Below are 72,089 nucleotides of genomic sequence, written 5' to 3' on the forward strand. Positions count from 1 at the left end.
CCAAGGAGAAGGAAAGAGATGGGAAACAGCTGGCCAATGGAGCAGTCAGAATACACACAACAGTTTGCCATCTTATATGAACATAGTTCATATAAGCACCTCAAAATAATTAAAATGTCAACATCAAACATGACCAGTCATAGATTACCATAAGATATAAGAATAATGAAAAAGTTTGAAATATTGTGAGAATTAGCCACATGTGACACACAGACACCAAGTGAACACATGCTGTTGGAAAAATGGCACCAATAGACTTGCTCAAACCAGGGTTGCCAAAAACGCTTAATTTGTAAAAAAGTGCAGTATCTGCAAGGCACAATAAAAGTGAAGTTCAATAAAATGAGCTATGCCTGTACTTAGACTTCACCTTTGGTATACTGGTATTCCTCCTTTTAAATGCATTGCTGCAAGGTATGCTTGCTGCCGGTTTTCATTTACAAAAATAAACTTTATCAAAACTATGTATCTTAGTTCTTAAATCCAAGGCCTTTCAAACAGCCAAATGCCTACTCTCACTTTCTTACCTCAGGAAATTATTTGCTTCACAAGATCTACAGAATAATTGTTCTTGTTAACTTATTAAATAAAAACAAACATAAAGTATAATTTATTATGAACCCTAACCTACTTGAGTTCTTTGAAGAGATAAAAAAATTTAAAGAATAGTTATATTAATATTATCTGTGTTCATGTGCAGGCATTTTCAATATGTTTTTCTAATTAATAGAGTTTAAATTGCATCACTACATATTCTAAAGAACTGAAAAAGGAGGTGCTGCAAGCAGAACTAGTCATAAAGTATAACATTTACTTTTTCTTGCTTGCCTGAAGTTCTTTAATGTAAAAGTGATGTCTAATATGTGAATAATACAATGCAATTCTTTTTTCCTTCACCATACATAGCAACGTTCTAGCTTCTTTCTAAAACTGACATATGGAGGGCTATCTGAGGCATCCTTCATTGATGCACTTTCTTTTTTTTTTTTTTTTTTTGCTGAATGTCATGGCAACTAATTCATTTGTGCTTTCATACTGACAATTAATATTGTCAGTAACAATAATAATGTGACTGCCTCTACCAATAACAATAACCACTATTACCACAATATCAGCTACCCTTTTCTTTGAGTAGCTACCATATGCCGTGTACTTTATGTGTGTTATTTCTAATCTTCACAACTCTACCAAGCAAGTACTACTACCATCGCCATTTTTACATATTAACAAATAGACAGAGATAGGTGAAATGACTTGCCCAAGGTCATAGGGCTGGACTATATAGGGGCTGGTATTCAAACCCAGATGTATTAACAAAACCTGAGTTTTTCCCAGTAATTTTGCTACAGAGCTTCTCCTTTCCACCTCAGCCTTTCTCAATTATTACATTAAATTGTCTTCCCTCTTAGTATTCCTCCCTCTTGGTTACTTCTATTTCTCCTTCCTCTATCCCATGTCATGCTTCACCCAGTCCTTCCAAACTCTCTTCCTTTTTCTTGGAAGTCTTCCTTCCTTCCACCTTTCCCCTCTTATCCGGTTTCTCCTTAAAACACAAACAAACAAACAAAACACAAACAAAGGGCTAATTAGTATTAATTACCAGCCTGAACAGATAACACCTTAACACCGGATAGATATCTCACTGCTCCAAACTGAGGATCCCTCTCAGGAGACGGCTGAAGAAAGGAGGGTCGATTCTGTGCACAAGTCAATTGGATCAGTTACATAGACTTTTCAACTGACAATCAGAGATCAGTTTATGAAACCAGCACCAGGACCTCCACCAATATCCATGGAAGGGAGGACTCATAAACAATGAAGTGGAGTCCAGCTGTATAATCAGTATTATTATAGTTGTTAACATCAGTGGGGTGCAGCAATCAGTTACAGGTGGTCAGGCCCATGACCTGTGTTATTGGAATACTGTTGTTTTCAGGCTTAGGAGTGGTGATACACCTGTCTTGTAATTACACAACACCAGCTAATGCCTCAGTGTGGGTTACAGTCTGACTCATTTGTTTAGATCGTTTTTGTCTAGAAATGAAGGGAGCTATGTGATTAAAACGTACTAGGAAGTAATGAAAAATGTAGAAAAAAATTTAAACAGTACCTCTTACATAGTACCTTTCCATTTAATCATTTTACCAGCTTGAATTGCTACTTATAATCAGGTATAACAAGTGAAATAGGTACAGTGTGTCCTAGTCCTTTTAGTTAAGTAGTTCCGAAGAAAACACTCACATGGTTGTTACATAACTTCTTGATGCAAAAAAAAAAAAAAAAAAAAAAAAAAAAATGGTGTAGATACAGACAAAAAATAGCAATGTTTTATGACATAGGTACTAAATCCTATTGCCTATTCTGACTAGGGTACCTTTAGGAATTAAAAAATATATATATGTATTGATACTCAGTTTGTTGAATTGTGATAGGTACAAATATGTTATTTTTTTCTGATTACTACCTTTAACCATGATGTGTTCAATCTGCATTTCCTGACCCCTAAAAACACCTCAGGCATATCCCCTAGCTTTTTTTTTTTTAAATCACTTTTAGTTATTAAAAAGTCCAACCCATTTTAAAAATTGTAACCCATTGTAAAATTTCAATTCATTGCCAGTTTACTTCTTCCCTTCTCTCAGTAATGGCCAAACTTCAACGCAAGAGACTTGGAGTGGTGATTGAATACCACCTGAACTTTCCTCCTCTTTCTTCAGAGTTCCTTTCTACTCTGCAGGGTTGGAGTTAGAAGGCAAAACTGGTATAATCTAAACTCAGCTGTCACCGCTTCTCTGGCTATGAATGGTTGGTCATCAATGCCCTCTGCATGTCAGGTATCCAAATAATGGGTGAATGTGAGGTCTTTTGGAGCTATGTAAATGAGTGACTCCCCCCTCACCCTGTTAATCTGACAATGAGTTTCAACCTCTTCAAAGCTTCCCTCAGCTCCTGCCTCTGGCAGTACACCTCAAAGCCTTTGGCTGTTGGAGACAGCTTCATCAATTGATAGCCAACTTGGGTAGCATATTGGAAGAAAGACTCAAGCCTGGCTACCTCTGGTGTCATCCTTTTGATCAAAGGGAAACACCTATGTACTTTCTATGACAAACTGGGAGTTCAGACTGTTCCACTAATATCTCTTTTCTGCTGTTTTCTCCTGGTGCTCAGTCATAAAGGACAAATAAGATGGTCCCCCAGATAAGCAGAGGTTAAAACAAAGCAAAACAAAAAGCCAGTGCCCCCTTTTTGCCAGGCCCTGCAATTTATGGCAAGCAGTTATCTTGGAGTCCCTTTTACCTTTACTCTTTACCCTTAATAAGTCCTCTCCCTCTTTAAGAGGAAAGTGGGAATCTATAACACTTCATGCGTGTAACTTGTTTTTTTATGCTTTAAGTTCTGGGATACATGTGCAGAACGTGCAGTTCTGTTACATAGGTATACACGTGCCATGGTGATTTACTGCACCCATCAATCTGCATCTACATTAGGTTTTTCTCCTAATGCTATCCCTCCCCTAGCCCCCCAGCCCCCTACAGGCCTCGGTATGTGATGTTCCCCTCCCTGTGTCCACGGGTTCCCATTGTTCAATTCTCACCTATGAGTGAGAGCATGTGGTGTTTGGTTTACTGTTCCTCTGTTATTTTGCTGAGAATGATGGTTTCCAGCTTCATCCATGTCCGTGCAAAGGACATGAACTCATCCTTTTTTATGGCTGCATAGTATTCCATTGTGTATATGTGCCACATTTTCTTGACACAGTCTATCATTGATGGGCATTTGGGTTGGTTCCAAGTCTTTGCTATTATTCAGGACATTGAATAATCAAGTTCTAAAGTGTAAGTACAGATTTAAGTGTTTAGACTATTGTAATAGCTGGGGGGGAGCTTCACAGGAGACTTCAGATAAGCCCTGAAGAAAAGGATTAGGGCTTATGGGACAAGATAACTGTAATTAAGTAAGAATGATTATAAAGCAGCACAATACAGATCTGATTAGAGCACAAGATTTTGTGGTGGGAGTGGGAATAAAAGAAATGGTTGGCTCATTGCAGTAGAATTACCAGACTGCGCTTCTTCTCCGAGAGAACACCAAATGGCGGATGACGCCGGTGCAGCAGGGGGGCCCGGAGGCCCTGGTGGCCCTGGGATGGGGAACCGCGGTGGCTTCCGCGGAGGTTTCAGCAGTGGCATCCGGGGCCGGGGTCGCGGCCGTGGACACGGCCGGGGCCGAGGCCGCGGAGCTCGCGGAGGCAAGGCCGAGGATAAAGAACGGATGCCCGTCACCAAGCTGGGCCGCTTGGTCAAGGACATGAAGATCAAGTCCCTGGAGGAGATCTACCTCTTCTCTTTGCCCATTAAGGAATCTGAGATCATTGACTTTTTCTTGGGGGCCTCTCTCAAAGACGAGGTTTTGAAGATTATGCCGGTGCAGAAGCAGACCCGTGCTGGCCAGCGCACCAGGTTCAAGGCGTTTGTTGCTATCGGAGACTACAATGGCCACGTCGGCCTGGGTGTTAAGTGCTCCAAGGAGGTGGCCACCGCCATCCATCCGTGGGGCCATGATCCTGGCCAAACTCTCTATTGTCCCCGTGCGCAGAGGCTACTGGGAGAACAAGATCGGCAAGCCCCACACCGTCCCTTGCAAGGTGACAGGCCGCTGCGGCTCTGTGCTGGTGCGCCTCATCCCTGCACCCAGGGGCACTGGCATCGTCTCAGCGCCTGTGCCCAAGAAGTTGCTCATGATGGCTGGTATTGATGACTGCTACACCTCAGCCCGGGGCTGCACTGCCACCCTGGGCAACTTCGCCAAGGCCACCTTTGATGCCATCTCTAAGACCTACAGCTACCTGACCCCTGACCTCTGGAAGGAGACTGTGTTTACCAAGTCTCCCTATCAGGAATTCACTGACCACCTTGTCAAGACCCACACCAGAGTCTCTGTGCAGCGGACCCAGGCTCCAGCTGTGGCTACAACATAGGGTATTTATACAAGAAAAATAAAGTGAATTAAGCCTGTTACAAGAAAAAAAAAAAAAAAAAAAGAATTACCAGACTGCAACTTCAGATAGGAAGGACTTTGTCTTGTACAACACAGTATCACCATTGCCTTGAAAACGTTCTGGAGCATAGCAGGCTCAATACTTATTTGTTGCTTGCTGAGCCTGAGACTAGAAACACCTGAATCTAAACATCATGCTGTAGGTAGGAGGGAGCCTTCAGAGCTATCACAAACATAATCACTTGAGAATTTTCCAAGGTACATTTAGCATTATTTTGAATTTTATTTTTTATTCAGTGTTCATTCCACACCCTTATTCTATCTGAGGATATCTCATAATAGGTAAGGGTTAAATTGCAGTCCCAGCACATGAAATAAGGCTGAAGAATGACAAAAGTAAAACTCATTTCTATTTATTTGGCTGTCAGAATTGAATTTTATTCCAGTATTTGTGTTATTTCTTATGGTTTGAAAATCCTGATTTATATTTATTTGCATAGTTGATGGGACTTCAAGTCAGCATACACTTCTGGAAGGCAATTTGACAACGTAAATTTAAAACCTGAAGAATGTTTACGCCATTTGACCTGGTACATCGTAATATTAGGAATCTATCCCTAAATAAACAAAGATGTTGACAAAAAAATTAGCTGGAAGGCTATTCATTATAGTGGTATTTGGAATCAATAAAAACTAGTAACACTCTGAATGTCTACACATTTTGTGAATGTTTAAGTAAACTTTGTATTTTTCACCCGATAAAATGTCTGTTGTAGAAGAATACATAATGATATGGAAAAAAATGCAAACCCATATATAAATACTTTGGGAAAAGTCTAGAAGAAATTATGCCAAAATATGAAACAGTTTTCTTCAGGTGGTGAGATATTTAGTAATTTATATTTCCAATCATCATGTATGTGTTTTATAGTCAGAGAAAAACTTTGAGTTTATTTTTTTAGTCTACATTTGATCTTATCTTCTCATCCTTTCCATACAGGCAAAAAATGAAAGCAGACAGAGAAATGGAAATGATAAAGAAGTTAGTGTAATGGAGGAATATATCAGTAGGTATTTAAGGACCATGTCTGGGTATTTAAGCCTATTCCTGTAGTAGTCTGACAAATTCCTCCCTCATATTAATGTTCTTGCCTCCATTGGGCTGTCCATGCAAATAACAACAGAAAAAAAAAACAGGCAAACACAAAAAATAAAGAAAGAAAATGTTCAAATCATATGGTTCTGTGTTTTCTAATGTTACAGGGAGGAAAGAGGATGGTGTATGCACCTGCAAGCCTGAGAATCTCCCGGAATCCCAGTCTAAACTTTTATTCTTCTGTGTCCTACCCTTAAAGTTGGTCCAAACTTTAAAGCAACAAATGAAACAAAGAATCTAGAAACTTTGTGCATTATTATATACTTCCTCCATACTTCTCAATAATTGGGAGTATTAGAAAATAGGGCTACTAACCTCAAGCAGGCAGTTTGCTGCTGATGTCATCTAAGGTAATGGCTGGGTAGCAGAGAGAAGGGCGGTTCTTTGCTGAACTCCATGACCTACGGCCCTTAGCCTTTTCCCTTTCTTTCTCCCATGTCTCCCTCTCTGCTCTATGTCTACTGCTCACTAGTGCTCTGTTAACTAGTTGGACTGCAAAATTGCAACAGAGTGTAGCAATTTCAGGGTATAAACTATACACAGATTAGTTAAATTGCAGGTACGCAGCTTATTGTTTAAATTAGCTAGACACAACTGACTTATTAATTAGGCTCTTAAAGATGCTGTTGCTTTAGATTTTTCTCCAATGCTGGACAGCTCACACATTTGGCCCTCCCCTGTCCTGACAGACAAGGTAGCCCACTACTCAGGGCTAATATAAAACTGTACATTTTAAGTATTCCAAAACTATATAGCATACAGTATTTATTTTTTCTACTACTAATAAAAAGTGTTTCTGTTAAATTTTTTTATAAAATAAAATTATAAAGTAAAAACAAAAGTCCTTTACAATTCTTCCACCCAGATACAACTGCTGCTGCTTGAATATATGCTTTAAATATATGAACAAAATCAAATTGAATTTATGTTGTAAATGATTTTTTGATCCCTTCTTTTGTATGTGATATTATATTTTAAACATTTTCTCTTGCCAACGTCTTTAAAAATGGCCACATAGCATCTTATCACACAGGTATAGCACAATTTATTTGACCTATTCTTGGTGATTTATAATTTTTTTAGGTTTTCATTGTTATAAGTCATGGTTAAATGAGCATCTTTGTCTAAAAATTGCCAAGAATTATTTCTTCAGGTTGGATTTCTATATGTGTGATTAGAGAAAAAAAGGAATGATTATTTTAATATTTAAGAAACATTGCTAAATTACCATCCAAAATTATGCCAAATTACTCTGCCTCACACTGGCTGAGCAATTCTTGGTATGTGACAACTATGGGGCAGTATTTTCAGTATGGCTTAGAAACTCTAACCCTGTCCCAAATATACAAGGGTCTTACCTATTTATTCGCATCCTACATTTACTGTAATTTACTACCTGTTATCAGAAAGATTTTCTGTGGGTTTCTACAGACCTTTATTGAAAATGACTTTTTGATACAGCCATTAAGTCAAATTAGTGGCTTTGTTTTCTGATATCTCTTAGGTACATAACCCTATAATTCTACCTATATTGTAAATCTCATCAGAAAGTAATAAAAATTACAGAACAAGTATCTATGTGAAAGTCTTTACAAGCTGCTCTTGTTATTTCAGATAGTCACAGAGACCACCAAATAAAGTTAATTCCATAATGTTTTGCATTAGGTTTCATAACTTCCAGCAACTCCTGTGAAGATTATGTGGGAGAAAACTAACACTTCTTGAATGTTAACATGTGCAAGAGAATGTGTGCTTCTCACTTTACATGCAGAGTCCCATTTAGTCCTCACAAAGCTCTTAGGTGGAAATTCTCGATATGTTGTTTTACTGGTGAGGAAAGTGTGGCTTAGGAAGGCTAAGTAACTTTACTGCAATGACTAGAAAACTGCAGGGCCACAGGGGAGACTGAGGTTTATCTGGCACCACAGCTAGAGCTCTTTCCACTTCACAACATGAAATTTTGAAAGATTAAATTGAAACAGAGATATCATCTCTTATGATCAATCATTTTCATTTTCCCCCAACACCTCATACTATGTTTGATTCTATAGCCAGCCAACAACCTGCCATGAACCACTAATACCCCAGGAACATTCTGAAAATAAACCAATATGTAATCACAGAGCACATTAGAAGTCTAAATAAAAACCACCTGATGACCCTATGCACCTATATAAAATATATTATATTAAAGTTTTATTGTAAGGCAAAATGACTTATACCCATTGGTCCCAACGTGGTTGGAGCTGGAGGCCATTATTCCACACAAATTAACACAGGAACAGAAAACCTATAAGTGGGAGCTAAACATTGTGTACACATGGACACAAAGAAGGAAACAATAGACACTGGGGCCTACTTGAGGATAGAGGGTGGGAGGAGAGTGAGGATCCAAAACTATGTATCAGTTACTATACTTATTACCTGAGTGATGAAATATTCTGTACACCAAACCCCCACCCCCGACATGCAATTTACCCATGTAACAAACCTGTAAAGGTATCCACTAAACCTAAATTTAAAGTTGGAGGAGAAAAAAAAAAAAACAATTTTAATGTTTTCTATTAGTCTATCTTTAGATGTACACTTGCTTATTTTACAACATTGAGATAGAATATTTATCCTCAGATATCTTCATTGTAGATCTTTCTGATGTCTAAGAGTTCCATAGAAATATCTGAAAAAGATTTTGATTATCTGTATGTCAAGATACAATTTACTAAAGATGAGGTCAGAGCTAATCTAATGTATGAATCAACTTCTGTCAGAGCTTCTCTCTCTTTTCCCATCCCCTTATAAGGAGTGGCTTGCTTTTTCACTTGTTTGTGTCTTATTTCTTTGAATAAATTATTAACCACTTGCATTTACAGGTTAGTAAAACCTATACATGGTTATAAATATAACCATTATATTAACCTATAAATGTTTGGGAAACAATCTTTGAGACAGTTCTTTCTGTGTACAAGAGCCATCTTGAGTGCATTAAAGCTGTTGGAATTTACGAGATAGCAGCCTAGTTACAGAACTGGCATTGTCCTAGATAAGCTCATGCAACGAGCCATGTAAGGCAAGTTATGATTATACCTCCAAGTTAGAGTTTCTCAACCTCAACCCTATTGGCATTTTGAGCCATGATGTTTTTTTCTTAATGTTTTAATATCTTTTCAGTTTTATTGAGGCATAATGGACACAACTCTATATGTTTAAAATGTGCAACATGATTTGGTATATGTATACATTGTGAAATAATTGCCACAATCATGTTAATTAACACATACATTAGCTCACATAGTGCTGTGATTTGAATGTGTTCCCCAAAGTTCATGTGTTAGAAACTTAACCCACAATGCAACAGTGTTGAGAGGTGGAACCTTTAAGAGGTGATTCATAAGCAGAGCTCTCATGAATGAATTAATATTGTTATTGGGAGAGTGGGTTTCTTATAAAAGGATGAGTTCAACGCATTCTCTCTGTTTCTCACTCATGTGATGCCTTCTACCATGTTATGACATAGTAAGAAGGCTCTTGCTACATGAAGGTCACTCAGTCTTGGACCTTCTAGCCTCTACAACTGTGAGCCAATAAATTTCTGTTCATTATAAATTACTCATTCTGTAATATTCTCTTTAGAAGCACAAAATGGACTAATACATATATTTAATTTTTTATTTTACTGAGAATGCTTAAGATGTACTCTCAGCAAATTTCAAGTACACAATACAATATTAATTATAGTCACTATGCAGTACATTTGATCCATATAACTTACTGATCTTACAACTTAAAGTTTATGTACTTTGACCAACTTCTTATTTTCTCCACCCGCCCAACCCAGCTCTTGAACACCATTCTGTGAAGGGAAATTCTGAGCATTGTAGGATGTTTAGCAGCATCCCTCGCATCTGCCTAGTAGATGCCAGTAGCACCCCCACACACACCAAGTTGTGATCATCAAAGATGCTATCAGACATTGGCAAATGTTTCCAGAGGTGAGAGGACAAAAACTTCTGCAGTTGAGAACTGCTGCTCTCAGCAAAGCATCCCTAACTTTTTTGTAGTGAGGTGCTGCTTCTGGTTTCCACTCAAAGCTTGAGGTCGGGGATTAAAAAAACAGAGAGAAGGCCGGGCGTGGTGGCGCATACCTGTAATCCCAGCACTTTAGGAGGCCGAGGCGGGTGGATCACGAGGTCAGGAGATCAAGACCATCCTGGCTAACATGGTGAAACCCCGTCTCTACTAAAAATACAAAAAATTAGCCGGGCGTGGTGGCGGGCGCCTGTAGTCCCAGCTACTCGGGAGGCTGAGTCCGGAGAATGGCGTGAACCCGGGAGGCGGAGCTTGCAGTGAGCCGAGATCGCCCCACTGCACTCCAACCTGGAGGACACAGCGAGACTCCATCTCAAAAAAAAAAAAAAAAAAAAAAAGGAAAAAGAAAGAAAAGAAAAAGAAAATTGGTTGTAGAGAAGAAAATCCCTGAGTTAAGCAGATGTGATTAAGAGGGTACAGTGTAGAAGAGTTGCCGCCTGAAAACTATAGGAAAAAATATTTAACTATAGGATTGATTAATATGACTGATCAATCTGATAGATAAATCAGTTGAAGGCCTTTTGTGTGCCATATCGCCAAACACATTTTAACTATTTCTTTTGCTAATGTTCTTTTGTATAAGATTAGGCAGGTTAGCAAACCATTATAACCCTCAATTTCCTCTTCTATAAATTGATACAAAATTAGCTTCCCCCCAAAGGATTGTTATTTTAAAAAAAAAAAAAAAGAAAGGTATATTTGCACTATTAGATGGCACAATATATATATATCTGAAATACGTTATGATGGTTAAGAATTTAGTCTCTGGAACGTATGAATCATCATGTAAATTCCAGTTCTGCCACTTCCTGGCTGAATGACTTTGGACAAGTTGTTAAGCACTCAGTGTCTCAGTTTCTTTACCTGTAAAATGGGGACAATAATATAGTAGTTGTTTCACTGGATTGTTGTGAGGATTCAATAATATAATGTAAATAAAATGCCTGTCAGAACGGAAGAAAAAAAAGCTCATTTCATATAAATAACAAAGACAAAACTTCGGGCCTGGTGCAGTGGCTCATGCCTGTAATCTCAGCACTTTGGGGGTTCTGAGGTGGGAGGATTGCATTAGTCCAGGAGTTCGAGATCAGCCTGAGCAACATAGGGAAACCCTGTCTCAAAAAAAAAAAAAAAAAAAAAAAAAAAAAAAGGCAAGAAAAGAAAAAAGAAAGAACGAAAGAAAGAATAAAATAAAGAAAGAGAGAGAAAAATCTTTGGAAAAGAAAGAAAAGCCATTTGACTAGTTTTCTTGCTTTTCCACCTTGATGTTTTGATTTTGGAAATAAAAAAAGGAGGTACTAAATCTATTTTTTGAACTAAATCATAGAAATAATATATTTCCTAGACAGTCTAATAATTTCCTTGCCTAAGTTGAGTTTAACTTTCTAATTTCTAGAAGGGAAATGATTTCCCGAATTTTTAATTTATGTATGATTACCAAAGGATAGTCCAAGACAATGGTGAAACTCATTGAAGCTGACCAAATAACCTGTGCCTCATATGCCCCATGCACCCAGAACTAAAGAGCCCTAGCCACTCTGGAACCACTAAAAGGATTATTTAAAGTTTGTAAAGTAAAAGATTGCAGCAGAGGCTGGCTGGCCTTTTGCCAGTAAAATCATGTTAGACCTGTTTTGTTCATATGTGATTGAATTGGCTTGCAACAAAACATACAATTATGAGGCCAAAACATTGAGCTTTTCTGAATCACTGAGAAAAATCCACCAATTGAATTGAAAACCTCAAACTCCAAGATTATGTACCTGCTCCTTAAATCACAACAAATTTAATATCTAAGTTCCAACCACAAGGTGGGCAGTTATGCGTTTGGAGGGAAAATAAATAAATTGGTTTCAACATACACAGATATTGAGCAGTCAAACGTTTTGTTACAAATATTTCCTATATTATGCAGCCCTTCTCTTTTCATTCTCTTTCATAATGCCGTCACGTCTAAGAATATCCCCCCAAAATTAAGAAAAAAAATAAAACTTTTAACAAACTGGGAAGAAAGGAAAATTGCTTAACCTGATATATGATTATTTAATCTAAAAGCCTACAGGACACATTAGGTTTAGAAGCCCCTATACACAATACAATTGAGGATGTGACAAGGATCACTGTATCAATCTATTTACCAATATACCAGAGGTCCTAGACATTACAACAAGTTAGGGAAAAAGTGGTATAAGGACAGGAAAGGAAGAAATAAAACTGTCATTATTCATGGATGAGATTGTGTATGTAGAAAATTCCAAAGAGTCTATAAGCTATTGAAATTAATAAGTGAATTAGCAAGGCCACTGAATATAAGATCAAATAATTATGTTTCTGAACTTTGTATAAATAGAATTATAGAGTATGCACTTGTTTTTATATCTAGCTTCCTTCACATCTCATTATTTTTATAAGACTCATCCAAGTGGTTGCCTAGAAGTAAATTGTGTGAATATACAATAAGTTTTTTATTCTTTCTATACTTGAGCATTTGAGTTTTTGCAGTTCTTGGCTATTAGGAATAATGCTGTTGAGAACATTCTTGCACGTATGTTTAGTGCATTTATTTTTACATTTCTCTCGTATATTATTAAGAGAAAACTTGCTGGATCATAGGCTATTCACTTTAGTATACCATGCCAAAGGATCTTCTCAAGTGGTTGCATAAATTTACATTCCCGGACCGGCGCGGTGGCTCATGCCTGTAATCCCAGCACTTTGGGAGGCCAAGGTGGGCAGATCACCAGGTCAGGAGATTGAGAACATCCCGGCTAACACACTGAAAACCCGTCTCTACTAAAAACACAACAAAATTGGCTGGGCATGGTGGCGGACGCCTGTAGTCCCAGCTACTCGGGAGGCTGAGGTAGGAGAATGGCGTGAACCCGGGAGGCGGAGCTTGCAGTGAGCCGAGATCGCGCCACTGCACTCCAGCCTGGGCGACAAAGCGAGACTCCATCTCAAAATAAATAAATAAAAATAAATAAATAAATAAATAAATAAATAAATAAATAAATAAATTTACATTCCCACCAGCAATTCACGGGAGTCCCAGTGGCTTTACATCCTTGCCAATACTTGTTATTATCTGTTTTTTTCACTTTAGTCTTTCAGGTGAATGTGTGTTTCTCAATGTGTTTTTAATTTGTGATTCCCTGATGACTGATGATGCTCAGAGGCTCTTCATATTTCATTGACTATTGGGATATCCTATCTTACAAAGTATCTGGTGGAGTATTTTACCAATTTGTTTATTGGGTTGTCTATCATTGTTGATTTGTAGTTCTTTAGATGTTCTCGTTACTCCAACTTTGTTGATCATAGTTTTTATAAACATCTTATCCCAATCTTATCCCAGTCTGCAGCTGGCTTTTTTTTTTTTTTTTTTTTTGGCTTCTTCACGTTCTTAATGATGCTTTTGATTAATATGTTCTTAATTTTAATGTCCAATTTTATAGCATCTTCTTTTATTAAGTGCTTTTGTGTGTTGTTTAAGAAATCTTTGTATGAAGTCAGTGAGGTATTCGTTTATATTTTCTTATATTTTTTCATAGAAGCTTTATTATTTTACCTTTCATATTGAGATCTACAGTCCATATGAAATTTCTTTGTTTATAATATAGAGGTAAAATTTCTTTTTTTTCTATTTGTAGCTCAATAGACTATAAATTCAGCACCATTTATTGGCAAGGTCATCTTTCCCTGGTGCACTGCAGTGGCGCTTTTGACATAAGTCATAAATTATATATGTGTGGATGGAACTCTCTATTTTCCCCATTGTTCTAATGTTCTAATTGTATGTATTGATCTGTTATATATTTTGTCTGATCTCTGTAGGTATTTGACATATTTATGGTATTGTGAATGTTATCCTTTAAATTTTTATTTTATGCTTGTTTCTGAAATATACAAATATAATTATTTGATCTTATATTCAGTGACCTTGATAATATACTTATTAATTTCAATAGCTTTCTTATAGACTCTTTAAGACTTTCTACACACACAGTCTCATCTATGAATAATGACAGTTTTATTTCTTCCTTTTCTGTCCTTATACCACTTTTTTCCTGCCTTGTTATACTGGCTAGGACCTCTGGTATATTGGTAAGTAGATTGATATGGGGCATTCTTGTCTCACTCCCAGTTGTAATATGTATGGGGGATCTTTTAACATTTCACTCCTAAACATAATACTTCCTGTAGACTTTTAGTTTAAATAATCATGTATCAGGTTAAAAATTTTTCCTTTCTTCCTAATTTGTTGAAAGTTTTATCTTTTTTTTTTTGAAGGGGTATTAGATTTTATAAATTGCTTTTACTGCATCTACTGAGGTAAAATATAAATATAAAATATAAATATCTCCTTGATTCTATTATTAATGAATTACATTCATTGATTTTAAAATGTTAAACCACCCTTGTGTTTTGGAAATAAATCTAACCTTTCTGGGATGCATATGTTTTAATATAGCACTGTATTTTATTTGATGATATGTTAGGATTTTTCATTATATATTCTTTTGAAAGCTTCAAAAATTTAACAACATGAAAATTTATGTTAATAAGTAACAGATCTACATTGTCAATTTTAATGACTGAATTCTTTCTCATAATTATGTAGTATAATTTAAATTCATATTTGAATATTTATTTTCAAAATGTTGCTATCATAAACAGCACTTTACTGTACACCATTCTGCATACGTATTTAACTTGTATCTATGTTCCAAAGTACTAATAAATACCACCTTTTTGATATATATGTACCTTAATACATACCAACTGTTTAAGAATTAGAAACCCAGATTTTCTGGTTGCTTTCTATGTTTGCTGAGTAGCAGAAGGTCCCTGATGTATAATTCTTGAGATTGCTACTATTAGCTCTGACTGAAGATTGATACCTATTCCAGGGAAAATAGGACCTGGGAAGTCAAATATCTAAATACATTAGCGCTAAAATGGAAAATAACATGGGAAAATGCTTTATGAAACAATGGAATTCAGTTTCAGGAAAACTTAGACGATGACAAGAACAAAGGAATGAAGTAAGAAATACCCGGTTGACATATCATTTACCAGCTGTGTAATCTTAGGCAAATTAGTTCTTGCTGTAACCTTGTTTCTTCACCAATACAATAGAAATATATGAATATTACAGGATTGTTAAGAGGTTAAAATGAGGGACTCCTACTACTGTATCTTTTACAAAGTGAGCATGTGATAAGTGATAATTTGCTTCAGTTTCTCATTAGTCAAGAGGCTGTTTTTAAAAAGAAAGAGAGTCTAGAAAGATTTTGCTAATTTTTTATTAAAGAGACTCAGAAAGAAATTTCTTCTTTTCTATGTCGGAATCTTCCCTTTAACCTTAATTCATAAAAAATAGAATACTTTCTATACTTGAAAACTTCCTGGGGGAAAAAATGATCTACGTTATTAATGAGATCATTTATTTTCCATGTTCATCCAAATGCCAATGTAAATATCTTCTCTGTGTGACTTTTTGACTTGTCATCCAAGACTAAAAAGCTAGGGTGAAGTCCCAATTTAGAGATGACTAATTAGTATCAGATTAAGTGTTTCTTAGTTATGAAATAATTGAGTCACACTCTCAGTCTACACCTTTTGATCTGAGGGTGGTGACATAAAATTAACAGAAAGCACTTAGGATGTGATGCATTAGTTAATTATTTAAACTTACTGGTACTCACGCCAGAGATACCTATTTTTTGGTGACAATCATACATATATAAGGCAAAATCCAGCAGGCTCATTTCTTTGCACTTCCACTCCTATTCATAGTTCTATCTTCTGGAGCTCCAAGAGTTAATGTAAACCTTATTTACGTGACAATCTTTCAACTCTTTAAAGTCAGTGCTAATTTCTCAGTGCACTTTTTAATAAGGATTGTTATGTAAATCCAGTTTACCAAAAAAAACAATAAACTTATAAAAGTTCAGGTTGAACTGATTTTTAAGAAAATAACACATGGGCCGGGCACGGTGGCTCACGCCTGTAATCACAGCACTTTGGGAGGCTGAGGCAAGCAGATCACAAGGTCAAGAGGTCACGACCATCCTGGCTAACATGGTAAAACTCTGTCTCTACTAAAAATACAAAAATTAGCTGAGCGTGGTGGCACACATCTATAGTTCCAGCTACTCAGGAGGCTGAGGCAGGAGAATTGCTTGAACCCAAGAGGCAGAGGTTGCACTAAACTGAGGTCGTGCCACTGCACTCCAGCCTGGTGACAGATCGTGACTCTGTCTCAAAAAAATAAAATAAAATAATTAGAATAACACTTGGTATCTGCTTATGTGGGATGAGACCACTCACATATTTATCAAACAACCCAAATCAATATTCCCGTAAAATAAGTGGTCAGTTAAAAAAGAGATGAAGTTCACCCTTTGCTAATATGTTAAAGTATAGCATCAACAATGGAATATCTGGACAATTTTAAACTTTCTCAATAAATGTTGACTTATCAAAATGTTGAACTGATGATTTAGGAATGGTAAAGAAGAGGTTATAAATGCCCTCTCTTTCTGAGTTTTTCAAAAATCTTGCTAGAGAATAAAGGATACTTCTGGTCTGCAGGAAAACTGCTCAAGTACTATTGATGTTGGGAATTACTCTCCTAGAAGCCAAAAAAATTAGGGCTCTAAGAGACTTTTAAAATCACTAGTTCAACCCTTGTATTAGTCTGTTTTCATGCTGCTGATAAAGATATACCCAAGACTGGGCAATTTACAAAAGAAAGAAGTTTGTTGGACTTACAATTTCATGTGACTGAGGAGGCCTCGCAATCATGGCAGAAGGTGAAAAGCACGTCTCACATGGGGGAAGACAAGAGAAAAGAGCTTGCGCAGGCAAACTCCCTGTTTTAAAGTCATCAAATCTCATGAGGCTTATTCACTATCACAAGAACAACACAGGAAAAACCCACCCCCAGGATTCAATTAACTCCCACCAGGTTCCTCCCACAGCCCATGGGAATTGTGGGAGTTACAATTCAAGATGAGATTTGGGTGGGGACAGAGCCAAACCATATCATTCTGCCCTGGCCCCTCTCAAATCTCTCGTCCTCACATTTCAAACCAATCATGCCTTCCCAACAGTTCCCCAAAGTCTTAACTCATTTCAGCATCAACTCAAAAGTTCACAGTCCAAAGTCTCATCTGAGATAAGACAAGTCCCTTTCACCTATGAGCCTGTAAAATCAAAAGTAAGTTAGTTACTTCCTAGATACACTGGGGTACAGGCATTGGGTAAATACAGCCATTTCAAATGGGAGGAATTAGCCAAAACATAGGAGCTACATGCCCTGTGCAAGTCCAAAATCCAGTAGGGCAGTCAAATCTTAAAGCTCCAAAATGATCTCCTTTGATTTCATGTCTCACATCTATGCCATGCTCATTCAAGAGATGGGTTCCCATGGTCTTGAGCAGTTCCACTCCTGTGGCTTTGCAAGGTCCAGCCTCCCTCCTGGATGCTTTCATGGGCTGGCATTGACTGTCTACAGCTTTTCCAGGGACACAGTGCAAGCCATCAGTGGATCTATCATTCTGGGGTCTGGAGGACGGTGGACCTCTTCTCACAGCTCCACCAGGCAGTGCCCCAGTGGGTACTTTGTGTGGGGACTTCAGCCCCATGTTTACCTTCTGCATTGCCATAGCAGAGGTTCTCCATGAGGGTCCCTCCCCTGCAGCAAATTTCTGCCTGGACATCCAGGCATTTTCATACATCCTCTGAAATCTAGGCAGAGGTTCCCAAACCTTAATTATTGAATTCTTTGCTCCAGCAGGCTGAACACCACATGGAAGCTGCCAAGGCTTGGGGCTTGCACCCTCTGAATACACAGCCCGAGCTGTATCTTGGCCCCTTTTAGCCACAGCTGGAGTGGCTGGGATGTAGGACCCTAAGTCCCTAGGCTGCATACAGCACAAGGACTCTGGGCCCAGCCCAGGAAATTATTTTTTTCTCCTAGGCCTCTGGGCCTGTGATGGCAGGGGCTCCCTAGAAGGTCTCTGACATGCCCTGGAGACATTTTCCCCATTGTCTTGAAGATTAACATTTGACTCCTCATTACTTATGCAAATTTCTGCAGCCAGCTTGAATTTCTCCTTAGAGAATGAGTTTTTCTTTTCTATCACATCATCAAGCTGCAAAATGTCCAAACTTTTAAGCTGTATGTCCCTTTTAAAACTGAATGCTTTTAACAGCACCAAAGTCACCTCTTGCGTGCTTTGCTGCATAGAAACTTTTTCTGTCAGCTACCCTAAATTATCTCCCTCAAGTTCAAAGTTCCATAAATCCTTAGGGCAGAGCCAAAATGCTGCCAATCTCTTTCCTAAAACTAGCAAGAGTAACCTTTATTCCAGTTCTCAACAAGTTCCTCATCTCCATCTGAGACTACCCCAGTCTGGATTTCATTGTCCATATCATTATTAGCATTTTGGTCAAAGCCATTTAACAAGTATCTAGGAAGTTCCAAACTTTCCCACATTTTCCTGTCTTCTTCTGAACCCTCCAAATTGTTCCAATCTCTGCCTGTTACCCAGTTCCAAAGTCGCTTCCATATTTTTGGGTATCTTTACAACAGCATTCCACTCTACTGGTAACAAATTACTGTATTAGTCTGTTCTCATGCTGCTAATGAAGACACATCCAAGACTGGGTAAATTATAAAGGAAAAAGGTTTAATGGACTTCACAGTTCCACATGGTTGGGGAGACCTCTCAATCATGACAGAAGGCAAAGGAGAACCAAAGATGGTTTTAAAACCATCAGATCTCATGAGACTTATTGACCACCATGAGAACAGTATGGGGGAACTGCTCCCATGATTCAATTATCTCCCACTGGGTCCCTCCCATAACACATGGGAATTATAGGTGCTACAATTCAAGAAGAGATTTGTGTGAGGACACAGCCAAACCATATCAAGGCTATTAAAATAATTTAGCCAGCAGCTGGTGGACCAAGAAGCTAACAGTGGAGACAGTGAGAAGCTGTCAAATCTGGATAAATCTTAGGAAATGTCAATGTGATTTCTAAGGTATTAGTTGTGAAATAAGAGTGAAATAAATGAGCCAAAGCTTAAAGACTAGAAAGATGGAGCTCCCCAATAATTGAGATGGCAAAAACTGTGGGAGGAGTGGGGCTATGTGAGGCAAGGTAGACGAACAGGAGTTTCATTTTTGATGTGTCTACTTTGAGATGCCTATTATACACCTAAGTGGAGGTTTTGAGTAGGCATTGTATATTTGAATTTGGAGCTCTGTGGAGAAGTCTGAGATAAAGATATAAATTTAGAAGTTCTCAACATTTCATTAACATATAAATGAAATTTAAAACTGTGATAGAGGATTAGATCAACAGGAGAGTGAGAACAGAGATCAGAGATATGAGGACTGAGCTGTTGAGAAATATGGTATCCCTTCAATGTCGACAGGTAGGATAGATGAGAAGGAGCCAGCAAAGGAAATCAACATGGGGCAACCTACTATGTAGAAATAAAACCGGAGAGGGGCGGAGCAAGATGGCCGAATAGGAACAGCTCCAGTCTCCAACTCCCGGCGCAAGCGACACAGAAGACCGGCGATTTCTGCATTTTCAACTGAGGTACTGGGTTCATCTCACTGGGGAGTGCCAGACGATCGGTGCTGGTCAGCTGCTGCAGCCCGACCAGCGAGAGCTGAAGCAGGGCGAGGCATTGCCTCACCTGGAAAGCCCAAGGGGGAAGGGAATCCCTTTTCCTAGCCAGGGGAACTGAGACACACAACACCTGGAAAATCGGGTAACTCCCACCCCAATACTGCGCTTTAAGCAGACAGGCACACCAGGAGATCATATCCCACACCTGGCCGGGAGTGTCCCACACCCACGGAGCCTCCCTCATTGCTAGCACAGCAGTCTGTGATCTACCGGCAAGGCAGCAGCGAGGCTGGGGGAGGGGCGCCCGCCATTGCTGAGGCTTAAGTAGGTAAACAAAGCTGCTGGGAAGCTCGAACTGGGTGGAGCTCACAGCAGCTCAAGGAAACCTGCCTGTCTCTGTAGACTCCACCTCTGGGGACAGGGCACAGTAAATAATAACAAACGCAGCAGCTCTGCAGATGCAAACGACTCTGTCTGACAGCTTTGAAGAGAGCAGTGGATCTCCCAACACGGAGGCTGAGATCTGAGAAGGGACAGACTCCCTGCTCAAGTGGGTCCCTGACCCCTGAGTAGCCTAACTGGGAGACATCCCCCACTAGGGGCAGTCTGACACCCCACACCTCACAGGGTGGAGTACACCCCTGAGAGGAAGATTCCAAAGCAAGAATCAGACAGGTACACTCGCTGTTCAGAAATATTCTATCTTCTGCAGCCTCTGCTGCTGATACCCAGGCAAACAGGGTCTGGAGTGGACCTCAAGCAATCTCCTACAGCTACAACCTACAGCTGAGGATCCTGACTGTTAGAAGGAAAGCTATCAAACAGGAAGGACACCTACACCAAAACCCCATCAGTACATCACCATCATCAAAGACCAGAGGCAGATAAAACCACAAAGATGGGGAAAAAGCAGGGCAGAAAAGCTGGAAATTCAAAAAATAAGAGCGCATCTCCCCCGGCAAAGGAGCACAGCTCATCGCCAGCAACGGATCAAAGCTGGACGGAGAATGACTTCGACGAGATGAGAGAAGAAGGCTTCAGTCCATCAAATTTCTCAGAGCTAAAGGAGGAATTACGTACCCAGTGCAAAGAAACTAAAAATCTTGAAAAAAAAGTGGAAGAATTGATGGCTAGAGTAATTAATGCAGAGAAGCTCACAAACGAAATGAAAGAGATGAAAACCATGGCACGAGAAATACGTGACAAATGCACAAGCTTCAGTAACCGTCTCGATCAACTGGAAGAAAGAATGTCAGCGATGGAGGATCAAATGAATGAAATGAAGCGAGAAGAGAAACCAAAAGAAAAAAGAAGAAAAAGAAATGAACAAAGCCTGCAAGAAGTATGGGATTATGTAAAAAGACCAAATCTACGTCTGATTGGGGTGCCTGAAAGTGAGGGGGAAAATGGAACCAAGTTGGAAAACACTCTTCAGGATATCATCCAGGAGAACTTCCCCAACCTAGTAGGGCAGGCCAACATTCAAATCCAGGAAATACAGAGAACGCCACAAAGATACTCCTCGAGAAGAGCAACTCCAAGACACATAATTGCCAGATTCACCAAAGTTGAAATGAAGGAAAAAATCTTAAGGGCAGCCAGAGAGAAAGGTCGGGTTACTCACAAAGGGAAGCCCATCAGACTAACAGCAGATCTCTCGGCAGAAACTCTTCAAGCCAGAAGAGAGTGGGGGCCAATGTTCAACATTCTTAAAGAAAAGAATTTTAAACCCAGAATTTTATATCCAGCCAAACTAAGTTTCATAAGTGAAGGAGAAATAAAGTCCTTTACAGATAAGCAAATGCTTAGAGATTTTGTCACCACTAGGCCTGCCTTACAAGAGACCCTGAAGGAAGCACTAAACATGGAAAGGAACAACCGCTACCAGCCATTGCAAAAACATGCCAAAATGTAAAGACCATCAAGGCTAGGAAGAAACTGCATCAACTAACGAGCAAAATAACCAGTTAATATCATAATGGCAGGATCAAGTTCACACATAACAATCTTAACCTTAAATGTAAATGGACTAAATGCTCCAATTAAAAGACACAGACTGGCAAACTGGATAAAGAGTCAAGATCCATCAGTCTGCTGTATTCAGGAGACCCATCTCACACGCAGAGACATACATAGGCTCAAAATAAAGGGATGGAGGAAGATTTACCAAGCAAATGGAGAACACAAAAAAGCGGGGGTTGCAATACTAGTCTCTGATAAAACAGACTTTAAACCATCAAAGATCAAAAGAGACAAAGAAGGCCATTACATAATGGTAAAGGGATCAATTCAACAGGAAGAGCTAACTATCCTAAATATATATGCACCCAATACAGGAGCACCCAGATTCATAAAGCAAGTCCTTAGAGACTTACAAAGAGACTTAGACTCCCATACAATAATAATGGGAGACTTCAACACTCCACTGTCAACATTACACAGATCAACGAGACAGAAAGTTAACAAGGATATCCAGGAATTGAACTCATCTCTGCAGCAAGCAGACCTAATAGACATCTATAGAACTCTCCACCCCAAATCAACAGAATATACATTCTTCTCAGCACCACATCGTACTTACTCCAAAATTGACCACGTAATTGGAAGTAAAGCACTCCTCAGCAAATGTACAAGAACAGAAATTATAACAAACTGTCTCTCAGACCACAGTGCAATCAAATTAGAACTCAGGACTAAGAAACTCAATCAAAACCGCTCAACTACATGGAAACTGAACAACCTGCTCCTGAATGACTACTGGGTACATAACGAAATGAAGGCAGAAATAAAGATGTTCTTTGAAACCAATGAGAACAAAGATACAACATACCAGAATCTCTGGGACACATTTAAAACAGTGTGTAGAGGGAAATTTATAGCACTAAATGCCCACAAGAGAAAGCAGGAAAGATCTAAAATTGACACTCTAACATCGCAATTAAAAGAACTAGAGAAGCAAGAGCAAACACATTCGAAAGCTAGCAGAAGGCAAGAAATAACTAAGATCAGAGCAGAACTGAAGGAGATAGAGACACAAAAAACCCTCCAAAAAATCAATGAATCCAGGAGTTGGTTTTTTGAAAAGATCAACAAAATTGACAGACCACTAGCAAGACTAATAAAGAAGAAAAGAGAGAAGAATCAAATCGACGCAATTAAAAGTGATAAAGGGGATATCACCACCGACCCCACAGAAATACAAACTACCATCAGAGAATACTATAAACACCTCTACGCAAATAAACTGGAAAATCTAGAAGAAATGGATAATTTCCTGGACACTTACACTCTTCCAAGACTAAACCAGGAAGAAGTTGAATCCCTGAATAGACCAATAGTAGGCTCTGAAATTGAGGCAATAATTAATAGCCTACCAACCAAAAAAAGTCCAGGACCAGATGGATTCACAGCTGAATTCTACCAGAGGTACAAGGAGGAGCTGGTACCATTCCTTCTGAAACTATTCCAATCAATAGAAAAAGAGGGAATCCTCCCTAACTCATTTTATGAGGCCAACATCATCCTGATACCAAAGCCTGGCAGAGACACAACAAAAAAAGAGAATTTTAGACCAATATCCCTGATGAACATCGATGCAAAAATCCTCAATAAAATACTGGCAAACCGGATTCAGCAGCACATCAAAAAGCTTATCCACCATGATCAAGTGGGCTTCATCCCTGGGATGCAAGGCTGGTTCAACATACACAAATCAATAAACATAATCCAGCATATAAACAGAACCAAAGACAAGAACCACATGATTATCTCAATAGATGCAGAAAAGGCTTTTGACAAAATTCAACAGCCCTTCATGCTAAAAATGCTCAATAAATTCGGTATTGATGGAACGTACCTCAAAATCATAAGAGCTATTTATGACAAACCCACAGCCAATATCATACTGAATGGGCAAAAACTGGAAAAATTCCCTTTGAAAACTGGCACAAGACAGGGATGCCCTCTCTCACCACTCCTATTCAACATAGTGTTGGAAGTTCTGGCTAGGGCAATCAGGCAAGAGAAAGAAATCAAGGGGATTCAGTTAGGAAAAGAAGAAGTCAAATTGTCCCTGTTTGCAGACGACATGATTGTATATTTAGAAAACCCCATTGTCTCAGCCCAAAATCTCCTTAAGCTGATAAGCAACTTCAGCAAAGTCTCAGGATACAAAATTAATGTGCAAAAATCACAAGCATTCTTATACACCAGTGACAGTCAAACAGAGAGCCAAATCAGGAATGAACTTCCATTCACAATTGCTTCAAAGAGAATAAAATACCTAGGAATCCAACTTACAAGGGATGTAAAGGACCTCTTCAAGGAGAACTACAAACCACTGCTCAGTGAAATCAAAGAGGACACAAACAAATGGAAGAACATACCATGCTCATGGATAGGAAGAATCAATATCGTGAAAATGGCCATACTGCCCAAGGTTATTTATAGATTCAATGCCATCCCCATCAAGCTACCAATGAGCTTCTTCACAGAATTGGAAAAAACTGCTTTAAAGTTCATATGGAACCAAAAAAGAGCCCGCATCTCCAAGACAATCCTAAGTCAAAAGAACAAAGCTGGAGGCATCACGCTACCTGACTTCAAACTATACTACAAGGCTACAGTAACCAAAACAGCATGGTACTGGTACCAAAACAGAGATATAGACCAATGGAACAGAACAGAGTCCTCAGAAATAATACCACACATCTACAGCCATCTGATCTTTGACAAACCTGAGAGAAACAAGAAATGGGGAAAGGATTCCCTATTTAATAAATGGTGCTGGGAAAACTGGCTAGCCATAAGTAGAAAGCTGAAACTGGATTCTTTCCTTACTCCTTATACGAAAATTAATTCAAGATGGATTAGAGACTTAAATGTTAGACCTAATACCATAAAAACCCTAGAGGAAAACCTAGGTAGTACCATTCAGGACATAGGCATGGGCAAAGACTTCATGTCTAAAACACCAAAAGCAACGGCAGCAAAAGCCAAAATTGACAAATGGGATCTCATCAAACTAAAGAGCTTCTGCACAGCAAAAGAAACTACCATCAGAGTGAGCAGGCAACCTACAGAATGGGAGAAAATTTTTGCAATCTACTCATCTGACAAAGGGCTAATATCCAGAACCTACAAAGAACTCAAACAAATTTACAAGAAAAAAACAAACAACCCCATCCAAAAGTGGGCAAAGGATATGAACAGACATTTCTCAAAAGAAGACATTCATACAGCCAACAGACACATGAAAAAATGCTCATCATCACTGGCCATCAGAGAAATGCAAATCAAAACCACAATGAGATACCATCTCACACCAGTTAGAATGGCGATCATTCAAAAGTCAGGAAACAACAGGTGCTGGAGAGGATGTGGAGAAATAGGAACACTTTTACACTGTTGGTGGGATTGTAAACTAGTTCAACCATTATGGAAAACAGTATGGCGATTCCTCAAGGATCTAGAACTAGATGTACCATATGACCCAGCCATCCCATTACTGGGTATATACCCAAAGGATTATAAATTATGCTGCTATAAGGACACATGCACACGTATGTTTATTGCAGCACTATTCACAATAGCAAAGACTTGGAATCAACCCAAATGTCCATCAGTGACAGATTGGATTAAGAAAATGTGGCACATATACACCATGGAATACTATGCAGCCATAAAAAAGGATGAGTTTGTGTCCTTTGTAGGGACATGGATGCAGCTGGAAACCATCATTCTTAACAAACTATCACAAGAACAGAAAACCAAACACCGCATGTTCTCACTCGTAGGTGGGAACTGAACAATGAGATCACTTGGACTCGGGAAGGGGAACATCACACACCGGGGCCTATCATGGGGAGGGGGGAGGGGGGAGGGATTGCATTGGGAGTTATACCTGATGTAAATGACGAGTTGATGGGTGCAGCACACCAACATGGCACAAGTATACATATGTAGCAAACCTGCACGTTGTGCACATGTACCCTACAACTTGAAGTTTAATAATAATAAATAAATTTTAAAAAAATAAAATAAAATAAAATCCCCATCAGATACAAAAAAAAAATTATACAAGAGATATTTTAATTATAACTAAAATAAACTGTTTATCATTTGAAAATTTGAAATATTTTGACTTAAAAAAAAACAGCACTATTCTGAACCCCAGAAAATTCTACTTGATGGTCTGCCATGAGGATTTTCCTTATTTTATTGGATCAACATCTCCAATGTAAAATCATGATTTGCTGCTGGTGGAACAGGTGGTATTACAGCTAACTGAATGACCATAACAGAAGTAACAGATCTGAGACTACTGCATCAGGCAGGTTTCCAAATTGTTAACATCGGTTATGTGATGAAAAAATGTCTCAGCATGTCAGACCTACAGATTTAGTGGTCAGCTGTCCTTGATGGTTGGTTAAGTGACCCTTTAATTGTAACCTAAGTAGCCAGGAGTTTTTATTTATGGAAGATTTCTAGGACTGCAATCCTTCACAAGCGACCTTATAGTACTGTCTACTTTACGGCACTGCATCACTGTTCAATTTCTGGCTTTCTTTGAAAGCAATTGTAAATCTTGTGTTGCAAAGTTATTGATCTACAGATTCCCGTTTGATGATAAAAAAAAAAAAAGCCTCCCGGTGTTTGGCAATTAATATGTTCTTGTTTTATCACTTTAAATCATATAATATTTGTAGAAGAAGGAAAGTATAAATACATTTAATTTTACGGTTCACAGGATAGTACCATCATTGCAAAGATGAAACTATTCTTGTGTAATACCTGAAAAAGAGTATGAAAGTTTCTTATTTTCACCAAATATATCACGTGTCTTATCTAAAAAAAAAAAAAAAAAAAAAAAAAAAAAAAAAAAAAAAAAGAAATAAAACCAAGAGGGGGTGGTGTTATATAACCAAGGGAATATAGTGCACCAAGGAGAAAGGAGTGATCAGTTGAGCAAATGCTGCTGAGGGCTGAGAATGAATCAATGGACTTTGCACTGTGGAAGTCATTGAGAATATTGACCAGACTAATTTCAGTTTATGGTAGCAACAAAGCCTGATGAGTTAGTTTATAATAGTATGAATTAGAAAACATGGAAACAGTAAATATGGGCAATTCTAGGACTAGAACTGAAGTAGTCACAGATATAGTAGTCCCAAGATGCAGAAGTTTCAGGAATTCAATTTACAGATAACATTGTCAGGTAACATTTCAAATAAACTCTTGTTAGTATAAATATGTTGAATATAATATTTGGGACACATTTACATTAGACATTATTTTTATGTATATTAAATTCACATTTAACAAGGCATCCTGTGTTTTAACTGACAACTCTAGCTACAGACGAGTTCTAACAGGGCTGATGTGAACTTAAAATTTCCAATACTTCCAAGTCTGCCCAGAAAATAGTGAAAATGCTCCCGGCTTCCTAGAAACTTCTGAAAATGTTATGCAGAGAACAAGCTAACTAATGGGGCTGGAGCATGTGACTCTGAGGCACAGACAAAACTGATTAATAAATATTTTGTCTTCATCTGGGCCCCTTTGAATAAAAAGGTAAAGCAACTAACACAGCCTGAGGCTACTCTTTGGCAAGAAATTTAACTATACTCAGTCGTTCAGGCTCAGACAACCTCCAGGAACCTAGAAGTAGAAAGAAAAGGTGGTTTTTCCTATGCAAAGTCATTCACCAAAATGGAGAGTAGTGGGTTATACAGTTGGGTGGGAGAATATTTTCTTTCTAGGATATATGACTAAACACAATTTAGGTTAATAAAGGAATAGGAGAACCAAGTGACATATTTAAATATGACTTATTTATATAGTATGTATAATAACAGTCCATATAACAAAGTTACCTTGAACAGTTACCATGTGTCGGGCATTGTGCTAAGCTGAGAGGCATGCAACACCAAAAAGACAGGAATGATTGGTTTTATTTTAAAGATTGATAACATGCTGAATATACTTTATAATTGAATATTGTTACATTTCAATATTGCTGAGAGTAAATTTTTACAATTCTCATCACAAAAAAGATAAAGTTCATTCCCTCAAAGCACCCTACAAAGTGGTAAGGCAGCAGACAACAGAATAATCATAATAACTTCTCCTGTTTCTTTGTCCTCACCTCCTACTTTTCACCTCCTTGAGGACCCCAATACAGCCCACTGGGATGACCTGCTCCATTTCCAGATCTTTGTATGTACTTGCTGTTCCCTTTGCCTATAATGTTCATTCTTCAGATATCCAGATATCACTGTGGCTCCCTGCCTCACCTCCTTGAAGACTTTGTTCAAATATCACCTTATCATAAAGGCTATCTATGATCATCTGATATAAAATAACATCTATCTCTTTCTATCCCTGTACTCTGCTTTATTTTTCTCCACATCACTTCACTTTCTAAAATTCTATATATTTACTGTTTAATTGGCTATTACCTGTCTCATCCAACTAGAATATCAACTGCATAAAGCAGATATTTGTTCTGTTTTATTACTGCATTACCTGCACCAACAATAGTGCCTAGCTCAAAGCAGGGTCTCAAATATTTGTTGAATCAATAATACTGCTGTGTTTTTCCAGGAAGTGTGCTAGACAATTTACATATGTTAGCTAATTTCATTTTATCCTCACTACAATCCTATAAAGTAGGCAGCATTCATCTCATTTTCTAGATAAGGAAACAATCCCAGAATTTAACTGAATATGGTAGACAGAATAATGCTACCTTCCCAAAGATATCTATCTGCATTTTAACCTCTGGTACCTATGAATATGATATGTTGCATCGCAAAGGGCTACTAAGGATTACAGAAGGAATTAAGGTTGCCAGTCCTGGATTATCTAAATGGGCCTAATATAATCACAGGTTAAATGTTCATCAATGGATGAATGGATAAAAAAATGTGGTACATGTACACGATAGAATACTATTCAGCTTTAACAAAGAAGGAAATCCTGTCTTTTGTGACAACATAGATGAACCTTGAGGACATAATACTGAGTGAAATAAGCCAGGTACAGAAAGACAAATACTGCATCATCTCACTTACATGTGGAATATAAAAAAGTCAAACAATGCAGAGAGTAGAATGGTAGTTAGCATGGGTTTGGGGGAGTGGGAAAGGGAAGAAATGGCTAGAGTTAATCAGAGAGTACAAAGTTTCAGTCAGGAGGAATACATTCTAGTGCTCTGTTGTACAGTACGGTGACTACAGTCAACAATACTGTACTGTGTACTTGAAAATTTCTAAAAGAGTAAGTTTTCAATGTCCTCACCACAAAAAATAATGATTAGCATGTGAGGCAATGATATATTAATTAGCTTGATTTATCATTCCACAATGTATGTGTATAAACATCACATTGTACCCCACAAGTATATGCAATAATAATCAATTGTTTTAAAAAGTGGAAGAGAGAGGCAGAGAAAAAGGTCAGAGTGAAACAATGTGAGAAAAGAAAAGAGACTCCAAGCCAAGAAAAATGGACTGTCTCTAGGAGCTGAAAAAGGAAAGGGAACATATATTTCCGCAGAGCATACAAAAAGGAATGCAGCCCTGCGGACACCTTGATTTTAGCCCAGGGAGACTTGTGTCAGACTTCTGACCTCCAGAACTGTAAGATTATAAATTAGTGTTATTTTTAAGTCAGTAAATTTGTAGCAATGTGTTACTGTAGCAGTGAAAAAATATATATATATATACACACTGAGTTATATAAGATCAGCCAGTTTGTGATAGAGACATATTTGAAACACAGCTCTATCTGATTCTTATACATTCTGCACTGTCTCGGACAGGCACAAAATGCTATGGGAGGTCACAGTAAGGAGAGATCACTTATAACTGGGAAATGAGAAAAGACTTCATGACAAAATTAGAATTTGAAGTGGGCCTTGAGGAATTTATACGGCTTCAAATAGTGAATGTATCAAAACAGCCTAATGTTGTCCTTCAATCAAAAAATGAATACAAAAACTGTGGTATATTCACACATTTGAATACTACTCAGAAATACAATAATCAACTGCAGTATGTAAAACAACAAAGATAAATCTCAGGCATTTTACTGAAAGAAATCAAACAAAGAATAGTACATACAATATGGTTACAATTTTATGACGTATAAGAACAGGCAAAATCTTTATTCTTCGAAGTCCAAAAGTGGTTTCTGGGAAGGAGGAAAACCAGTTGGAAAAGGGTACAAGTGAAATTCCTGCAGTGATAAAACAGTCTTGTTTTGTGTGGTGATTATATAGATGTAAATAATTTTTAAAATTTGTCAAACTGAACACTTAAAATGTTTTCATTTTACTCTGTTAATTATACCTCAAAAAAATATTGATTGTGGCCATAGAGGGTAACTGTCAAAGAGAAAGTATAAGCAAGTGTAGAGAAACAAGAGGCATGCGTCAAATGCAGGAAAAAAAACATAGTGCAGTTGGCTTAGAGAAGTCCGCAAGCCCAGCTACACATTAGAATCACCTGAAAAGTGTTTAAAACTACAGGTGCCAATCCCAACCCAGAGATTCCAATTTATTTGGTTTGTGGTGAACCCCAAGTGTCAATATTTTGTAAGATCCCAGTTGACTCTTATGTAAAGTCAGATTTGAAAACCAGGAGCTGGGAGTATAAACAATGTAAAATAGACAAATTGTGAATGTCCTGGAACACATAAGGAGTTTTAGTTTGTTTAGATTGGAATGCAAATACATGAAAGTATTTTCAACAGCAGGGGTGAAATAATCAGAACCAAGCTTTAGGAAGATTCATCTCACACCTGTGTCCCGGGGCAAGTACACCTAGAGGTGGAGAGGCAAATTAGGAGACTGGTCCAAAGGAAGTCAAAAGGAGGAGAGACTTTTTTGGATAAAGAAGGGAAAGTTGAAGAGGAGAGGTTTGTTTAATTTTGATTTGTTTGTGTTTGTGGTATCTGTGGTATATGTAGGTACAAATGTTTACTAGATAATGGAATACATGGAGCTAGAGCTCAAAAGAGAGGTCTGGGATAGAGACACAGAGTTTAGAATCACTCGGATCAGTGACATTAATTAATAACTGTGAAAGTGTAAGAAGAGAAAAGGACCAAAGACTAATCCCTCAGGAATGCACACATCAAAGGTCTCAGTACATAGCATCAAATAAAAAGCAAATGCAGCAGTGAAATTGATAACTGGATAAGCCTGTTGAATTTGAAATTAGTAAATCATTGACAAAGCTGCTTCATTAGAATGGGTAGAGTAGAATTAAGATTAGAAGAAGCTGATGAATAAATGGACTACCAGGAAGTAGAACAAATATTAAACCAAAACCTCAGTTTCCTCATCTGTAAAATGGGACAAAAACACTCCACTCCACAGGAGGTGTTGGTGAGGCTGAAATGAAGCAATGTTTAAAGCACTTAGCTCAGCGTCAGGAGCTCTTATCAGAAATTATTGTTGTTATTGGCATCATTGTATAAGAAGATGGGTGGTAGCTTCAGGGACTAGTAATACCATATTAGCATTTGGTTTTGCTCATTTGATGTTGTTTTAGGTTGAGCAATCATTTATTAGAACTATACGTAAAGAAGAAGACAACAATACAGAAGAAGAAATTGAACATTTCAGACAGAGGAGCATGGTCCTAAAGGAAGTAAGAGTGAATAAGGGTAAAGACAGAGGAACTAACTTTGGAAAGAAAGGGGTTCATTTTTCTTTTGAGTTGGGCAGGAAAGAGGATATTTAAAGACCTAAGATAGTTGTTAATAGAAGAAATATAAAGAAGCAATGGGAGCATGAAAGAAATATACTGAAAAATTTTACATCAAATTGCCTCAATCTTTTGTGAAAAAATAGAAGGTATGATCTATGAGTGAGGATAGTGGAGTTATAGTGGATGTTGTTTTCAATTGAAAAGCTTACAATAAATCCTGAAGATGCAATAAAATATTAGTTAAGAGACAACTGAGTGGTATTGAGGACCCAGCTGAGGGCAGTATAAATTTTCATTAAATCATGATAGCATGATTTTTAAACAACCTTGGAATCCTGGAGTGAGAACAGAGTAAGACGATGGCTACCTAGCTTTGGAGGTCAGCAAAGAAGTATGGGATAAACCCAAAAGGGTAAAAAGTAAATTATAGGGATTAGCAAAGCACTTTAAAATGGTTCCCTATGGAAAGAACTAAATTAAGCCAATCAGGGTGAAGTACTGGATAAATAGGGCAGATTAAAGGAATCATAAACCACAATGAAGACTAAAGAAAAATACAAATTCAATTGATTCAACAGGTGAGAAGAAATGAGTATAGGGAAAAGATCATTGTGAGTTCTGATTCCAGTGATCGCTATGAAATCTGAAATCTAAAAATGTTCTTACTCTATTTTACCTTACGAGAAAATGACTTCAGGTAATAATGAAAAGAATGTGGCTCCAGCCACACTGACTTTCTTTCAAGTCCTTAAATATGTGATGCTCCCTCTAACCACAGGATCTTTCCATATGCTATCTCCTCTGCCTCATTCAGTGCCACCCTCCCTCACCTAGTTAGCTCATACTCATTCTCCAATTTTTTTTTTTTTTTTTTTTTTGACACAGGGTCTCAGTCTGTTGCCCCAGGCTAGAGAACAGTGACACAATCACAGCTCACTGCAGCCTTTACTTCTTGGGCTTAAGCAATCCTCCCACCTCAACTTCCCATATAGTGGGACCACATGTGTGAGCCCCTATGCCTGGTGATTTTTTTTTTTTATTTTTAGTAGAGACAAGGTCTCTCTACATTGTCAAGGCTGATCTCAAATTCTTGGGCTCAAGTGATCCTTCTGACTCAGCCTCACAGACTGCTGGGATTACAGGTGTGGGCCATATGCCTGTAAATGGGCTTAATAATAATTCTTAAGATAAAGCACCTGACCTCATCTTTCATTTCTGAATTTAAGCGTGACTTCCCCCAACAAGCCTTTCATGACCTCTCAGACAAAGATATGTTTTCATGGTGCTATGTAGCTCTCTTTTCAGGACTTATTACAGTTGCAATTCTAAATCCATTTCTCTGATTATTTCATTACTATCTTGCACAAAGTAAGAATTAAAAGACACTTAGTGAATCAATGTGGTATTTGAAAAGATATGAGCTATAAGAAATCAATTTGCCTGAGGGATTTTTAAGCAATAACTACAAAAGGCTTTCTTATATAATGGAGAATTGTACTGGTCAAATTACCTCCCTAGTACTCCTTTTTGAGAAATTCTTCATAGTTTATGAAGCATATTTTAAAATTTATTTACTCTTTGAGGGTAAAATTCAGGTTTGGCAACATCAAATGTTATCATTTGTTGATTTTGCCTTATAGAAACCCAAAGTGTAGAAAGGTGGGTAAACAAGCAGTGTAACAACACCATTTTGGTCCGAAACTGAGCTATGATCTTAAAACAATGAGATACATTCTCAAGTGGTTTTTAATCTGCATCCAAAAACAATTACCATAGGGGTTATGCCCATAATTAAACATTTCCATGAGGGTCTTCCAGTTTCTGGTTCATTGTCCTTAAAAAAATCATATTTCTTTAATGTTACATCTAATATACTTACCTATTTCCTTTGGAACCTGGGAGCTAAATGAATGGTGAACATTAGCATGCATGGCAGTTCTCTATATTTTGTTGATGTATTGGGAAAACTGTAGTAGCTCCTGTATTGTTATTACCACGATTATTATTCTTAAGCTCTGTATTTCCCAAGCTACTCTAGCTGAGGGATAATGACATATTACAATGACAGTCACAAAGCATGGCTCTGCCTCTACCTACTCTGTAGAAATTCCAACCCCCTTCATACATCTTCCAAATAGCTCTGGGGGTCCACAAGGAGAATTTCCCATATGTTCTTTAGCTATGCTGTGGCATTCACCATCCCCCTTTCCCCAACCCTCTTTCTACTCCTGTCTCTTTGACCAGGTATCCTACAAACGCTAATGCCAGAAAGTCACAATCCCACCAAGGGCGCAACTGATGCTCGTGCCTGCCAGAAACACTGCTTCAGGTTCCAATGTTTACCCATATTAGCATCAAGTCTGCCACTATTCATTTTGGATGGAGCTAATATCTGCAACAAGGGCACTGGCTTTGTCTGTTGCTACTGAAACCACCGGCACAGTCTACTGCCTCCTACTGTCTCTGCAGGAGTGGCTGGCACCACTGCTGCTGATGCAAGGCATTCTCATCCACTTAAGAGACTGGAATGAAACAGCCCTTTTAGCTTTTACTCATGTCATTACAGTGCCTCAGGCTAAGACTCAGGCAAGATTCCAGATGGGCTGGGACAGAGGACAACCCGAATTATAGCATATATTCTACGTTTAGAAAACCCTCTCCACTCTCACCATAGCCAATTATTTTTTAAACCAAGCAAAAAAAAATAAAATAAAATAACATTGAAATGTTATTTGGGACATGTGGAAGGAGAAGGGAAGGAGTTTGATTATTTGTTTATAATTAACTACATAAAATTTTAACATAAAACTACAGTTTGAGGATGAGGGTGTTAATATATATAGCTCACCTAAGCATTATTAGGTTCTGGGGCCAAGGATGTCATTGGTAGATTATTTATAGGTGATGAAATTGAGGTAACAAAACAAATTAAAATACATTGTATAAATCGATTAAAACTATCTTGCACTTATTCTAACTCAGCTTTTATCTATTTAATAATATTCATTGTAAAGGAATATAAGTAATTTACATTTAATTTGTTATATTTAATACCCCTCGTAATGATTGTGCTTACATAAAATCTACAGATACTGGCAGTAGTTAGTATTTACCTAACACATACTACTTGCCAAGCACTGTAATGTATTTGTGGATTATTTTATTTCATTCTCACAAACCTTCTAGATAGCTTCTATGATCAGCTGAATGTTACAGATGAGGAAACTAAGGCTTAGAAAAAATAAATGATCTTCAAAGATACACAAAGCTGGTAAACAAAGAAGCCAGGAATGAAAATCAGTCCTTAGTTTCTATGCTTGTAATAACCTCGTCTTAAAATTATTGGACACTGGCTTGAGGTGAAGGAGCAGAAATGATGAGCTCATCCTAAGGAGACGGCCTGGTTGATATCCAGACTTTATTGGCTTGAGGTGAAGGAGCAGAAATGATGAGCTCATCCTAAGGAGACGGCCTGGTTGATATCCAGACTTTCACTGGCCTACTATGGTAGATTATCTTGTTATAGGTTTATGTATGCACAGGGGACAATTAGAGGACATTTGAAAATTGCCAAGACAACTAGAAGTTGAGGGACCAAAACCTCAGAAAATAGAGGCACAGAGAAGTACACTAACGGGCTACAAGTGGCTTTTCCCTCTGGGACATTTGCCTCTTATGATATAGGGAGAGAGACTGGCAAGCAAGGCAGAGGGCTCTGGATAGGAGGGAGAGAAGCAACAGAGTTTTTGGCAAACTCACAAGACTAGAAGAAAAATAAATGGAGTTTGTGCTCACTTCGGCTGCACATATACTGAAATTGGAATGATACAGAGAAGATTAAAATGTCCACTGCGCAAGGATGACAAGCAAATTTGTGAGCGTTCCATATTTTTCAGTGAGATACTGTCTCACACTAGTCAGAATGACGATTACTAAAAGTCAAGAAACAACAAATGCTGGCGAGGCTTTGGAGAAATAGGAACATTTTTACACTGTTGGTGGGAATGTAAATTAGTTCAATCATTGTGAAAGACAGTGTGGCAATTCTTCAAGGACCTGGAACCAGAAATACCATTTGACTCAGCAATCCCATTACTGGGTATATATCCAAAGGAATATAAATCATTCTACTATAAAGATACATGCACACGTATGTTTATTGCAGCACTATTTACAATAGCAAAGACATGGAACCAACCCAAATGCCCATCAATGATAGAGTGGATACAGAAAATGTGGTACATATACACCATGGAATACTATGCAGCCATACAAAAGAATGAGATCGTGTCCTTTGCAGGGACATGGATGAAGCTGGAAGCCATCATCCTCAGCAAACTAACACAGGAACAGAAAAACAAACACCACATCTTCTCGCTCATAAGTGAGAGCTGAACAATGAGAACACATGGACACAGGGAGGGGAGCAACACACACCAGGGCCTGTCGGGGGGTGGGGTGGATGGGAGGGGCAGCTTCAGGATAAATAGCTAATGCATGTGGGGCTTCAAACCTAGGTGATGGGTTGATAGGTGCAGCAAACCACCATGGCACACTTATACCTATGTAACAAACCTTCACATTCTGCACATGTATCCCAGAACTTAAAGTAAAATTTTTAAAAAAGTAATTGGACCAAATAAATAAGTAAATAAATGGAGTTTGAGGCTGTTAAGAGAACCAGAACTTTAATGACCAACATCTCAGCCCAGAGAGAAGAGAGAAAGTAAAGTGAGCTGGATACTCTGCTATTTTCCACCATGAACATTTGCTGAATTCATCTGTTGTGTGAAGCAACAGCCTAAGTAATAAGCTAAGTAGAAAGCTACTGAACAGTGGAGCCAAGTTTTCAAGCAGTTTCTTAGTTCTGAGTTTCCACAAAACAGGAGAGGGTCTAGTAAACACAGCTGCCCTTAGTTGAGATCCCTAACAAGCTATACCCCAGGCCTAACACAAAATTTAGGTTGAAACTCCAAAAGAAAAAAAGAAAAAATCTTGCAACCCAAGCAAAACTCAGCTCAGTCCCAGATTGGATCAAGGCACTCTTCTTAAACGGACTGCCCACCAGAGGGAAGAATGAATCCACTCTATAGGAGAATAATATCATCCAGAATTGCTATAATTTTTAATATACAATGCCCAGTAGTTTCTCAAACATAATGTCCAGAACTCAATCAGGTAGCAGAGAAAGCATTACTTACCAAAACATATAAATTCGGGAAAGGATGAAGAACAATGGAAAGATTAATATCTTAGTAAATATAAGTTAATATTGACTGTACAAAAAGTTAATAATAAAGTCTTGTGTGGTAAAAAAAAATAGGTAGAATTAAGATGCATAACAATACAAAGACTGAAACAGAAATGGACATAAACTACTATTAGGTTATAACATTATCAAGGAAGAAGTTAAGCTACTAATTTATATTAAACTTCATGAAATCAAGGAGGCATGTGATTCTAGGGCTGTGATTCTCATTGTAGTCTCAGGAACTTTTTCCACTCTTAAAAATTATTGAGGACTCCAGTGAATTTTTGTTTTGTGAGTTGCATTTGTTAATATTTGTCATATTAGAAATTAAAACTGAGAAGTTTTAAAAAGCATTTATTCATTTATTCATTTGGAAATAACAGCATGTTAGATGTGGTGGTGCATGTCTGTAGTCCCAGATATTCAGGAGGCTGAAGCAGGAGAATAACGAGCCCAGGAGTTCGAGGCTGCAGTCAGCTATGATCACGCCACTGCACTTCAACCCAGAAACAGAGCAAGAACCCAGCTCTAAAAATAAATAAACAAACAAACAAAAGAGTACAAAAGCAGTAAACCAATAAGCCTATTACACAAATTATATAAATTATATGAAAAATAACTATTATTCAAAACAAAAATCTAGTGACAGTAATAGTGTTGTTTTTATGTTTCTGAAAATTGTTTAAATATCTGGCTTAGTAGAAAACGGTTTTATCCTCATATCTGCTATTGTATTCAATCTGTTGTGATATCACACCCAGTGGAGGTTCTAGAGCATTCCACTATATAATCATGAAGGAAAAGGGGAGGAAAAGCAAAATGTATTAACATTATTAATAAAAATAATTGTTATCTCAGACTCCTGAAAGACTCTTGGGCATCCCTAGAAGCCCCTGGACCACATTTTGAGAACCATGACCTTAAAGACACCAGTGAAATGATAGTAAAATAATGTATACGTAAAAAACTAATAGATAAAAATATAGAGAATAATTAATTGTTTCATTCTGAATTAAGGTTAAAAAGGACAGAAAAAGGAACACAAACACATGGAAATAATAGAAAATAAGATAGTAATTGAACAATTACATTAAGTGTAAATGGACCAATGCTCTAATTAAAAGACAAAGTTTGACAATATGGATTTTTTAAAATGTTGCTTACAAAATATGGAACATGCTCATGGATAGGACAAATCAGTATCATTAAACTGGCCATACTTCCCAAAGCAATTTACAGATTCAGTACTATTCTTGTCAAAATTACCAATGTCGTTTTTCACAGAAAGAGAAAAAAACTATTCTAAAAATCATATGAAACCAAAAAAGAGCCTGAATAGCCAAAGCAGTCCTAAAGCAAAAAGAACAAAGCTGGAGGCATCACGGTAACCAACTTCAAACTATACTATACGCGCTATAAGACTACAGTAACTGAAACAGCATGGTACTAGCACAAAAACAAACAGATAGAGCAGTAGAATGGAATAGAAAATCCAGAAAGAAATCTGCACAACTACAGCCATCTGATCAACTTTTGACAAAGTTGACAAAAATAAGCAATAGGGAAAGGACTCCCTATCAATAAATGGTTCTGGGATAACTGGCTAGCCATATGCAGAAGAATGAAACTGGACCCCCTACCTTTCATCATGTACAAAAATTAACTCAAGATAGACCAAAAATTTAAATTTAGGACTTCAAACTATGAAAATCCTGGAAGAAAACCTAGGAAATAACCTTCTTGACATCAGCTTTAGCAAAGAATTTATGGCTAAGTCCCCAAAAGCAATTGCAACAAAACCAAGAATTGACAGATTGGACCTAATTAAACTAAGGAGCTTCTGCACAGCAGAAGTAACTATAACAGAGTGAACAGACAACATATAGAATGGGATAAAATATTCACAAACTATGCATCTGACCAAGGTCTAATATCCAGAATCTACAAGTAACTTAAATCAACAAGCAAAACAAAACAAAACAAAACAAAACAAAACAAAACAAACAAAAAAAAACAAATAATTCAATTAAAAAATAGACAAAGGACATGAACAGACACTTCTCAAAAGAAGATATACATGCATCCAACAAACATGAAAAAATACTAATCATCACTAATCATCAGATAAATTCAAATCAAAACTGCAATGAGTTACCATCTCACACCAGTCAGAATGGTGATTATAAAAACAAAAACAAAAACAAAACAAAAAAACAGATGTTAGCAAGGCTGTGGAGGAAAAGGACCACTTACATACTGTCGATGGGAATGGAAATTAGTTTAGCCACTGTGGATAGTAGTTTGGCAATTTCTCAAAGAACTTAAAACTACCATTCAACCCAGCAATTCCATTACTGGGTATATACCCAGAGGAAAATAGTTTATTCTACCGATAAGACACTTGCACTCATATGTTCATCACAGCACTATTCACGTTAGCAAAGACATGGAATCAACCTAGGTGCCCATCAACAGTCGATTGGATAAAGAAAATGTGGTACATATACAAGATGAAATATTAATACTACACAGCCTAAAAAAAAATAAATCATGTCCTTTGCAGCAACATAGATGGAGCTGGAGGTCATTATCCTAAGCGAATTAATGCAGAAACAGAAAGCCATACTGCATGTTCTCACTTATATGTGGGAACTAAACATTGAGTAAATATGGACATGAAGACGGGAACAATGGACATTGAGGACTATAAGATGGGAGAAGGGAGGGAGGGGGTAGTGGGCTGAAAAACTAACGATTGAGTATTATGCTCACTACCTAGTTAACAGGATCATCTATACCTGAAACCTCAGCATCATACACTATATCCATGGAACAAACCTGTACATGTACCCACTGAATCCAAAATAAAAGCTGAAAACAAGTAAAATAATGGAACAAAAATATTATGTAAACATTAACTAAAAGAAAGCTGGTATAGCTCTACTAATAGCAAAGTAGACCTTAAGGCAAGAAGCATTATTAGACATAAAATGGAATACCACAAAATCATGAAAAGATCAATCCACTTAGAAAATAAAACAATTCTAAATGTGTAAGGATCTTTAAATTTGCTTTAAAAATATGCAAAAATCTGGAAGAACTGAAAGAAATACAGAAAACTACTTTCATAATGGGTGATAGCTAATAAAAGATAAAATCGGGCCAGGCATGGTGGCTCACGCCTGTAATCCCAGCACTTTGGGAGGCCAAGGCGGGTGGATCACAAGGTCAAGAAATCGAGACCATCCCAGCCAACATGGTGAAACCTTGTTTCTACTAAAACTACAAAAATTAACTGGGCGTGGTAGCGTATGCCTGTAGTCCCAGCTGCTCGGGAGACTGAGGCAGGAGAATCGCTTGAACCCGGGAGGTGGAGGTTGCAGTGAGCCAAGATTGTGCCATTGCACTCCAGCCTGGTGACACAGCAAGACTCTGAAAATAATAATTAATTAATTATTAATATTAATAGTAATAGTAATTATTAATTAATTAATTAAAAGATTAAATCAGTAGACAAAGGTGAAATAATATAGAAGTCCTAACCATCATGAGAAACAAAAATGACATAATCAACATTTTTGAGCACTGAAATTGAGAAAGAATAAACATTTACCGAAATTTACCATATGTGGGATCATAAGGTAAGCCTGAACACAACTTAAAGGACTGAAATTAGATATATCATTGTTGCTATACAGAAGTGCAACTGATTTTTGTAAGTTGATATCATATCCTGCAACTTTACTGAATTCCTTAATTAGTTCTAATAGTTGCTTTGTGGAGTCTTCAGAGTTTTCTACATATAAGATCATGAAATCTGCAAACAGAGATAGTTCCAAAAATGAAATTAAGAAAGCAATAACATTTACAATAGCATCAAAAAAAAGATAAAACACAAGAATAAGCCTAATTAGAAAGTTAAAGACTCGTACACTGAAAACTATAAATTGCTGATGAACAAAATTGAAGTCTTAAATGGGAAGACATCCTGTTTTCATGGATTGGAAGAATTAATATTGTTAAAATATCTATACTACACAAAGTGGTCTACAGATTCAATGTAATCTCTATCAGAATCCCAAAGACTTTTTTTAGAGAAATAGAAAAAAATGTCCCAAAATTCATGGGGAACCAAAAATACCCCCAAATAGCCAAAGCCATCTAGAGTAAGAAGAACAAAACTAGAGGCATCACACTGAATGATTTCATAATATAGTAAAAAGCCACAATAATAAAAACAGTATGGTACTGACACAAAGACATATAACTTGATGAATAGAATAGAATAGAATAGAGCCCAGAAACAAATCCTCACATCTATGGTCAACTGATCTTTGACAAGGATTCCAACAATACACAATGGGAAAAGGACAGTTTCTTCAATAAATGGTGTTGGAAAAACTGAATATCCACATCCAAAATAAGTAAACTGGATCCTTATTTTTTTTACCATTTATAAAACTTAACCTAAACTAGATCAAAAACTCAAATGAAGGACCTGAGACTGTAAAACTAGTTAAAGAAAACATAGTGGAAAATTTCCATGACATTTGTTTGGGCCATGTATTTTTTAGACATGACACCAAAAGCACAGGCAACAAAAGCAAAAATAGACAAGTGCAATTGAATCAAACTAAAAGAACTTTGTACAGCAAAGGAAATAATTAACAGAGTAAAAAGACCATCTATAAAACAGGAGAAAATATATGCAAACCATATATCTGATGTGGGGTTAATTTTCAATATATATAAGGAACTCTGAAAATGCAATAGCAGCTGGGCACGGTGGCTCACACGTGTAATCCTAGCACTTTGTGAGGCCGAGGCAGGTGGATCGCCTGAGGTCAGGAGTTCAAGACCAGCCTAGCCAACATGGCAAAACCCCGTCTCTCCTAAAAATACAAAAATTAGCCAGGTGTGGTGGAGGGAGTCTGTAATCCCAGCTACTTGTAAGGCTGATGCAGGAGAATCGCTTGAATCTGGGAGGCGGAGCAGGCAGTGAGCCGAGATCGTGCCATGGCACTCCAGCCTGGGTGACAGAGCGAGACTCTGTCTAAAAAAAAAAAAAAAAAAAAAAAAAAAAAGGGAAAAGACTTGAATAGACATTTCTTCATAGCAGACATACAAATGGCCAACAAATACATGAAAAGATGCTCAACATTGCTAATCATCAGTGAAATGCACATCAAAATCAGGATGAGATATCACTTCATACCCATTAGAATGGCTATTAAGGGGAAAAAATAGTGTTGGCTTTGTACACTGTTAGTGAGAAAGTAAAATGGTACAGCCACAATGGAAAACAGTACAGAGGTTCCTAAAAAAAAGTAAAAATAGAGCTATCATATGATTCAACAATTCTACCTCTGGGTATATATCAAAAATAGTTGAAATCAGGATCTTAAAGAGATAGCTGCACTCTGATGTTTATTACAGCATTATTCACAATAGCCAAGATATGGCAACAAACCAAATGTACATTGACAGAGGAATGGCTAAAGAAAGTATGGAATATTATTCAGCCTTTAAAAAGAAAATTCTACCATTTGCAACAACATTCAAGGAACTGTAACCTATTATGCTAAGTGAAATGTCACAGAAAGACAAATACTGCATGATTCTTCTTAATATGAGACATATGAAATAGTTAAAAGTATAAAAGTAGACCATAGAATGATAGTTACCAGGGGATGAAGAAAGAGAGGAATGAGTTGTTTTTCAATGGGTATAAAGTTACAGTTAAACAAAATATGTATACTCCAGAGATCTGCTGTACAACATAGTGCCTGTAGTTAACAATTAGGTATTGTGTACTTAAACATTTGTTAAGAGAGTGAATCTAATGTTAAGTGTTCTTACAACAACAACACATAAATAAACTTTTGGAGGTGATGTATATGCTTATTACCTGGATTGTGGTAATAGTAACACGAGTGTGTACATATGTCAAATATTGTCAAATTGTATACATTAATTATGGGCATTTTTTATACTTTAAGTTCTAGGGTACATGTGCACAACGTGCAGATTTGATACATAGGTATACATGTGCCATGTTGGTTTGCTGCACCCATCAACCCGTCATCTAGATTATGTATTTCTCCTAATGCTATCCCTCCCCCAGCCCCCCACACCCTGACAGGCCCCAGTGTGTGATGTTCCCCGCCCTGTGTCCAAGTCATCTCATTGTTCAATTCCCACCTATGAGTGAGAACATGAGGTGTTTGGTTTTCTGTCCTTGTGATAGTTTGCTGAGAATGATGGTTCCCAACTTCATCCATGTTCCTGCAAAGGACATGAACTCATCCTTGTTTATGGCTGCATAGTATTCCATGGTGTATATGTGCCACATTTTCTTAATCCAGTCTGTCATTGATGGGCATTTGGGTTAGTTCCAAGTCTTTGCTATTGTGAATAGTGCCTCAGTAAACATACATGTGCATGTGCCTTTGTAGTAGCATGATTTATGCAATTTTGTATAACAATTATACTTCAAAAAAGCTGGAAAAAAGATGACTAAAGTCACTCAGAGTATGCTGTCTGACCACAGTGGAATAAAACTCAAAATAACTGAAAAATAGAATATAAAATCCCCAAATAATTACAAATTAAGCAATATGCCTTTATATAAACTGTAAGCCAAAAACATTTTGGTGGAAATTAGAATATACATTTAAGTGAATGATGATGGAAATGTTTCTATTACAGCTTATGGATGCAACTAAATTAATGCTTAGAGAAAAATCTATAGCCCTACCTAAATGCATGTATTTGGAAATAAGAAAGCCTAAAAGTCACTGATCAAAAATCATTCTCTAAAAGTTAAAGATACAGTAAATGAAAACGGAAGGCAGTGGAAAGAAAAAGTGATAAATGTGAGAGCATAAATTAATCAAATAGAAAAGAAAAAATGGAAGTTTTTTTAAAAGCTGTATTTTTGTAAGGAATAATATAATTGATAAACTCTTGGTAAGACTGACCATGAAAAAAATTTAGAGAAAGCTCTGATTATCACCATCAGAAATGTAAAAACACATAAATACACATTCTAATATTTTTTAAAGTGTTGGAAAAATTTGATATCTGTTTGTAAAATGATTAATCTTGGCCTCTATTTCATGCCATACACAAAAAATTAATTTGAGATGAATAGATTTAAATATGAAATCAAAAACAGTAAGTCCTCTTGAAGAATACATAGGAAAGTATCCTATCCGTAGGTCAAGTATCCACGAGCTTGGATTAGGCTAAGATGTATGAAACAGGATGCAGACTTTACTCCCTGTATCTAAGCTAGTGCCTGAAACATAATAGATATTTCATAAATGCTTATTGTGTCCCTGCTACCCCAAGACAGCTATCACATGGCCCTCTTCCTAAATGCCATGCTTTCAACTTTTCTTTCCTTTCCTTTCTTTTCCTTTCTTTTCCTTTCCTTCTTTTTTATTTTTTATTTTTATTTATTTATTTATTTTTGATACAGAGTCTCACTCTGTTGCCCAGGTTGGAGTGCACCTGCTCGATCTCGGCTCACTGCAGCCTCCGCCTCCCAGGTTCAAGCAATTCTCCTGCCTCAGCCTCCCTAGTAGCTGGAACTACAGGTGCCCATCACCATGCCTGGCTAATTTTTTTTTTTTTTTTTTGTATTTTAGTAGAGACGGGATTTCACCTTGTTGCCCAGGCTGCTTTTGAACTCCTGAGCTCAGGCAATCCACCTGCCTCGGCCTTCCAAAGTGCCAGGATTACAGACGTAAGCCACCGCACCCCACCCAACTTTTCTTAATGTCTATGTGGAAAGCGCTGTGCTATGCACTTTATAGGATTTTTGGGTTTAATCCTCTCAATGACTCTATGAGGTAGGTTCCATCATTAGGCATCTTTTATAGATGAATGAGTTTATGCTCAGAAAAGTTATGATGTATTCTTGAAAATAAACAAAACTCAACTCAAATATGATTGAATAAGCTTCTACCTCTAAGTATAAATGTATAGAAAATATAGAAAACAGAGAGGCATGCCAAACTGCATTATGATCGGATCAGCAAAACCCAGATTCTGTGAAACTCTAAAGAACAGACAAATCACAGCCTGGGCAACATACCAAGACTCTCTCTTAAAAAAAAAAAAAAATTAAATTAAAAACTGGCTGGTTGTAATGGCATGTTCCTGTAGTCTAAGTTACTCAGAAGGCTGAGGAGGGAGGATTGCTTGAGTCCAGAAGTTCAAGGCTGCAATGAGCTATGATTGTGCCACTGCACTTCAGCCTGGGTGACAGAGTGATACCCTGTCTTGAAAACAAACAAACAAACAAAAAGACAAACCAGTTCTTTTGACCTTTTGACAGATGTATTTTCAGAGAAAATAAAATTAAAAGCAGAACCCATAGACTAAAAGAGGCTTAAAAAAATATATCAATCATAATATATAGATCTTATTTTGATAATGATTCAAATAAACGAACGATGTTCTTGATAGAATTTAGCAACCATTTGCATGCTTATTGGATGTTGGATGATATTAAAGAATTATTGTTAATTTTTCAGATATTCTTTTTTTAGGTGTGATAATTGTGGTTATATTTCTTAAAAAAATCCTCGCAAAGTGATAAGTATATGACGTAATGCATATGTTAGTTTGATTTAGTCATTCCACAATGTATACGTATTTCAAAATATATTGTACAAAATAAATATATACAATTTGTATTTTCAATTTAAATACATAAATTTTTATCTCTTAGAAAATCGTACTGAAATATTTGCAGATGAAATGACATTATGTTTGTGATTTGATTCAAATCAATAGGAAAGGAGGACAGTGGGTGGGAGTATTGATGATACAAGATTAGCCATGTGTTGTTAATTGTTGAAGCTGAGTGATGGATACTTGGGAGATTCTAATACTGTTATCTCCACTATTGTGGGTTTAAAATCCTCTATAATAAAAATTTGAAATAACAACATCAAAATCAAATTTGATAGAGAACCTATATTTGTTTTTACCAAGTATATTTGGTTATCTGTGTTTATAACCATCCAGTGCCTTTTGGATACTTTTCTTCCACTTAGATTGAAGCCAGGTCGAAGAACCTGTCAATGAATTCAAAATTTCATTGCAACTCACTTCAAGCCTTGGGTCCTTAGAAGGGAGATTTTGATCTTGCAAACATTAATGTGAATTGTTTTAGCAAGTGAATTGTGCAGCTCTTCAGTATCAGGTGGAAAAACTGTTTATGTAAGGGTTTCTACTGATATACATTTATGGAATCAATAAAGAGTTGGCTTTTACTGGGGGAGAATGATAATCAGACATCGTCCATGCTCCTCTGGCTGCTTAAAATATAGTAATTACAAAAGAAGTATACATAAATCATCAGAATACAGAGCAGCTAGTGTGAAGAATGGACCAGATCCAAGGAGAGACCAACTCTAGGAATACTGCAATAATCCAGGTAAGATATAATGAGTATTTGTCTAATCTCGAGGACAGTGGTAGCAAGTAATGGGGAAAAGAGAAGTTCAGGATGAGAATATGTCCTCCCCAGGCTTCACTTTCCTTGAGTCACAGTGGTGGCAGTGGCATTCCTCAACTCCCTGACTCACATAATTTAGTCTCCTTAGTTTCTATTGCAATGTGATATGCTCAAGTGTGTATAGCCAACATCGCAGCCAACCCCACAGCACTCTTCTTGCTTTGCTGAAATGTGGTCAAATGCAGAAACACCAGAACTGGAAGCGCCACACCTCTCAGGACACACTGAAGATACTTTTTCCCATTTTGAGTGTAAAAGGCATGTCACAGGACTGTGGAGTGTGGTCAGGGGAGGGTGTCTGTGACAATCGGGGGTCCTCATGGTCTCTAAGAGAATGTCAATACATAGATAGCTATTAAAATATCTGCAACTAACCCCTTCCCTCAATCTCATGCAGTTCACTAGTTGATAAAGTAATAAAGTGATTTTTAGCAACCTAGTGTCACACTGACCTTTTTTCTATTTCTAGAGCATGCTAAGTTCTTCACCACTTCAAAGGCCTTATGACTTAATCTTTCTGACTGAAAGGCTTCTCCTTAAACTCTTCACTTGTCTCTCTAATTTTCAGGTCTTAGATTAGGAGTAACCCTTTCAGAGAGAACTTCTCTGATGCTACTATCTAAATCATATGTGCTTAATCACTCTCTATCAAAACACACTTTTAAATTTACTTTTTAGCTGCAATCACATTCTGTAATTAGGTTATTCATCCATATTTTGGTTGCCAATTTTTTTTTTTTTTTTGGTCTGTCTCCATCATTAAATGTCAGCTTCCCTGAAGATGGAGAGACCATGCCAACCTTGTTTTCTGTTTTATCTGCAGTGCACTGTAGTGCTCAATAAATACTTGTTGAATTATTGGACCAATATCTGGTCTTCTGATTAGCCTTTGTAACTAATGGTATCCATCCTCAGTTCTTCCTCATACTAGCTTTTTGACAAAGACTCAGTCAATAAAGTATTAATAGATATTATCTGCCAACTATGATGAGAACGGTGATATACTTTCATCAAAGCCTTGCTACTCAACATATTTACTAACTTCACAGTATTATAATCTTTGGAATACTTAGGAAATAAACCTTCAGTTGGGCTATTTGCTATGTACCAGTGTTTGTTCTCAGTAAATGGTTTCCAAAGGTGCTTTGACTACCATTACAAATAAGGAGTATTGAAGATTATAGACTTTTCTAAACTCTCCACAGGTCCAGCACATAGCAAAGCAACAAAGTAAATACATTTCACAGGCATTGGAAGTCAATAATTTAGCTCCTTTTGTCCCTCTACTCAGCCTAGTATTCAACTTTGCCATCTGGTTTCTACTTAATTGTCAACAAAAAACCACAGAGAAAGTTTTACACTTTATTACTGTTTGCTTTTGGATTAGGGAACTATAGTTAAGAAGTGAAAAAGCTATGGGGAGTTGAAACTAATAACTGATCATACATCCAAAACCAACTAGGGAAGCTCTTCCAGTACATTTCAGGCTTTGATAGTTAACCAAATCAGTGTCCCTCTCTCTCCTCTGTCTTTATTGAGATACAGCAAAAGGACATAAATAGTAAATCCCAATAGCTTAAGAATAAATCCCAACAACCCATGGATTTTCTGATCACCCCATTTATTTATTAAGAGACCAGCCTGGCTTTGAGCACTCTTTCCTCACAAGGTATGCTGGGAAACCGCTGGTGACAGCTAGCCCATTGGTCACCAGTGCAACATTTCAGTTGTTTAGTTTTTTGGAGTTTGGGCCTAAGACCAGACACATCTGCCTTCTCATTGCCACAGCTTCATTACCCAGACCAGCCCCAGAAGGCCTATGCAGAGAAACCAAGGGCAGGCATCCTGGGATCAAATAAGATAATGTATTGAAATCTATTTCCAGAAGTATAAAGTACATTAAAAGTAATTTATTTCTGAAGTAGGCACACAAATTTTTCTAAATGACCCTCAAGATTTGCTCTCTGGCACATACTCATATTATATCAGTTATAAGTCAACCCAGAAAATAATTTAGGTAAATATGTGTTCAGATAGGTTTCTGGAACCTATTCTTGTTACAGCATTACAGAAAGTCAAAGACCAGCTCAATACTACTCATATGTGGTCTGTAGAGGTAATCTTGGAGCTTGATATAAATTCAGAATCACAGACCCCCACCCCTAGAACTACTATATTAAAAGTTCCAGAACTACTGTCTAGTCCAATGGATACCTTTAGAGACCATCTGCTGCAGCACTTCTCAAACTTTAATGTGTATATGAATTACCTGGGTATCTTCTAAAAATTCAGATACTGATTCAGTAGGTCTGGGATAATAACTGACATCTCCCAAAAGAGCACTATTAAATATTCAAGAAAATTGTGCATATTCCCTGACATTTTAGAGTAGAAGCATCTTTGCTTTTCTGTCTCTGAGAATTGACTTTTCTTTATTCCTGGAGCAAGCTTGCTGCTGAAATGTGCTTAGGAAAAGCACCCAGGAAACCTCTCAGCACTCTTTGTGACTAAATTTGAACTGACAAAAAGACAAATACGTGTAATTTCAGACACCTCTAAAATTCACCAAGCGTGGTACAATTCTCTATTTAATTTATTTATTTATAGTTTGACCAATAGGAATGCTAGGGCCCAGCGGGGAAAAAGAATCTGACCTAGATGCTTAGGCAGACCAGAGTTTAATTAGCTAAAGGATCACTTACTGGAGCTCAAACCTTTAAAATTTTCACAACTTTTATCATAGTCCAGGTTTGATCTTTTCATCGTGTTTATCATAAATATTCTTGGAAGAGTTCCAAAAATATTTAAGAACACTGGTCATGAAAGAAAAACATAAAATATGTTATATGGATAAAATGCCGACTGCACAAGAAATTGAGACCCAACTTTCCAAAATTAACAATTAGATTTTCTCCCCACCCAGACAGGCCACATTCACACTGGGTAGACTAGAGGTCAATAACAAAACAAGCCCTGGCTGTAATCCAAAGATCCCTGTAGTTGGCAAGAGAGGTTTAAATTTGTTTCGTGTTGTATTGATGTTAGATAATTAAGGCTAGCAATATTCCTAAATGTCTCCCTACAACCTAAACAGCCTTCAGCAAACAACATCGCTTCATGAGCTAGCTTTTTGCCATCCATTAGGGCAATACAAATATACATCTACGCAGCATGCATATGTAAATAGCTAAAAATCTTACCATTTCCAAGATGAATGCATTCTTGATTATACTGCTATTGTTGTTATACTCTTTACAGTTGATGCTTTAACAAAATGGGTTTGAACTTCATAGGTCCACTTGTGCATGGATTTTCTTCCACCTCTGCCATCCCTGAGACAGCAAGACTAACCCCTCCTTTTCCTCCTCCTCATCAGCCTATTCAACATAAAGGCCATGATGATGGAGACCTTTATGATGATCCACTTCCACGTAATAAACAGTAAATATATTTTGTCTTGTAATTTGCATCATAACATTTTCTTTTGCTTGCTTTATTGTGGTAATACAGTAAACAATACAAACAACATACAAAATATGTGTTAATTGAATTTATGTTACAAGTAAGGTTTCTGGTCAACAGCGGGCTATTAGTTAAGTTTATTGGGAGTCTGATGTCATACATGGATTTTCAACCATGCAAGGCATCCATGCCCACAACCTCCACATTGTTCAAGGGTCAACTGTACTCATGTACCACAGCCCACAGTGCTATGAGAAAACTGTCACAGAGCTCAAAGAGCTCTGTATTGCCCTAATGGAGGTCAAAAACTAGCTCATGAAGTGATGTTGCTTGCTGAAGGCTGTTTAGGTTGTAGGGAGACATTTAGGAATATTACTAGCCTTAGTTATCTAACATCAATACAACATGAAACAAATTTAAGCCTTGAATGTTATTTCATGACTCTTCCTAAAAATTAAGGATGTATGTGAGCTTTTAAAAATTGTGACTTATACAAATAGGTTTGGGGTTTTGCGGGAAGGTAATGAAGATTGTCTAAAATTTATGATGGTGCTCATTGCACAACTCTTAAATATACTAAAATCCATTGAAATGATACACTTTAGATGGGTGAATTGTGTGGTGTGTGAATTGTATATCAGTAAAGCCGTTATTTACAAGAATTTGTATCCATAAAAACTGTTATTCAAACATCTTTAATCATGTATATACAGTGCCAAAATTTCAATCTTTTAAAAAAGAGAAGTGTTTTCCTAAGCCATATTTTGAAAGTAATTGAGGATAAAAATGTTATGTCTTATCTTCTATAGATAATTTCAGAGATAATTGAAATATGTTGAAATGAACTTTGAGAAAACTTTTTAGAATTTAAAATCTACTTAGGAAGAGATTCCTTATGATTTATATTCCCAGAAGTAAGTAACAAGGTTTTGAAGTAGTTCAGCTGAAATTAACCCACAGATCAGAGATTTTAGTCAGAGTTTTGAAAGTTATTTTTATAAATCATAGAATATTGGAGCTTAAAGGGACCTAACAGAAAATCCAGGCTAATCCTCTTATTTTTCAGATGAGAAAACTTAGGGAGGGAAAAGATAAATAGCTCATTAAAAGAAACACATAAATTTATGGTAGAATGCCAGAACACGGGCTTCCTGATGTTTGATCTGAGGCTTTTATTAGGCGGTTGGAGCCCAGCAACACACAATAAAAAAGCTTCCAATAGTCAATGGTCGTGAAGTCAAACTGAAGATCTGGTCTCTGCCCATATCGCCAACTTTATCTCATGTCACTCTTCTCTTGCTCACAATTCTCCAGACTTTGTGGCCTCTACTGTGTTCCTCTCATACCATAGGACTTTTTTTACTTGCTATTTCCTCTGCCTAAATTCTGAAATGTCCTATTTTCACCTCCCAAGAACCAGGAAAAGCCTAGCCAGAATCTGAGTTCTGGGCACCAGAACTAGGCCAGTTTGCACTACCTGAGGTATCTAGGAACACAAAGGATTCTGAGAGGTAAGCTGTACTAAAATCCTCAGAGGATCAAACTTGATAAACAGTGGTCAGTTAAAGCTGACAAATCCAAAGGACAAGAACACAATCGAAAATAGAAAATAAAGTCAAGAATCAGTAGTAGTAGTGTAAGAATGGGATAGTGGGAAGGTCCATAGAGATACATGGTAGTTCCTATGTGAATGCTAAAAATGCATTATCTGTGGCTTAACTTTATTGATGATTGAGTATATGATGTGAGTGAGTAGGACTGAATTAAAGCTACAGGGTCAGGACCAAAAAGAGCCAGCATAATTTTAAAAGAGTCATTTCTCTCCCAGTTCTCACAGTGGATTGACAGTGTGAAATTCTGTTGAAGTACACAAATTGAAGTCACTCCTTGCTTTGGCAGCAATTTAACTATAAAACTTCCATAGGGTGATATACCATATTTTATTCATCACTGCCCTTGGCACTATGCTATGCACATATTATATGCTGAATAAACATTTGCTAATTGAATAAATAATTCAATGAATGGACTGCTGTTCAGCAGAAACAATACTCTAAAATGTTCATGGAGGAGATGCAGAGTATAAGTTGACTCAACCTTTGGCAAGATTTTTCCTTCTTTAAAGGTCAAGTTATGCTCTGTAGTATGTTTGGACACTGTATGCTAGCTGTGACGCACTCCTTGGCCTACACCATCTTTGGGTGTCTGGCCTCCTTTTCCAGCTGAACCTCTCTCAGTCTTTCTATTAAGTTTTCTAGAAGGGTGTGTGACTTCCTTACTAGAAGACATCTTGTTTCCTGGAGAAGACACAAAGAACTATATTGTAAATGATCCATAGACTTAACTAAGCTAGGAAAGTGTAAATACTAGAGTTGTCCTTAAGACCAAGGAATACCGAAGTTGAAATAACACATAGCTTTTTAAAGGCTTGTCTGTGTTATAATGACAAATCTCTCCTCTCTCTCTCTCTTTCTCTCTCTCTCTCTCAGACACACACACACACATGAAAAAAAATTACTGTCCTTAGAAGCAGTGAATGAGTTAGATTTTTTAAATTTACTTTCAGCACTGGGGGAAATATAGATTTACTTATTTCAATTTGTTTTCTTAAAACAAATCAGGTATGATTCTCTTCCTTTTCCTACATCAAAGAAGTTTTTGGAATAAATTCAAATATTAAGGGACTGACATTTTGCAATGGTTACAAATATTGCTTAAACCACCCCTGTAGACATTGCAGGCCATTAAGGAAGGAGTCACCTGCTAGGCATGATGTGAAGAGGTATACTAGAGTGTAATAAAGAGGAAGAGAACATAATATGTATTTATTGAGCAGTTATGAGTAAGTTTCATGTGTATATATAACTTAATCTTCTCAAATACCCAATCCCATAGGGACTACTGTTATTTCCATTTTACAAATGAGGAAACTGATGTTCAGAAAATTCATCTGGGACTTCCATTTCCAACCAAGATGGAGGAACAAGGATGGGATTTACCCAAAACAAACCACAAAAACAAAAACAGACAAAATACATGAAAAAAAGTTTTTAAGATGCCGGGCATCAGTCAGTGAAGAACAGTGTTAGCCAAGAGATGAGAAACAAATAAGGTGAGTTCATTATCCCAACTTATATTAAGATATTTTCCAAAATACGGCATAGAGAGTGGTGATTAAGACAAAGGAGAGTGAACTCCCTGGATTGAGCAGATGCAGCTCAAAGTTCATGGAATCTAATGCAACTGGAGTTTATAGGACAGATGACCAAAGAGGAGAGAGCTGTACAGAGAGACAACCCCGGAACTTTTCAGAGGGCCTACCTTAAGCATTCAGCAGAGTACTTACTAATATATGCATGAGGAAGCTAACCAAGACTGAGAAAGAAACATTTTAAAAATGAGAAGAAAAGAGTTAAAAATAGTACCCGTTCCCACCATCCAGAGTGGAAAGACTCATAATTCATGGGGCATTGGATAGACTACACAAAAGGGTCATTTCTCAATAGTGGAAAATATTAGACTGAGCACTGCTCCAGAACCATCTAACAAATCATAAAAACAAAAACCAAAAAGATAAAAATAGTTCCAAGTAAATTTACTGCATTATAGTACAGAGCTCAGGAATATTTATAAAAATAAAAATTTCCAGCAGCTAACAAGGTGAGATTACAATATATGGCATCAAATCAAAGATTAACAGGCATGTAAAGAGGCAGGAAATAAACTGAACCAGAAATGACACAGATGTTAGAATTAGCTGAGAGACATTAGAATGCTTATAACTAGATTTGATATGTTCAAAAAGTAGAGACCTAGATGTTAAAACGACCCACATCAAACTCCTAGAGATAAAACTTCAATGTGTGTAATAAAAACTACACTTAATGGTATTAGCAACACATGGTATGTTGTGGAAGAAAGACTCATTGAATTAAAGTTATAGTGATAGAAGCTATCCAAAAGGAAATGCAGAGACAAATAAAAAAAAGAAAAAAAAACAGCTATAGGACAACTTTAATAGGCATAATATGCATGTTTGGAGTCACAAAAAGATGAGAGAGAAAAAAGTGGGAGAAAAAAGTTTGAAGAAATATTGGCTGAACAAATTCCAAATTTGATAAAATCTACAAATGCACAGATTAAAGAAATTCAATAAATTCCAAGCCCACCATTTTAGTCTGTTTTCTGTTGCTTGCAACAGAATACCTGAAACTGGGTAATTAAAAATTCAAGTTATTTATTACACTTCTCACTTAGACTGAGAAGTCCAAGGTTGAGGACAAGCATCTGGTGAGCCTTCTTGCTGGTTTGGGTTCTACAGAGTCTCAAGTCAGGACAGGGCATTACATGGTGAAGGAACTGAGCATACTAACATCAGGTCTCTTTTCTTTTTCTTTTAAACTCACCAGTTTCACTTACATAATAACTCATTAATCCATCAACCCATTATTCCATTAATCCATGAATGGATTATACTGTCCATGAGGGGAGAGCCCTCATTATCCAGTCACCTCTTAAAGGCCTCATTTATTCCTGGGTGTGGTGGCTCACGCCTGTAATTTCAGCAATTTGGGAGACCGAGGCAGGTGGATAACTTGAGGTCAGGAGTTCGAGACCAGCCTGGCCAACATGGTGAAACCCCATCTCTACTAAAAACACAAAAATTAGCTAGGCATGGTGGCACATGCCTGGAATCTCAGCTACTTGGGAGGCTGAGGCAGGAGAATCACTTGAACCTGGGAGGCAGAGGTTGTAGTGAGCCAAGATTGCACTGCTGCACTGTAGCCTGGGTGACAAAGCGAGACTCCATGTCAAAAAAGGTCTCACTTCTCAACACTCCCACATTTAAGATTAAGTTTCATCATGAGGTTTTGGAAGGGACATTCAAGCCACAGTATTTAAAACAAAAACAAAAACAAAAAAAAACTTCACCAAAACATGTTATGATCAAATTGCTTTAAAAGCAATGATAAAGAGAAAATCTTAAAAGCAGCCACAGAAAAAATACTTTTATATTCAGAGAAGCAAATATAATGCTGACAACATATTTCTCATGGGAACTGAGGCAAAAAAGAAACTGTGGAGCAGCATCTTTAAAGTATTATAAGAAAAAAAAAACCGTCTATGTAGAATTCTACACCAACAAAATATTTTCAAAAATTAAGACAAATTAAGATACTTTAGGCCACACAAAAGCTGAAATAATTCATCACGACGAGCCGCTCAGTATAAGAACAGTTAAAGAAACTTCTTCAGGCAGAAGAGAAGTGATACCAGATTAAAATCTGTATCTAAACCAAAGAATGAAGAATTGGCAACTACATGGATGAAAAGATGTAGACAGATAGAAGATAGATAGGTAGACAGATGATAGATAGATAGATAGATAGATAGATAAATAGAATAGATCTGCAAAAGAAAATTGACTGTTTAAACAAAAGTAATAACAATATGCTGTGGAGTTTGAAACATACATAAAATTCATAATTATAGCATAAAGGCCAAAAAAGGAGAAATGAAGTTATACTGTTTTAAGATTATTATTAATACATATGAAATAGTTAAACATCACTTGAAGGCAAACTCATCACTAGAATAACAGAACAAAGACTTCATACGCCAAAAAAATGAGATAAAAAGGAAACATGAAAAATACTCAATTCATCAAAAGAGGAAGATAGGGAAAATATAAAAAAAGCTGGGACAAATGAAAAACAAGATGATGTACTTTAATCATATCAATAATCACATTAAATGTAAATAATTTAAACACTCCAATTTAAAGGCAGAGATGGTGAGGCTAGATTTAAAAGGATCATCTAACTATATGCTGCTTACAAGAAATATACCTTAAATATAAAAACACAAGTAGGTTAAAAGAAAAAGGATTGAAAAAGATATTCCATGCTCATACTGTTTAAAAGAAAACTAGAGTGGCTATATTAATATCAGCAGTGTAACTTCCAGAACCGAGAACTTAATTTATTTACTCAAGATCACACACCTTATGGTAGTCTACCCAGGATTCAAACCCTGATCTGTCTTATTTCAGAGATCATTTTAGAATCATATTATATTAGGACACCTTTTGTTAACTGTTTCTTAAAGACCTGCAGTTGAACATTCCCAAGGAAAGAACCACCCCCTACCACCAGCCAGAGAACATTTATTTAGAGGTAAGAGGAGAGACTTGCATTCCTCTTTTGGCTTTGCTCCTGATTCTCTGTATGAATATGACTGTATTATTTTAACCTCCATGTGCCTCCGTGATTCCTCCCATTGCATTAGGATCTTGAATAGTAAATTTCCCAAGAACACATAAACAGTCATTGCTGTAGCCAGAATTTAACTCTGGTCTAAAACCTACATCCCCAACAGCACAAGACTTGGCACCAAATACCAACAAGACTGTGTACATTAGACTGTACTGTGTAAGAGGTTCTTAGGAGCCCACTGCACTGAAAGATGGGGTGAGGCCAATGAATCCCTGGAGGGATGCAGGGATCTGGAGATGAAATTGGAAAAGGCAAGGTTTATGGTCTTGGAAAATGCCCCACTAAGGTTGTACTGGAGCAACGTTAAATCCTGCCATGCAGCAGGCCTTCTCTAGCCAAGACGATGACGCATGTGCTGTTCATTTCCTGACTCGGAGCCAGCCTCAGACTTGGATCAATGATCTCTCAACCCCCTCCAGTCCCAACAGGCATTTGAGAATTAAACTGAGGATGTTGCAATATCCATGGAGAAAATTCAGCTACACATTTAACAACAGTCTAGAAATCATGTTACTGCATCTGACTTGGACTATTTAAGTATTTTCTAGATATGTGTAGAAAAAACATTGACATATTTATTCACCTGACTACATGTTTGCCTTTAGCACAGACACAGAGAAAGTGTTTTAAAGGTTTTTCCACAGAAAGGTCAGTTCAAACATAATATTTTGAAAAATCATTAGTTCTGCTTGGCAGACTCATGTTTCCCTTCCAGGATCATTTTTGTTATCTGTTGAACAGTACATACTTTTGTTTCTTTGTTCTGTGAACAATCAACAATAGCTTTCTCTAAACCAACTCTTACTTATGTATATGGCTGCCTCTAGATTTCTGTCATGGCTCTTCAAAGATATCTATTGCTATCTGTTCCTGCCCCTGGGCCTCTCATCTTCTTTTATTTTTTATTTTTATTTTATTTTATTTTATTTTGAGACAGAGTCTCGCTCTGTCGCCCAGGCTGGAGTGCAGTGGCCGGATCTCCGCTCACTACAAGCTCCACCTCCCGGGTTTACGCCATTCTCCTGCCTCAGCCTCCCGAGTAGCTGGGACCACAGGCGCCCGCCCCACCTCGCCTGGCCAGTTTTTTGTATTTTTTAGTAGAGACGGGGTTTCACCGGGTTAGCCAGGATGGTCTCGATTTCCTGACCTCGTGATCCGCCCGTCTTGGCCTCCCAAAGCGCTGGGATTACAGGCTTGAGCCACCGCGCCCGGCCAGGGGACTCTCATCTTCTAACTCTCATGGAAAAGATAAAAGGTAGCCTAATCTTTCGCTTTTACAATGTTTTCCTGATATAATTGGGTGACAGATCAGGAGGAGAAGAAATAGAGTATTTATTGAGCCAACAACTGCAAATCATTTTAGCCTGAAATAATAGTGCTACGAGGAACCTTAGAATTTACCTATTGCACACTCTTCATTTTTATATATGGAGGCCTAGAGAAGACTTGCTCAGACTGACACAGTGAGATTGAAATTGAGCTAGGACTGGAATTCAGGGTTCCTAACACATCAAAAGTATATTTACATTTTGTCTAACTCATCTTTGTAAATAATACTTAATTTTTAGTACCTTTTACTGATTATTTCAGTGCTATTCATTTAAACAGGCTGAGACAAGTTTGGATAATCAGATACAAACATGGACGTCACAACACAATTAAAACCCATAATTGCAAGTAACCTATACTTTCTCCTGACGTTTATTAAGATTAGCCGACTAGTAAAAAAGAACTGTGAAGCATGAATGTTTTGGAAGAATTAAAGAGAATCTAATTCAAGATAATATTTTGGAAGAATTAAAGAGAATCTAATTCAAGATGTATGTACCTCCATTACAAGTAGTGCTACATTTTGCAAACTAAAATCAGTGTATGGATCTGTCCATACTTCATTTTCTACAATTTACAGTTGATATGCCTATTCCCTCAAAGTGGATAAAACTAATTGGGAAAGGTGAAAAAAGAAAAAAAGTCTTATCTTGTAATTATATGCTTTGGATATAAAAATATACATATATATTTATATATGTAACATAAATAAGCACCCTGCTAATTATGTAAACTAAAAATATGTGCACACAAAATAATAATATGCATTTTACAAAAAACAAAAATGAAATAATGCATGTCATGTGCATTAGAATGACTGCCTATTATAAGGGGAGAATAATAGAAGTGGGGAATGGGGATAAAAATTAGATAGATAGATAGATAGATAGATAGATAGATAGATAATAGATGATTAGATAGATAGATAGATAGATAGATAGATAGATAGATAGATAAGATAGGTAGCAGGGCCTTGCACAAACTAGTGGTGATGGTGTGCTGTAACTTCATATGATGAAGTCAAACCTCAGCTTTTTAAGTCCAACAAAACAAATGTAAATGAAACAAAACAGCCTCTTTTTGACTCTCACTCTGGGAAAGAAATAGTGTAAGAGATATTTTATTGTTCCTTTTGGATAAAGCTTAGGTTATAAGGTTTCGAGATAAAATTGAAATGACTTTATATACTAGAATGCCGGTAGGTGCATTTATATAATTCTGGACCTATTAATTGCATACATTATACATAAGCAAATTGTATTCCAATTGAGCATGACTTCAGTGCCTGTTACCAATATACAAGTGATAATGATATTTTTTGTTAAAATTTAGACATTAAATCTTTAACCAGCTACATATGTATATTTAATTTGATTGGGAAAGAAAGTTAGAAGCTCTCCTTGGGTTTGCCAATTTATTTTCTAACTAATTTTAGTCTACTTTGGTCATTTGGGACAATTTTTCATTTTGTTTTTTCTTCCAGCTGAGTGCTTGGCCACACTTCTGGTCCATATTGCATCAATAATGTGTTTCATTTTGAAGTTATTAGCAAAGAACACATTTTCATTACAAGCATGTAGTGGTATAAATTTCCATTCTAGGTCCTGCAACTTGTCAGAAAGGGTCTCATTATACTTTGTTAATTAAAAATGTAAACAGATCCTTAATGGAGACAGACTTCTTCCTTTCCTAGCTTCCCAGAAATGCTGTCTTCTTGGCCAATATTTCAACTCTCTTTGGTTAGAAGAGGAGAAAGAAGAAATAGGGCAAGTGGGTGGGGTCCACCCTGGCTACATCTCTGGTTTTTATTAGATCTCTAATAAACCATAGAAGAAGAAAGTCCAATTAAAGGAAGCATACAATGTGGTATAGTACTTGTTAGTCACTGGGGCTTTGATGTTGAAAACTTTAGGCCTGAATCTCACTCTATCACTCAGTGACTCTGGGGAAGTTATCTAACCTCTCTGATCCTCTGTTTCTTTAACATGGTGATAATAATAGCGCCTATCTCTTAAGGTTACTGTAAGAATCAGATGAGATAGTTATGTAAAGCACAGTTCATGACAACACTCAAGTGCTCAATATAGGGTAGATCTTGCTAATATAACAGTAGTAATATTAATATTAGTACTAGTTATAGTAAGATAGTAATAGTAGTATAGTAAAAATTTCTGCCATAAGTCAACAAGATCCAAATTGCAATCTTTTTTTTTTTTTGAATTATGTTTGCCAGAAAAGTTCCAAAATTCAATTGAAAAATGTAGTGTTGATGCATTACAAGGTTAAATATAATGACCAGGTGATCTGCGACAGCCAGCAGGTCTCCATTTTGAAGAGTCTAGCTGTACTAATATAATCTGTTTGGCTTCCAGATGCAGCTTGGCACCTCTTAGTAGGGGTTGTCCACTCCACCTAAATACCTTTATTCTTGGAACCTCTGTAGCTACCTCAGAAAGACAACTCACTCCTACTTGAGAATGGGACATGGTGGGGTATTTGAGCCAATCACTAATTGAGTTACATTCATGGTTATTATAAGGTTTTGCCGTAGTAATAGGAAAAGTAAAATATTTATGTCTTTAACTGTTTATTTTTATATTGTGTGCCTAGTTTGTGGAATGCAGGTAAATATTAAAATTTTTCTGTTTGTACATGGCTACAGTATCCACTTATGTCAGTGTTGTGCTTGGCTTATTAGTTCTAAGAGGACCAGAACTTTTCTATTACTTTTGGTTTGTATAGCTGATCACGGGTAGGCTTTAAGTAACATTGCAATGCTTTGCAGTGCAGCCCAGATGACTGTTAATAAATAAAATTGTGCCTTTCCCACAGTAGGGGTCAGAGGCTACAGGTTTAAAGATATCTGTAGCTTTCTAATGCTTCTAGGATGTTTGAAGTAAGACTTTCTTATCCCCCAGTCACCAGCATGAACTTTTCCAAGTTCATTAAGATGTTTTCATCACTATGTCTGGTTACATGGGTCAGAACAGAAGTAAATTAACCCCATGTTGTAACATGAAGACCCCTTCAGACATCAAGAGTCAATAAGCCTGAAATGCTTGGTCTACATTTTAGAGGTAAGATAACTAGATCTTAGCATTCCAAAGCCTCCATACAAACTAAACACCCTTCAAATGAAATCACTCCATGGCCAAAATTGAGTTATTGCTTGAATAACCACCACCTGTCAGGGCAATTCAGACAGACAGTAACATAACATCTTTGCATTTAAAAAACCAACAGCATGTGTGGGTACATACCAATGTGGCCATTTTCAAGTTTAATTCATCCCATTATAAGCAGTAGTTAAAGCACTGACTCTAAGAGGTGGCCAACTTGTCACATTCTTCATTGGCTGTGTAAAACTTTGTGGCTTTAACACTATCCTATCTACTGCTGAGTCTCAATTCTTCAGTTCGTCCCGTGTCCCCATTCTATACTCAGCTTTTTAACTTGTTCATGAGTTTCTGAGTCCCAGGGTAGCAAACCTGAGTCTACAGGATCTCATTTTGCAAAAATGAGTTGAGAAGGCCAAGGTGTAACCTCAAGATGTGGAGACAGATTTTTCTCATATGGTTTGTGGAAGCATTGCCTTTGACGTAGGGACCCACCACATACATTCCCTTTTGAGCTTATACCACTAAAAGACTTACTGGTTGGTCATATAACTTTAAGAAATGTGGGACTTTAAAAAAAAACGCTCCTGCTCTCCATGAATTAACAGCTTATTTAGAATCTATCTTGAATGTCAAATTCTTTTCTGGTTAAATGGACCCCTGTTGATAATGTAGATGAGGATGAAGATTTGTTTTCTTTTCATCACTTGAAAGGCTTTCTCCCAAACAAAGTGTTTGCAAGTAATCATCACCACCAGCAGTAGTTATTGAGAGCTCTCTGTGTGAGTTGTTAATCTACAGGACATCACTCACATCCTGCACACTGCTGTGGTGAGTAACAGAACTCGATTCCCAATAAATCACCTTATTCCACAGTCTAAAATCTTAACTCTGTTAAACAAGTCTATCACATGAACACATATGCTGTCATTACATGGTATTTATTAGATAAAAATAGAAGTGGTTGGTGATTAATGCACTGAAAAAGTGTCACCTAATCATTCCCTCTCTCTGTGTTCCCCTCCTCATTTCATGTTAAATTGGTAATGAATATTCTTATGTATACAATGGGTAATTTCTACAAATCCATATTAAAATCTTCAACATTGTTATTACTATAAAATTATCAATAATATATGTATGTCAACATTTTATAGACAATTTTATATTTCTAGTAAGTTTATCATATAAAATCACCTCACTTGATTCCATGCTATAAACTGAGCATTGTCTTTGAAGTAATCATGATTGTACCTGCCCGATTGGGGCTAAAATAGGGAAAAGTTAGTCCGAAAGCTGAAATGGGCTAAAGTGATGACATAGTTTCCATCTGTAACCATGAATTGGTAGGTCTGATGGTCATTTTATTTGTGACAACAGGTATTCACATTGCAGTTGCTCCAAACAATTGAGTTGAAATTTGGACAGAAATTCACGTCATCATGAAAAAAATAAGTTCTAGTATGGTGGGCTGGTATTATTGAAAGACATAAAGGAAGCTAAGAAAGAAAGATATGAGGGAGGGAAGGAGCAAATTGCATATCACACATTCAGCATTTGTCATGTATTGACTTGTTCTTGTTTTGGTTAATTACCTTAATATAAAAGCAAAAATAAAAACATTTTTATTAAAAAAAAAAACACAAAACCTACTACCCAGAATAGGAAATTATTAACTGCTGTACTTTGGATGTGTGTCCCCTGTAAATGTCATGTTGAAATTTAATCCTCAGTGTGACAGTGTTGGAAGGTGGGTCTAGTAGCAGGAGTTTGGGTCATGGGGGCAGATCCCTCATGAATAGAATAGTATCCTTTCTTGGGGATGAGTGAATTCTCATGATTATTAGTTTCCAAGAAAGCTGGTTGTTAAAAAGAGCATGGCACACCCCATCCCTTGCGTCCTCTCTTGCCATGTGTTATTTATACATGCTAGCTTCTTTTTACCTTCTGCCACGAGAGAAAGCAGCCTGTGGCCCCTATGAAATACAATGCCCAATCTAAAACTTTTCCAGACATCAGAATGATAAGCCAAATAAACTTTTGCTCTTTATAAATTGCCCAGCCTTAGGTATTCCTTTATAACAACACTAAACAGACTATGATTTTAACATTTTGACATTTTTTCTTTTTTAAAAAATAAAGTAAATCAAATATTACAGGTAAAATTGAAGTAATCTTTATCCTCATCCAAAATTCCATTTTATTTTCTCCATCCACACACATATACTCTCTAGGGGCAACCAGCATAATGAGTATCCTTCCATTTCTTTTTTATTATAATACACTTATATGCACATACATCTACCTACAAAGTATTTAGCATTTTTTAATTTAAAACATTGATATAAATGCTATATATGACATCATCCTGCAACTTGCTTTTTTCACAAAAAATCTATGAGAAATATCTAGTTCTATGATGTACTAGATATGAAATATCTAGTACTATGATGTATCTAGTTCTATTTATGGTATTATGTTGTTTAAGAAAACACATTATTTCTCGATTTCCTCTTGATGGTTATTTAGGCAATTTTCATTTTTTCTTCATAACAAAGAGTTCTTTACTCTACTTGAATGAAAAATACATGAGAACAGGGATATTTGTCTGCTTTGTTTAATGATATAATCCCAGCTCCAAACAGAGCCAGGAATAAAGCAGATATTTGATAAATATGTATTGAATGAATGACACAATCATTGTAAATGCTAACATTATTGTACATTCTTCCTGAAGTTTATGGGTGAGTACTTCTCTCTGGTATATACCAAGATAAAATACAATACATATTCATACATGCTAAGGGTTAAATGCTAGGTTCTATGCAACTTGAGTTTCATTAAGTGCTGCTGCCTAATTATTCACCATAGAGGTTATATCAATTTATGCTCCCACCAGTATTCCCTGTACCTCACATTCTTACCAGCCTTTGGTACTATCTGATTTTTTTTTTTATTTTTCAAATTTTGATGAATAGTATCTTATTAGGGTTTCAATTTTCATTTCTTTGATTAGTATGTGGCAGAACATCATTTCATATGTTTATTGGCCAATTGGATTTTCTATTCTGTTTTTATGACTATTAATCACTAAGGTCTAAAGGGTGGAGACCCACTTTCCATGCCCCATAGCATTTCTTCAGGCCTATTCACTGTTACTTAAGATGATAGATGATATCAGGACATCCCCCGCATGTACTACTTACCACCCTTACCTATTTGTATTTATTTTTCAGAGACAAGCTCTTGCTTTGTCACCCAGGCTGGAGTGAAGTAGTGCCATCATAGCTCATTGCAGTCTCAAACAGCTGGCTCAAGTGGTCCTTCCACTTCAGCCTCCTAAGTAGCTAGGACTACAGCTGTGCATGACCACACCCAGCTAGTTTTTTAAATTTATTTTTACTTTTTGTAGACAGGATCTTGCCATGTTGCCCAGGCTGGTCTTGAACTCGTGGTTGCAAACAATCTTCTAGCCTCAGACTTCCAAAGTGCTGGGATTACAGGTGTGAGCCACCACGCCTGGCCCTCTCCTACCTAATTTGAATCACTGATTATTTCTATAATAAAGCTGACATCAGGGTAGCACTAGAAATGATTTATATTAAAGCCCTTTGAAAACTTCAAATAGAAGCTCAGGTTATCACTGGAATGGGACTCTAAGTTTTCAACTAAGGGAATTATTGCAAGAACTCCAGATACAGCCATCATAATAAAACTGTAAAGTTCTCCTGTGAGGTATGAATTAAACAAATCCAAAATGGTCAAGGAGAAAATTCCCACAGGGAGGTACAAATGGGTGGTAGCCTTCTGTAGTGAGGTCTACCTTGGAAGATAAGGGCATGACAAGGCCTATAAGCCTAAAAATGTACTCCACAATCTTGAACAGCTACCACAGACCCTTAGATTATTATTTCAACTGGACCAGCCTTTAGAAAAAATGTGAGGCAGGCGTTTCTTATATTCTACTGATATACCTCTATTAGCGTATATGCCTCTTCTCCTGTTAGGCACCTAATGCCCTTATGTTGTTCCAAATATGTCCTAATCAAGAAAGAGCAGATGTGATTAACTCATTTGGACTGATACAGATACAGGCTAGCACACTGATCCACTCATTCTTCATGTATTCATTCATTTGACAAATATATATTAAGTACCTACTATGTGCTAGACTCATTGTGATACACTCCCACAAGGGAACCTATCTGTATTTGCCCATTTAAATATTATTTATACTTTAAAGTTATCTGAAATGCTCTCCTAATCCTCCCAACTACAAGTTACTTCAGAGTACCCAAACACTTCTCTTTAGTTTGATTTATAATTATTGGTAGGCTCTCTTTAATTTCCCCACAAAATTTCAGCACAAGGAATATCATGAGCAAAATCACAGCACTGAAAATAAGTATTGAATGGTTGTGGTAAGATAAATAGATCATTTGGGCTAGAGCAGAGGCTTTCTGCTAAGGAATAAAGAAGAATGTTTGCAAGAGATTCAGGTCAGCACCCCCACTAGAGCTTAGAACAAAACTTTGATAATCAGTAGTTTTCCACAACCATAGTTTAATAGATGGTATGTGTTTCCTCCAGAGAGAGGGAATGACAAAGACATGTAGTCCAAAAAAATATGTGGCCTGTTTGAGGAAGAACAAATAATCCTGTTTGGCTGGAAAGAAAGGTACACACATAAGGGAGTAATAGAAAATCATTTGAGAGACTAGGTGGGGATTCTATTGTGGAGAGCCTTGAAAACCTGGCTGGAGAGTTTGAGTCTAATTTGGGTGGAATCGTTTGGGAGAATAAAAAATAATTTTCCCTCATGATCCTTCGTGACCTAAGGCATCAGTGGTATCTGTGGCAACAAAATAGGATTTGAGGGATAGCAGTGTGAAATTAATGTAAACAGCGATTAAAAACGGTGACCTTAATGTCACTAAGCACATGTTAACACCAGATCTAGGGGACACTCCTTGTAGCTTAAACTATCTGGTTTTATGACAAACAAGATGAAGTAATTACTTATACCATAGATAGTATGCATATACAAACAAGAGGATACACACACACACAAAAAGAAAATAAATATATCCATGAGTGATAGGTCCATAACAGCTAGTTTCTGAAGACGACATAAGGCAGACAACTACCTTATTGTTTGTCAAAATCTGTGGCATTATCAGGTAGATCCAGAGCTGGAGGAATGGGCTATAGGAAGCCATTGAGATAAGTGAGGGGTAGGAGGGTCTGGAAGCAAACGTGGACTCAAGATTCTTGCCAACAAGGATCAGAGATCAAGGACAGATCAAATACAGAAGTGAGAAACCCACAGAAAAATTGAAGAAATCAGCTCGTAGAGCTATTTCTAGGAGGAGTCTTGGAGCAAATAATACTGAAATTTTCCTCCTTCCTAGGTCAGAAACATGATTAGGCATATTTAAAAACAGTTGAATGTGTAAATTAGTCACACAGGGCAACATATTTCTTAAAGGATGTGTGAAGAAAAGACAAGTCTCAAATATTTGTTTGATTTTGAGCACAGATAATTGAATTACTTTTTTCTCCCTCAAAAACAATCTTCCTGGCTCGGTGGCCATCTGCCACCTGGAAAGCAGTGCTTCTAATATATATTAAGAAAGAATAAGTTAACAGAAAAGATAGTGTGCATGAGATCTATGAAGGGGAAGCCAAACAGAGATCTCTAGCATTGTCCAGAATAGACAGAGTCCAAATCGGAAGACCCAAGTGCCTGGGACCTCTTGTCAGTCCTACCCCTACAGTAGCAATAGAGATACACATTTCTAGTTAGATGCTACAAGCCACTAAAATCATTCAGCTCATGATTTTTACTGTGTTCTGTGTTGAAATGCCACTGCATCAGAGAGGCCTTGTCAAATCATCTACCTAAAATACAAACCTTCCAAAAGAGTACTTTGTATTGCCTTATCCTACTTTATTTTTCTTTATAGCACTCTTCACCATTATTTGTTTACTGTCTCCAAATTATAGAGCACAACATCCATAACAGCAATAAATTTTGTCTCTTTTGTTCACTTTTATCTCTCAAGCGCCTTGAACAGTGCTTAGAACAACAAAGATGCTTAATACATGTCCCTTGAGTGAATGAATGAATGGATGAATGCATGGATAAATGAAATGCCATACGAGCAAGAGGAAATAATGAAAATTAGCTAATAGTCCTTATAATCAATGGCAGAAGAGGGGGATAAGCTGTCTGTATAGTGGTAATTATCATGTCCCAACACTATAAATCAGCAGGTCCCATTCTTCTCTCTACCAGAACACATTTATCAGATGAGCAACATTTCTCATAGGCAGTACACAGTTACCTGCCACTCCATCCTTTTCTCATCTGCTCGAGAAAGTATATGAAAATACAAGTGATGGAGGCATAGCAAAGGAATCAATCAACAGAGTGAAAAGGCAACCTATGGAATGGGAGAAAATATTGGCAAACCTTGTATTTTATAAAGGGTTAAGATCCATATCATATAAAGAATTACATCTAAACAAAGACAACAACAAAATAATTCAATTTAAACATGGGCAAGGGACTTAAATAGACCTTTCTCCAAAGAAGATAAACAAATGACCAATAAGCATATGAAAAGATGATCAACATCATTAATCATCAGAAAAATGCAAATAAAAACCACAAGAAGATATCACTTTGCAACCTTTAAGATGGCTACTATCAAAACAAAAATGTTGAACAAGCATTGGCAAGGATGTGAAAAAATGTGAGCCCTCGCACTGTTGGTGAGAATGTAAATTGGTATAGTCATTGTGTAAAACAGTATGAAGGTTCCTCAAAAAACTAAAAATAAAATTACCATATGATTTAGTAATGCCACTTCTGGGTATACATTTGAAATAACTGAAAATAAGATCTCAAAGAGATGTCTACACATCTGTTACTTGCAACATTATGTACAACAACCAAAAGGTGGAAACAATCCAAATGTCCATAGATTGATAAATAAAGAAATTGTGGTACATACATACAATGTAATATTATTCAGCCTTTAAAAAGAATGCACTGTAACATGCTTTAACATGGATGAATCTTGAGAAGGTTATGCTAGGTGAAATAAGCCAGACACAGAAAGACGAATATTGCATTGTTCTTATATGACGTATTTAAGGTAGTCAGCCTCTTAGAACCAGAAAGTGGAATGGTGTTTGCCCAGGGCTGGAGGAAGGGGCAAATGGAGAGTTGCTCTTCAATAGGTATAGAGTTTCAGTTTTGCAAGATGAAAAAGTTATAAAGCTCTGTTGCAAAATAATGTGTATATAGTTAACACTACTGAACTTTAAAAATAATTAAGATGCTAAATTTTATGCTATATGTTTCTTACCAAAATAAAAAAAAAAAACAAGTGAGAAAAGGAATGGTATTAAAGGAGCCATCCTGAGCCTGCTATAAATCAGTTCTTAAGCAAATCATTCCCAAACTTTGAGATTTAACTATATTTAGCAATAAGGGATTGGAGTCAATGTCTCACTGGTGTTTTCAGTATGAATTTGGCTAGATGAGAGTTATGCAGAATATTTCTAAAAACAGAGACCAACAATCACCAGAGAATAAGAGAGAGGACACTGAGCATGTCTATATTCTGTTTCTTTAAAACTGTTTCAATACATATTGGTTTGGAATCACAGGTAGTATTTGGCAATGCCTAATTTAGTTTGGCCTACAAGTTTTTTTCAAGAAATGAAGCCCCTAGTGAAGTTGAATGTCAGATATTGTAATAAAACTGTCTTTACTAGAAACATTAGATGTGAACTTTTAAAAAATTTGCCTTCTTAAGATTCATGATGTTTTATATGTATTTTTAAACAAATCTTGAATTTGGATGTTTAACTTCCTGGAAGTACTTCTTTTGGTTTTCCTAGATCAAACAAAAAACTTGTCCTAGGGAAGATTTCAATGTCTTTTCTCTGTCTACCAGCAATTCTCTATAATAAAGTTTTAATATATAATGATAGTAAATCATTTTCTATTTTCCTAATCAATTAGAAAAATAAATTTGATTTTCCTAATCAGGTTACAGCTCATAGTGGCTATTCTGTGAAAATGTACATAAGACTGGCTAAAAATTCTGCAGCTCTAACCTATTCAATACACACCAGCCTAACACTTCCCTAGCTCCCTCTTCTCTGTAGCAGTGCTGCAGATATGCGGTAATCATTGGCATTTACTGTACCCTAGATTTTGTATGTTGAGTTATTGTTTTGATACAGGTCTAAAGTGTCCCTGAACCAAGACTGCATCTGAACACAGATGCAAACAAAAGGATGAACATTCAAGCAGTAACTAGGCATTTCCACATGTGGTAAACAGGTTTCAAAGAGCCACTTATTCCTGCCTGCTGTATTGCAAGTTGGCTTCTCTGAGGCCAATTTGAAAATTAGTGTAGGCTAGTGTAGTGAAGCTAAGCCCTCTATGTCTAAAGAATCCATTTTAATTTCCATAATAGTGGCAACTCTAAAATGAGGCAAAATTGTTACTTGAATTGAATCTCGTTAAAAACTCATTACATCCATAGATATATAGGCCCTCACTTGAGGTAGGAGCTGTGACTATTTTGCACAGTACGATGTTCCTCATTTGGTGTGCAGGTTCCTCAAGCATTGAAAGGCAGTGCAATGTAGTGATTAAGAGCACAGTAATGTGTACTTACAGAGCCTAGAGCTACTTCTATATGCGTGAGCTTGGAAAATGTACATGACTTCTCTGAGCTACACTGTTTCCTCTCATTAAAAAAAAAAAATGGAGGTGATAGTAACATCTATCTGATAAAATTGTTGTGAAGGTTTAAAACAATATGCAAAGACCCACAAACAGTACCTAACACATAGCAGAAGTTCAGTTAATGGTAGCCATAAACTATTTTGAATTAGCAATGTGGTAAACGTTTCGAGAAGGAAATTAAAATGGGAAGAAATAGCCCTATCTTACTCGTTTATACTTGGTCAAATATTTTACTATTGTTTCAAATTAAACAGACTTACTGAGATAACTCTGGTCATTGAAATGGAATCACTTTCAGTAATCAAAAACCTTAAGGAAAAAACACATTTTTCTTCTTAGACAAATACAAGCCTCTTAAAAAAAAAAAAAAAAAAAAAAAAAAAAAAAAAAAAAAACAAGAAAAGTAAAGGAAAAAAAAAAAACTCGATTTCAGACCAGCAGAGTCCTTATCCAACACTGACTTATTTTTAAATTTCAGTTTAAATGAATTAAGATCTGAACTGTTCATATAACATACTATTTGAAAACATACCCAGTGAAACAATAAGGGAGCTATTTTCCATGTTGTAACATGTTCAAGGTTGATATGCTCATTTAGCCCAGCTACTTACCTTGCTTCAGTTTTAACCTTCTATTGAATGGGCCATCTAAGATAGGTCTACTGGAGCACCAGCTTAGAGGGGTGCTATTAAGGCTTCACATCCAAAACGTTGGATTCATATCAGGGTATCTTACTTGAGATGGTCAGTAGTAGAAAAATAAAAATTAAAACATAAGGTGGCTATGAACCATAGTTCTTCAGGAGCTCTGAAACAAACTTAGAGACATTCAAGATTAAGTTCAAAGGACTGAGAACTAGGGAAAATGCCAGGGATCAACAGGCACAAAAAGACTAGATCAAAATTGGGAAGATGATGAGTTAACTGGGAAAAAAAATAGCCATTATAACTAACTAATAACTAACTAACTAACTAAATAAATAAAAGCTATTTGAGACAGGATCCTTGGTGAGATTTGCTTATTTAAAGATAAAAGGTTGGAATAGATGCCTTCTGAGAAGTTTCTACTCTAAGACCATAAAAGGGCTGTGCACAGCATGCCCACCTAGCCATACAATTAGCTCAACTGTCTAGAGTGAGATTAATATCAGACTTGATTCTTACCTAACTAATAAATGATTTCCTAAAGTTGTTGATATTAATTGAGCACACATTATATGACAGGAAAATGATGTACATTATCCCATTTGGTCCTTACAGTAACCCATTGGGTAGGTACTATTATACCAGCATTTTAGAGGTAAGGAAACTAAGGATAAGAGAAGTTAAATAAGTTATCTAAAATCAAATGGAAGTAAGTGGAAAGTCAGGATTTGACATTGATTTCTCTGACCTCAATGTCCATATGTTTAGCTATTATATATAGTTTTTCTTTGATTTATAGATTGGAAGTATAGCCCATGGTGAGCTGCCTTATAAATATGTAGTATTAGCCATAACAGGATCTGAATGTGGGTGGCCCAAAGCAAATCCATCACCACCCAAGGAGAAAAACACAATAATTAAGGTCAGGTCCTGATGATGGCCTTCTTAGTGGGCGCATGTCCTTTTGGCTGCCAAATTTCACAACAGAATGCCAACACTAAATTGTCATTTAAAGATCTATTTAATTGGTAATTTGAAATAGGTACCAATTAACCAACATCTATGAAGCCCAACATCTATTAAAATCTCAGTGGAGAGAAAATATATTTATGGAAGTTTATATGCTTTTTTATAAAGGCATTGGGATTTTGAAGGTGTTTTATGATGTTTTATTTTTGTAAGAGGAGACTGAAGAGATATTTCTCCCTGATCTTACTATCAGGAATAGTGGTGCTTCTCCAGGTAATATTAGTTAGACATTACATATTTATTTTTGTTTTATGGCAAGTGGGTGATGGTGAGGCACTGTGGACCAAGTACCTAAATGGCTGACTACATTTTAGAACTACCTGGAGAGATTTTTAAAAATACTGATGCTTGGACTCAACCCCCAAAGATTCTGATACATTCTGTCTAATTTGAGCATGGGAATCAACATTTTAGGTTTCCCCAGGTAATTCTCATGCACAACCAGAGTTGAGAACCACTGATGCAGCTGATCAAGTTTAGATATTCCTTCTTTGCAAAAATACTGAGAATGCTTAGTGTCAAAGCTGTGGTCTGCCCATCACCAGTGTGTAAGGACTTTGTGGTATGCATTATTTTTAACTTCATTCCTGCCTCAATTTTTTATTTTTTTAAATTTTATTTTATTTTAAATTCCAGGACACATGTGCAGGACATGCAGGTTTGTTACATAGGCAAACGTGTGCCATGGTGGTTTGCTGCACCTATCAAACCATCACCTAGGTGTTAATCCCCAGAAGCATTAGCCATATTTATCCTGATGCTCTTTCCCTCTCTGCCCTTCTCCCCCGACAGCCCCCAGTGTGAGTTGTTACCCTCCCTGTGTCCATGTGTTTTTATCGTTCAACTCCCACTTATAAAAGTGAGAACATGTGGTGTTTAGATTTCTGTTCCTGTGTTAGTTTGCTGAGGATAACGGCTTCCAGCTCCATCCATATCCCTACAAAGGACATGATCTTGTTCCTTTTTATAGCTGCATAGAATTCCATGGTGTTTATGTACCACATTTTCTTTATCCAGTCTATCATTGATGAGTATTTGGGTTGATTCTACACCTTTGCTATTGT

At 36.9% G+C, this 72,089-nt stretch overlaps 1 non-coding gene and 1 pseudogene across 1 annotated transcript; both read left to right on the plus strand.

The window, feature by feature from the left end:
* Nucleotides 1-4,083: 4,083 nt before the first annotated feature.
* On the plus strand, nt 4,084-4,988 carry LOC103247408 (small ribosomal subunit protein uS5 pseudogene; annotated as a pseudogene).
* A 30,413-nt stretch (nt 4,989-35,401) lies between these two features.
* LOC119621055 (U6 spliceosomal RNA) lies at nt 35,402-35,507 on the plus strand. The gene has a single exon (XR_005237581.1). It is a non-coding gene; the product is annotated as a U6 spliceosomal RNA (small nuclear RNA).
* The last annotated feature ends 36,582 nt before the right edge of the window (nt 35,508-72,089 follow it).

The sequence above is a fragment of the Chlorocebus sabaeus genome, chromosome X (genome assembly GCF_047675955.1).
Source record: "Chlorocebus sabaeus isolate Y175 chromosome X, mChlSab1.0.hap1, whole genome shotgun sequence".
Taxonomy (NCBI): domain Eukaryota; kingdom Metazoa; phylum Chordata; class Mammalia; order Primates; family Cercopithecidae; genus Chlorocebus; species Chlorocebus sabaeus.